The 72,089-nt window shown below is 36.1% G+C and overlaps 1 long non-coding RNA gene across 1 annotated transcript; it reads left to right on the forward strand.

The window, feature by feature from the left end:
* The first annotated feature begins 23,000 nt into the window (after positions 1 to 23,000).
* LOC122817316 lies at positions 23,001 to 54,783 on the forward strand. Its single transcript, XR_006367196.1, has 2 exons — positions 23,001 to 23,076; positions 54,698 to 54,783. It is a non-coding gene; the product is annotated as an uncharacterized LOC122817316 (long non-coding RNA).
* The last annotated feature ends 17,306 nt before the right edge of the window (positions 54,784 to 72,089 follow it).

The raw sequence follows: 72,089 nt of genomic DNA on the forward strand, positions 1-72,089 counted from the left end.
TTTCAGAAACTTAATTGTATCCCATCTATTTCTAATCAAACAATTAAATTCATCCTGTAGAAGCATGCAGAAACATAAATGCCATATTCTTGCTACAACTACAAACACAAATAAGTGAATAAGAATGACCTTATTACATTAAATAAATCAAAATTGTATCCAACTAAAACTATAAAAATAATCCATAAAGAGAGGGGTTAAACTTCAATCACATTAACTAAACACTTCTTTAAAATCAGTACCAATGAATTAGAAAAGCCAATTTGTAAAGTAGTCATCAAATTAAAGCACTCGTATGGTTCAATTCCAAAATCTTTGACTCATATTCAGTAATAGTTAATCCAATTCATAAATTTAACCATTTATTTCAAAATATTGGGGTGGTTAATTAAAATGTAAAATTACATTTTCATTGAAAAATGTTCATATCTTATTAAAATTTGTTGTCCAATATTTATTAAAATTGTCCTTTAAAAAACATTATTGCTGTTACTTTGAAATAAATCTTGTCCTGCGATGTAAGTTGTGTTTAATCATAATTGACTATAATAAATGGTCTTTATTTTTATTAGTCAATTTGGTTATGCTCCTTAGATTGTTCTTTTAGATTTGTTTTTATCTTAAAAGCTCATTTTTTATTTTATCTCCTCAAATATTCCATTCTTTTAACCTGATTCCCTATATTCATATGTGACAATATCCTTGTTATATTTTGTTGATATGCTTTTTCTTATCACTTAGTGCTTATCTTTTTTTTTTGATTGGTTCATACTCTTTGGCCTTTATTTTATACCCCTTTCTATTGTTTTCAAATTACCATTTTATTCATTTTTCATCCATTATCTGAAATTTCCATCTCTAACTTTTAAAATATATCGGGTCATTCGCAAAAATTTTATTTTCGGATCTCTATAGCTGATGAAAACACTCATTTGTAATACTCTTGAATAAATTGTTATTTTTATAAACTCTAGAATTAGTTTGTGTGAGCATTCTTAAAACATCAAAATGTAAATGTTCACAATAAAACATTCCAAAACTTAAAATTCAAGTGATCATCTCTAAAACATCAAGTTTTCTATCCAAACATATTGAAAATAGCTTGCAATGCCAATGGCACCATGTAGTTTAAGTATGCTGTCACCATTTCTGTCAGTATAAATCTATAATTATTTTCTGAACACTTAAATCTGTACTATTTAGTTCAACACATAGTTACAATTACTAAATAGCTTGAAACTATACCTCAAAATATGTTTTTTACTCTATCATAACCCAATTTAAATCTTTTTAATAATGGGAATTTACTAAAAGGTGTATCTTTCATGTGCATTTATTCCAACCCATTAAATTGCAATATGGAAAGCTTTTCTTTAGACTTGAAGTGGATGAGCCTTGTTATCTTAACTTTAGTGAACTGATGCTTTCAAAAATTTTAATTATACTTTTTATTTAATATTACCTTTCATCAAATTTTTATCTATTATATTTTACCCACATTTTTATAATATGTTTAATACTAATTCCCCTTATCATTTTTTACTAAATTTTATACTAATCAGCTGTTTCTACTTTTTTTTTTCTAAATGATCTACCTTCTTTATCATTTATGATGTTAAACTATTAAATAAATTTAAGTATTGTATTATATATTAAGTTTTTAACATTTTAACAAAAATTATGTAAATTTCTAAAATTGATTAAAGATAATTATTAAAAGCACTACTGTTAAAAGTCACCTTTTAAGACATAATTTTATTCAAAAAAAGCATTATTAAAAATAATCACTATGGTTAAAGAATCATTATTCTTTTCAGCTTTCGCTCAAGGTTAAACTCAGTTTCTTGACTGCACTCTTAAAGTTGGCTTTTTTTGTCCTAACAGGAATTTCTATGCATGTTGCTCAGTAATGGATGTCACCAAACTCGAGAAATTGTGGAACCCATAAGTAATGCTTACGAATGCAATTAAAACCCACTGTCACATGTGGTATTCCTGTATTCTTAGCTATGTGCCTCTCTATCGCTGGCCTCGTTCCTGTGGCCCTCCAATTCTGTGATCTTCCATTGCCCCTGGGCGCCTTGATTGACCTACGGACAAAATGTCCTCGAAATTCTGTAACAAGTTCTGATCTTTGTAACGCTTATTTATGCAGATAAGTATGCTTTATGTCATATGGATGTCAAATTCTTTTAAGTGCTATGAAGTTCAAATCTTCTTAATACGCACTTCGATCGATTATTATGTCCAATTAATCTATTGGATGTTAACTGCTGGCAAATCAGGGAATTTGCTGGTTGTTCCATGCTTTGATTTCATACTTACGGCTTAATAAATGATCTCCTTGAATGCCATGTAGCTTCCGATAATTGTAAATTTTATCTCACGATTTATCATATAAGCTTTAATACCAACCTTATAAAGTTAATTGTAAAATTTTTGTCGAAACTATTGTTCACGATGCATTATTGTCAACTGTTAAATCAAATTCTCAATTGCAGAAACTAACCACAATATCCAATGTTTCTTCAAACAAAACTCAAATTACTCAATGAAACGGCAAACTGTAATGTCCAAGTTATTTATCCAAACTTATCCAAAACGAAAAATCAAAAAAAAATCACTGAACTTGGTAACCTTCTATAAACTAAAACATAATTAAAAACATGTCCAACAATTTAAAAACCAACTTTTCAAGGCTGTTTAAATCACAAACATTCTAAAAGTCTGTCAACATTCATTCCATAACCAATATTATGTTTAAAACCCCATTTATAAACTTAACCCGCTTTGATTTCAAATATGTGTGGTCTAATTTAAATTCATTGTGCCTTTATTCCTAATTAATAGTCATTTTATTAAATATTTGTCTCACTAAAAATGTTCGTGCTTTATCATTTAAAAATTTGTCAATGTTTACTTAAATTTATTCCATATGGATTAAGTGTACTTATTTAAAATTTTGTTTACAAAAATGAATTAAATTCCACTTTAGATAAATTTGCTTTTTATTAATTTGCTTTAAATTCTTGGATCCAATTGTTCTTTAAATAATTGTTCTTTATTCCCTACAAATCTTTTTAATTCCCTATGTCCATTGTATACCTTTAAATTACTTGTTATTACTTGATTTCATTTTGGTTTATCCCTATTCCTTAACTTTATCTAATATTCTTTTTTGTTGGATTCCTGTATTAACTTTCTAACTTCAAACCTTGTTAAATTATTTCATTAATTTATCACCAATTAATTGGAAATCTCATTGCTTTCAATTGGTTATAACATTACCATTTCAAAAACTTTTTCAAGATCTTTTAATTCCTTAAAGCAATTTTTTATCAGTCATTAAACAAATTTAATTACTCCTTGAAATTTATGAATATAGGTAGTATCAAAACATCATAATCAATCTGGTAAAATTTCTACAAAATATCAAAATGATATCGTTGATTCAAAATTTAACTTTCAACAAGGACTATGCAAATATTGAAAAGCATCTGGTCACCCTGCCTTTAAGTAGTTTCCCTAAAAACTTATTTTTAGAACCGGTTATAAAGTACATTAACTTTTTCCCAAATTCTGTTGCCATACATAAATTGACCAAGTTTAACAAATTCATAATGGTTTTACACTAAGAATATGCAAACTTATTTATTTGTGTCATCTCTCTATTCACATCACCCAATTTAAGCAAAAAGTCCCCTGTATCTTTAAGTATGGTGGACAATTTATCTATAAAAGGATGTAATGCATGTTCCAGCCATATGGAAATATTTTCCGTCACCCACCCTCTGCCAGAAACTATGGGTCATAATGGTGGGTCATGAAGAGACTTGTGTATCTTTGGTAGCTTTGAAGATGGGAATGACGGCCTTGTCTATCAATAAAAATTTATATGTATCATCACTGATTTTCATTTAAAAAAACAATCTTTTTAAACAATTATGTACTTTATCTACTATAATTTTTACACCCACAGGATTAATCTGTATATATGTGTGTTTATCTGATAGCAATTCTTCTATTTTTCTGACATACATAATAGTGTCTAATACTACCACCGCTCCCCCTTTATCAGCTGTTTTGATGACTAAATTTTTGTTGTTACTTAAATCAGACACTGCTTTCTTCTGTTTTTGTGTCAAATTATGGTATTCATTAAACACCCTATTCTTAAAATATTCCTGTAAGTCATGTTCACAGCTACTTATAAATAAATTAAGAGCTGGAGAGAAAGGTGGTATATAACAGCTTGGCTGTCTAAGGGTTGTGTTATATTCATTATTAACACCAAAAGCACATTTCAATGCTAAATTTCTACAAAAAAGCATGATATCAAGCATAACTTCATTAAAAGCACTAAGTCTGTCTGGTACAAAGGTCATGCCTTTGTTCAAGACATATAATTCTTCGCTATTCAAAATATAAGAAGATAAATTAAAAATAATACCATCATCGTGGTTAAAAGTCAATCTAGTATCTTACTTCTTTTGTTCGGGTCTCTCCCCTCGCTCAACGAGCGTTTCCACGCTCCTTGTTTCTTCATGGGAGCTGGCAACTGCTCCAAAAAACGTGTTGGACCCTGCGTGTGTTTTGGATGAGCTCCTAAACAGGAATTATCTTTCGTGGCAGTGTCAGCTTGAGTTAATGCGGCACTGTCAACCGAAACATGCTCAGAGGAAATATCTGAGTGGGAACCCAATAATGTATGTACAGGTGCCTTGTCCTGAATGGACACATTAAAACCCTCTGCTGTCGATGAGTTGGTGGTTTTCTCTTGCCTGTCATTCTGTAAGGCGCCATTGCTGCCATCCATTGTACTGCCGACTGGTGCTACAGATTCCCTTAACTCGCCCCTCCCATTCTGGTGACGCTAGCCTTCCTATTGGCCCCATCACTGGGAGCAGAATTCGAAGCATTAAACCTGGGCCAAACAAAGATGTTGCCTGCGATAAAATCTTCATAATCTCTCCTTAGTTTACTGATCTTCTGTAAACGTAGCTTATTGTCATTATCAGATATAGTGTCTAATAGCTCTCTTATGCGTGCCTTATGGAACGCTCACCAAATTGTGTTTCTAGTTGGTTACGTAAAGCTTCAACATCTTTTCTTAATACCGCCATCTCAGGGGCAAAGAAGTTATTTAGTATGTCCATGTACTTGAAACTTGTTTGGATGTTCAGCCTCTGCCACTGGGCTAAAAGTTCAGGGTAGCGTTCTCCCTGTGCAGGCATGCACATGATTCGCATGCCTCTTGGAACAATACCATAACTTTGACAGGCTTCAAAATGAAAAGTCTGCCAGCGTAACCATTGTAGTCTCCCAACCTTGTAGCTTAGATCACGAATCAAGTTGTCAAAATTTTTATCAGTCGCTACAGGAACTTTATCTATAGTAATGTCAGTTCTATTAATTACAAAGCCCAGATTTAATAAAGGGCTATCTTCTGTAAGAAAACCTTTGTCAGCAAACCGTGTAATTGGTTCACCGATGGCTCCATCACTGTTCAGTGCTGCTAAAGAAACAGTCAAATTCTCACCATCCATAGCTGACATAGCAAAAACAAACCAAAAGAAATAAATGTCCAAATAATGTTCTTTGCTATGCCTCAGACTCACCAAACAGCCGAAAAATAAGTACAATGAAAGAAAAGGTGAGACTCCGCTGGATGTTCCACTGCTTTATTAAAATACACAAAAAGTTGTATCCAAAACTGGTAAGAAACTCCAACAAAATAAATATCCACTGACAAAGCGCTGGTTAAAACCCTTCATCAGATCATATACTAAAAACACTTCCTGATATTTAAAATACATGTCAACCAATGAGAGTTAGTAAAAAGCCCGCCTTTTCTGCAAGGCTGGTTTTAAAGGTACACAGTCATTTAAGCCCGGAGTTCTGTGGGCCATCAATTCCAAAATCCATTTGGACTCCATAGATTCAGTTAATAGTTTAACATCACCCCCCTATTGTTCACAACAACATTGACCACTGCTTTGAATTTAAAATTATGTGTGGGGTGGGTCTCAATATGCTTATATAAAGCATTATGTGCATCTTTCTTCCTAATTGAAGACATATGTTGCAATATTCTTACCTTAAACATATTGTTGGTCTTGCCAACATAAAAAGATATGCATTCAGTGCACTATGAATGTAAACTAAATTACTTGTCCTACAGGTAGCTTTTGCTTTGAAATTAAAGACATGTCCACTGATTGGATGTGTAAAGGTGTGATCTTTATTTATAAATTGGCATGCTTTACAATATCCACATGGGACACTGCCAATTTTTTCTTTTAGGATACAAGTTTGGGTTACTGTTTTCTCTTTACAAAGGATATCTTTTAGATTCTTGTTTCTCCTATAACCAAATTGTGGATAAGCCCCCACTATATTTCTTAACTGAATGCATATGTTTTTATGTTGGCAAGACCAACAATATGTTTAAGGTAAGAATATTGCAACATATGTCTTCAATTAGGAATAAAGATGCACATAATGCTTTATATAAGCATATTGAGACCCACCCCACACATCATTTTAAATTCAAAGCAGTGGTTAATGTTGTCATGAACAATAGGGGGGGGTGATGTTAAACTATTAACTGAATCTATGGAGTCCAAATGGATTTTGGAATTGATGGCCCACAGAACTCCGGGCTTAAATGACTGTGTACCTTTAAAACCAGCCTTGCAGAAAAGGCGAGCTTTTTACTAACTCTCATTGGTTGACATGTATTTTAAATATCAGGAAGTGTTTTTAGTATATGATCTGATGAAGGGTTTTAACCCAAAAGCGCTTGTCAGTGGATATTTATTTTGTTGGAGTTTCTTACCAGTTTTGGATACAACTTTTTGTGTATTTTAATAAAGCTATGGAAAATACCTTCAATGTAAATGTTCTAGTTAGAGAATTAGTTAAGGGCCCATCACTGCAGTTATCATTAGCTAACCTTTTAATAGGAGTTAGTGATCCACAAGGTCAAATGCTCATCCATAATCTGTGAAGACTGTTCTCATGAGGAGCCCTAGCATACTAATAAAGTCACTTGATATAACATATTGTAGCCTTTACTGAAGCCATTTGTGATGTTATAAAACTCCATATTTAATATAATCATTTACCTAATTTTGAGTTTGATCAGTAATCAGTAGTGGTTCTTAGGTTACGGGACTTGAGCAGATGGAGAACTGATGCTGAATAAAGCCTAAATTCAGAGGGAGATGAAATGGGTCTATGTCAAATCTTCGAATGCTGGAAATGTCAAACGACATATGGTCGAGACCATATGTTCGACATTTCAAGTGTTCGAAGTTTGACTTATAACGGCACCGTATGGTGCAGAATGGGAGAATTTCCCTTTTCTGCACTGAAGTGCGGTGTCAGAGTTGGTATATTTAAGTAGGGAGGATGTAGGGGGTGCAGGGGGGTTTGCCCCCCTTGCTCGCACTGTTAGTGTATGTTTTTCTTTTTTTTTTAATTAGACATTCAAACTTCCAAATGTTGACTATATGGTGTTCAACATTTTGGAAGTTCAAATATTTGACATAGCCCCGATGAAATGAACTAGGCCATGTGTGTTGCTGTGTAAGGGTAAGCCATCTTAAGGAATGCTGAGTGGACACCTTTATCAGTTCATGTTCATCCTACTAGTAATTTGCCAAGCAGTTTTAATATCTGAAATACAGCTAGATTTCAATGGAATGTTGCTCATTCGATTATTTATGTTATACACTGTGTTTGCATGTAAAAACGCACATATGATAATGAGCTGGAGTTGTAGAGGAAATGTATAAGATCAAAAATAAAACACAGCACTACGGATCTATAAAGGCTGTCTTCTTGCTTCAAAAACTCCACCAATAATTCCAGGAACCATCGAAAAACAAGAGTAGCAAAATATGAACTTTATTCCATAACAAAAATCCAGAAATTTCCTAGTAACATTAATTATGAGGTTGAGAATGAATTGTTTAAGAATATTAGTAACATTTTTAATGAATGTGGATTGTCTGTTATAAAAGCACTTATGAAACATAATGAGAACAAAATGATATCTGAAAAAAGTGAGATTGACAAATTGTATAAAGAAATTACTGAAGACTTACTTTTTTCTATAGAAGAATACAAGAATATATACTATAGAAATATACAAGATGTCGATACTGTTACAACACGTAATTACAACAGGAAAACATCTAAGCTTAGAAGGGATTTGAATGAATATCGTTCTGGTATAGCATATATAGGAGATAACCATAGGAGAACCCACTTTTTGAAGGGACCCTACCATAGACCATACAGAGGTTATACCACGAACCTAGACAATTTTTCTAGAACTGAACAGGTAGAATATAGGGATACATGCAATAAATATGACAATGACAGAATATTTGATGATAATATCAATGATTATCAGGAGAATAACTACAATAGAGAAGAATACATCCCTTTAGAAGATGCAGGCCCGAGGAGATCAGAGAGGTTAAAGAAACGAGACCCCCAACAACAGTCATATGCACAGGTGGTGGGGGATTATCGATTCTACAACAGTGGAATGCACAAACAGAATTGAGAAGTAGTTTGATGGTGTTTGAGAATTCTTCTCCTGTGAATACACACATTGAAAACGAGACGGGCTCTGTAATACATTCCCTTAACAGTTTTAATATTTTTAATTATACTGACATGGAGATTAATGAGACTTTTTTTCACCTGTTTACTAAAGGATTTACCTTTGTACCATATAGGACACCCAGTATTGAGAGTATTTTGCTAGATGCTAAGTTATTTAGTAGGAAGTTAAATTTTACGGTTATTTTTAAAGACACAGAATTATCTGTTGGACAAGAATTTAAAAAAAACAGAGTATGTATAACCCACCATTACAGCATGATATTTTAAATTTCGATAATGTTCTTATTAAACAAATTAGGAATAACTATTACTACAATACCAGGAAGAATGTAAGTAATTTAACAGGGGATGAAACCAAACTTGTATATGAGCTCAGTAGTAATGAAAAAGTTCGAGTTATGAAACCTGACAAGGGTGGGGGTATGGTTCTAATGGACCAATGGGACTACACCAGAAAAATGCTTGATATTTTAAACAACACCAATAGTTACACCCTTGTCTCTAAGAATGAAATTAACATTTCATACCAAAAGATTGATTATATTTTAGACGACAACTTGTTACAGGGGCTCATTGATATGGATTTACATAATTATCTGAAGGTAAGGAAGCCAGTAATTCCAGCTATTTTTGGTATTCCTAAAACCCACAAATGTGTACATGACCCTCCAATGAGACCCATTGTGTCATCCCAAGGTTCCAAGACACAACCTTTAGCCATATATATAGACACCAAATTAAAGGGGTACCACTCTAAATATTACCATTTATTGGTAGATTCTTGGGACTTCCTGAAAAAGATTGGAAGTTTGACATACAAGGAGAACGTTTACTTCATCACAATTGATGTCAAGGATCTATTTACTGTTATACCCCATTCTATAGGGTTGGAATGGTTTGAAAAGATATTAACTGAATTGGACTTTTGCAGCCAGATGAATTTAGAATAATCTTAGAAAATATGGAGTTGGTATTAAGAAATAATTACATATTCTTTCAAGGCGAATATTACCATCAGACCGAAGGTGTAGCTATGAGGGCAGCATGTGCCCCCATGTATGCTAACATTATCATGCTACACTGGGAAAGACAGTATATTTTTGCATCTGACTTTTATCAATATATTCACGGGTATTATCGGTTTTTGGACAACATATTTATTTTGTGGACAGGACCAGAAATTACCATTAGTGAGTTTATTGAATATATTAATAACAGCACCTCATTTCTTAGGTTTACCCATGAAATTTATAAAGATACAACATATTACCTTGATGTAACTATTTATAAGGATGAAGTAGCTAAAATATATAAATCTACCATTTATAGGAAAAGAACTTTTCCAATGCTTATTTACACTATGAGAGTGACCATCCTATTAGTTTGAAAAAGAACATTGTCAAAGGGCAAATGATTCGTGTGTCTAGGATGACAACAGAACAAGAAGTTTTTTTAAAGGAAATAGACATTTTAGAAAATATGTTCCACGAAAGGGGATACCCAGTAGCTTTAACACAGGCCATTAAAAAATTTGTAATAGAAAGAAGAGAAACTAACTACCCACCTTTACTTGGGTTTGATTACCATCTGAGGGAAACTGTAGGTATTACAAATGTTGGAAACAAACTAAATGACACTAAAACAATCCCATATTTGACTTTAACATACCACCAAAATATTGGATGGCTTAAAAAGTGTATAAATGATACTTGGGATATGTTTAGATCTATGCCCACAAGAGTGACAGTATTTCAGAATACTCTGACTTATAGTTACAGAAGGAATTTGAAAAATATCTTAGAAAAAGGGAAGGAACAATATTTGAATAATAGTTACGGTTATGCTACTAATAACAAAAAAGGTACTTTTAGATGTGGGAGATGTCCCCAATGTTCCTTTATAGCTGATGAAAAGCTAGTGAAGTTACCCAGTGTTAGAACAACCCTGAACGCTACAAAATACAGTAGCTGTTACACAAAAGGAGTTATATACCTGGCCTACTGCAAATCCTGTTGGTGTTATTACATTGGGAAGACTGAAAGACACCTAAGGAAACAAATTTATGAACCCATCAGGGACATCAATCACAAAAATGAAAATAATGCACTATATAGGCATTCATTAGTCTGTATGGAAGCGAATTTTAAATTCTGGGTATTAGAGATAGTGGAACCTTTAGAAAGAGGAGGTGACTGGGAAACTAGATTGACATATAGGGAAATTATGTGGCAATTAAAACTAGATGCATGTAGTGGAAAGGGTCTTAATGACAACATTTCTATATGACCAGCATTAAAATTGTCATCCCAGGACCCTAGGAAACCATACACACATACATAATCTTATTGTACGTACATCTACTAGCAGGCTGTTACTATACAGTTAGGGTTGTATATATTCCTTTTATATGTATACCAATGTATTTTACATGTATATATTTATATATATATTTTTATATTTAGACTTTATATATTTATACACATTTTTTACAACCTATTATATACATTTTTCATCAGAATATATGTTCATATATATATATATATATATATATATATATATATATATATATATATATATATATATATATATACATATATATATATATTTTTTTTTTTGATTAGTTCTAGTTCATGTATTGTATTATATATATATCCATATTTTTATATATGTTTATATTTATGTATTGTACATTTTATTCTAGGAATATACCTATGTATGAAGAGATTTATACCAACATTTAATACAGGTTGTTATAGCACTTTAATTAATTAACTATCCACCATTCCTTTAATTATCAATCAATTATGCAAAGCACATTAATCATTGTTATTGGCTATGATATAAAAGAATGCCACTGACTGCTTTTTTTGATTCTGAAGAGGTCTCCGGTACGGAGACGAAAGCGCTCAATCCTGTTTTATTTTTGTTATGGAATAAAGTTCATATTTTGCTACTCTTGTTTTTCGATGGTTCCTGGAATTATTGGTGGAGATTTTGAAGCAAGAAGACAGCCTTTATAGATCCGTGGTGCTGTGTTTTATTTTTGGTACTGTTGCTATTTTCGAAATGTATAAGATCAGCTAACTATTTCTGGGTTAGGTTACTTATGTCAAGGGCAAGCTCTCTAGGCATACCTCTCAACCTGTTAGTGCAAGAAAGCTGAACAAAGTATAAAGCAATGGGGGGGGGGGCAAGGAACCAAAATCAGGGACAAAGTTTAAATATTGCTCTTAGAAACTTAGAAAATAGATCAAATAAGAGGTTTTGCATTAGCGTACATTTTATGAAGGATATGAAGTCTGAAACTGAAATGTTTTAATTATTTAGTGACTTCAGTACTTAATGATTTGCCAGAAAATCATAAAATTTTTGAGGAACAGACCAAAAATATAAGTCAAAGATCTGAACATTCTGCAAAAATCTGGACAGCTGAAAGGTATGTGGAGAATATCAGAGTTGCCTACTATTTTATTTATTTTTAGTGTGACTTGGGTAGACTATAAAAATGTTGTGATTGTCAATGAAGAACATGGGCATTGTTAATTACATGTATATCTTGTACTGCCTTTTAAAGTCCAGGAAGTGTTAGGAGTGTGGGTTATCACTGATGTTTCTGTTTTCTTCATAGTGTATCTCTGTTTTCACTGCATCTGTTGGTGTTTTGGTGAGACAGGGCCATCATGCATCTAATTATATGGGTTGTTTTGGAATATACTATTTTGTGTGGCTATCAAATTGATTTCCATTTTTTGTCTCTGATAATTGAAATATCTTGAATATTTAGAAAAACTGTCTAGTTTGCGTAGGAAATACAGATTGTAATTGCTAATCTTCTATATTGGAGATGGGGTGATCTGTGATATAGGCTGGAGGAGATTTCTTTTTATGCTTGATTCCATATTGAAAGTATTGCACAATAAGTACTAAATGAACTGGCCAGTATATTCAGTGTTTAACATCTGTTAAGTTTGTTAGTATATATTTTAAGAAGGACAGGTCAGTTTAAGGGTAAAGTCTGGCAGCTGTAGCAATAATCTGTGTTAAATTATAAGCAGCCTTAAAGTGCTGAAGTTGAGATTCAAAGGCCCTCTCCAATCTGTGTTGCAGTCACCTAGCTGGACAGGTATGTTGCAATGAACCAGTCGTATTGGTGGTTTAGGACATTTTTAAGTATGTTAATTGTGGATGAGAGCTGCTATATGGAGCACAAATACTGAGTTTTTGAGTGTCCAGATAGTGCATTCTAAATAAACAGCCAGTTATGTGCAAGGTCATTTACAATACTACTTTGCTGCTTCCAAGTTTTAACAGGATACAAGGAGGTTTCCTCCACCTTTTCTTTTTGATTCATAGGTTCATACTAGGCTGTTGATCAGATAGATCATTTGTAACCTTGCCCCAAGATCTCATTTCATCAAAACCCTACAACACAAAGTAATTACTGTCGAATGTCTTCCCCTTTCAATGAGGGTTTGAGGGGCCAAACCAAGGCTGAATTTATAATTTCCAATTCATTTATCCAGGCTGCATTTAAGAGGGTCAGGAGGCATTTTACATTTAAAGGAAAACTATCCCATTAAAAGGGAATTTTTTGAGGGCGTTATCTATCTTGCCAGCATGTGTTCTTTATGCTGCAGTGGACATTTTACTCATTTGAACATGTGTTTAACAGCTTATTTATTTTGCAAATGTGTAGGAGGTGACATTGGACTGGATCCTTAAAGGTTCTGTAGATGTGACAAAGGTCCCCCTCAAATGTCTCTAAGAAATAGAGAAGAGAGACAATGGTTTGTGGTGGTCCATGCATCAGATAGAAGATATTCTCTTGATTTGCTTTGTGAGGAAATGCTGTGGTATTTTGAGCAGAGTCATATGCTTAGATAAGTGCATATCAAAGAGCATTATTTTCTATAAATGGTTTTATAAGGGAGCAATAAACAGGGATAAAACATTCCCTCCACCTAGAAGATACACCCCTTGTAATCAGTCTGGCTAGATAAATGCATTTCCTAATAACAATAGATACATAGTGGTCAAAGGACAGTTCATAGTAATTGAAAATGCCAAGGTCCCTACTAACTTGATGTCAGTTTCCAAAGATCTGTCATTCATGAAGTAGGTGCACTGGTGCCCATCTTTGCCAAAGGTCTGTCATTGTTTTTAAAGTTGGGAGGGTGGCCTAATGGTTAAGGTGTTTGACTTGCAAACACAAGGTACAGGGTTTGAATCTCACAGGGGATAATTGGCTAGGCTTAAAATGGCTCACCAGGGCAGTAAGCCTAGTACTAACCTATGAACCTATGAACCTATGAACCTAAATATAGGGGAATGCATTGGTAATGCAATGGGTAAAGATTCTGTTATGTATTAACCAGACATTTTGGATTGAGAAAATGTCAACTTTATTATTAATGTCGGCTTCTTCTTGACCAATTTATTGTTAATGTTGCAAAATTCAGCTGTGACCATTTTATGGTTAATGCTTTCAAGTTTATTTCTGGCCATCTTGAGAGTATTAGAGTCCCTAAGCATAGCAGAGATAGTTATTCAGTAATGCTTTGTAGATGATGTAAATCTGACAAATCTTTTGGGCCAAGATTACCTTATGGGCCAGAAACTAATTTCAGTATGAGCATGTAGAGAGAAACAGAGACAACGTTTATTGAGTATCATTTTGTTATATATGTGTGCTGTGTTTTATTTGTTCTGTTATATTTGATATGTTATTTTTTGTTATTATTATGGAACCTGCCAAACACAAAGCACACAGTGAATTTATTATTATTTAGTAGTGCTAATTATGAATAAATATTTTGCCACAGTTGGTCAGGTTGTAATGTTAAGTAAGGTTCATGCAGTATTACTTCCTGGGTACAGACAATTAAAATGAATTATAAGGAGTATTGCTTCCTGGCTACAGTAAATTAGAATGAATTATAAGCAGTATTGCTTCCTGGGCACAGTAAATTAAAATTAATTGTAAGCAGTATTGTTTCCTGGGTAGAGTAAAGTAAAATGACTTGTAAACAGTATTGCTTCCTGTGTACAGACAATTAAAATAAATTATAAGGAGTATTGCTTTTTGGGTACAGTAAATTAGAATGAATTATTAGCAGTATTGCTTCCTGGGCATAGTAAATTAAAATGACTTGTAAGCAGTATTGCTTCCTGGGTACAGACAATTAAAATGAATTATAAGGAGTATTGCTTCCTGGGCACAGTAAATTAAAATTAATTGTAATCAGTATTGCTTCCTGAGTAGAGTAAAGTAAAATGACTTGTAAACAGTGTTGCTTCCTGGGCACAGTAAATTAAAATGAATTGTGAGCAGTATTGCTTCCTGAGTAGAGTAAAGTAAAATGACTTGTAAACAGTACTGCTTCCTGGGTGCAGACAATTAAAATGAATTATAAGGAGTATTGCTTCCTGGGCACAGTAAATTAAAATGAATTGTAAGCAGTATTGCTTCTTGGGTAGAGTAAAGTAAATGACTTGTAAATAGTATTGCTTCCTGGGTGCAGTAAATAAAAATGAATTGTAAGCAGTATTGCCTAACATTGCACAATATGATGTGATTATGCATGAATATAAATGAAAATTATAATAGGGAGGGTAGGAATGGAGGTTAATGCATTCGGGCACCACAGCACATTGTAGCGCATAATCTGCTAGAGTTGATATGCATGGATACACAAGTTTAATACTATAACTATTACCTGACCATTTTTCTAATTAGTGTTATTTTATTTGGTTTAGGTAATGGCATTGTCAGGTTATGGATATAGCTGTGATTCTGTTTTTTTTTCTTACTCTTTGTACATTTAAGCCATTTGAATATATACAGCATGAACACTTATGATACATTAAAAGCAAAAATGCAACCACAAGTGGGAAGTTGATTTAATGGTTATGATGTTTACATTGCAGACATAAGGTGCAGGGTTTGATTCTTACATGGTGTAATTGGCTAGGCTTAAAATAACCCACAAAGGCAGTTAGCCTGGTACTAATCTATGAATTTATGAACAAAAGACCACTATGTCTCCCTTCTTTTGTAAATACCAGATAATGCTTTAGAGGTTTTTAAATTTAGTTCCTGATACTTCCTCATTTGTAGTGTACTTTGTAATGTGCTTAAATTAGAAGTACAGTCTTTATGCAAATCAAGTCATAGTTACATGTGGTCTCAAAAGTGAGAATCTGCCAACCAGATCTTATAGCATTTATCCCTGTAGTAACCATCCAACTGTATTGAAAGCTCTGATGTTACTACTGCCTTTAGTGTAATCCAGGAGTCTATTTTGTTTTCCTGCCAACCTTTCTGTGAACCTGATAATAGTGCATCTATTGTTTTTGTTCAGTATAAGCCTGCATTTGTATGAGCTTAATTAGAATTGCCTATTTAGCCCCAAGCAATATAAAATAATTCATTATGCTGTGCTTTATATATGTTAATGGAGTTACTCTGTTGCCTTCTTTAACTTAAACATAAAATATCCAAGTCATATGTTTCTCAAAATAACAGATGCAAGGTGCACTCTTCGTTTTCCTAGTTATCAGCTTTTGATAATGCTTTGTTTGTAGAGCTCTGCTCTTCTTCTAATGGGATTAAAGTGTATTGATGTATTCCAGCTTAGTTTTGGCAAAACAATTGAAAGGACTAAGACTTATCCCTGAGCTTTGAAATATAATAAAATGTAGTATTCAGTCAGTGATTTAAACTCTGGTTTATACATTTCCTTTATGTATAAATCAAAGGACAAAGATTTGTTCACAGTGACCTGAAGATTTTCAATGTCCTGAATAAGGTTGTTATTAATTGTGGGCCAAGTACTGAACTTGCATTCTCCAAATCTCATTGCTTTTCTTGTATTTACATTGATGTAGAAGTTATTTTTGAGGGTCTCGACCAGAAAGTCGGTTTGGAATTTCCTGCAGATCATCTTTGACTCTGCTGTCAGCGAATATTTTGCCCATTTTTATATCACAGGCATAGACAGTATGAAAGTTGAATTTACTTACTGGTAATTCCATAATAAACTAATGAGATAAGGGAGAAAAAAACAGAACCCCAGTGTGTATATTTTGTGTAGAAAAAGGTAGTCACTTTTCATACTGCTATATTCAAAATAATGTTCTTTACCTTTTAACCAGCTTGCAGTCTTAAACATACTTGCAGCATGGGTAACATTACATCACATAAAAAACGTGCACTAGTGAGAACGCAGTCTGGAATGATACAAAAGTGAAACGTAAAAAATACAAAAAATTTAAATGTTCCTCTTTGCCATGTTCCATAGCATATAAACCTTGACCTGTTTGATCTCCCTTCCTGTACATGGTCTTTGTGAATATATGTAGTGCTCCAAATGTGGTCTTGCCATTGTTTTGTACTGTGAGAGGATGTGTTCTCATGCTACTTACAGTTTACACTCCAACATTCTTGTCTCTTGAGACAGCATAGCACAATTCAGCTTTAGGTTGACTGTTACCCACTTACGTTTTCCTTCCATTGGCTTGCTTTAGCCCATCAAAACTATTTCCTTTGTGTCAACCCTACAAAAAAAGACTAATACCCACTGTTTTGACAGTAAATTGTAGCTGTCACCTATCATCATAAAAATCAGTGCAGACCTCCCTAGGGATTGCTCCCACCAAAAAAAAACTGACTACCAAACTATTCTTTCTACCATTAATATGAAGGTTTATTACTGGAAACACCAGATTTAGTGTTGCGCATCAAATAAAAATGCTCACAGTAAATGTTTAGTCTATGTTAGTCTGCATTGTACCTCCTCTTCATTTTTCTGCATCTCCTCAGTTCTTGGAATGAATGGGTTCTTAATCAAGGCAATATTTTAGTTACAGGGGATTTCAACTTGCTTTGGGAACCCACATGTCTATGCCCACTAAGTGACATCTTGGGAGGACTCTCTCTCAGCCAAATTGTTTTCTCACCTACCAGACCAAACCTTACCTCTGGCAGTCACTCATTATTTTGGTCTCATAACAACAAATCTCCAAGGTGAAACCACTTCTTTTCAGTGACCACTACATAATAATAACTGAGTTCTCTGTAAAAATCCAGGTTTCATCTGGTTCATTTAAACATTCATTTCCAGTAAACTTGTTCATTTCATTACCACACTAACATTTGCTGGTTGAATTTCTTGTCACATTCAGAGTGGATAGCAGCAAAGCACTGCTCTAGAATATCTATTAAATATCTTGCAACCCTTGCAGGATCTTACTATCCTGTCAGACACAGGACATTGAGAAGCCAGTCCCCCACACGTCTCTTAAATTACCTAAAAATCTTACTCCATCCATAAAAAGAGACTAGCCAAAATAAGTATGACTTGGCAACTACAGTGCCAGGAGGAATCTTTGTAAGCAACTGACTGCAGCTGCTAAAGTGAGTTAAAGATAAAGAGGCTACCTTACTTTATAACCTTTGCTCCCTCTGGCAGACAGTAGAACACATGGACAAATCTACTGCAAATATCAGCCTGAAGGTTGGTGTTGAAACCTTCACTAATCTTAGGCTGGTTTCAGAATCAATTACAACTTTCTTTTAAGAATACCCAAAAGGCAATCCCTTGTCTTCTGCTCACTTCGATGACCACCATTTGACCAACTGTCAGAAGCTTATCCTGAGTTAGTTTCTAACTTATAACACTACAAGAGGCATACCATTCACATAAAACAATTACCACCCATGGTCAGATTCACAGTGGAGACTCTTCAAAATTCCTCAAAATACCATAGACTAAGTCATCAAACTACTGGAATGCAACTCTAAGCAGGTATATACAGCTATAAAAAGTACTGAAGCAGAAATCCTGGAACAGAATTCACAGATCTGGCAGTTGATCACAGTCTCGTCACAACTTTGAATAACGTTACAGGACTGAGGTCTCAGACTGGGTTCAAAATACAAAAAGCTATCTTTTACTTGAAATTCTACTTATGGAAATATAAGTGCAGTATAATGTATAAGCAATGCTAAAATCTTGCAGTAATACACCATTTTCCTATAATTGCAAATTAAGCTACAAGACTAAGGTTCCAGGACAAACTAAAAGAAAAGCAAACAGATAAACATGAATAAAAAAGCAGGAAGTACAAAAAAGTATCACCACACAGGTTGCTATAAGTGCAGCTTAAAATATTTAATCAGAATTTTAATAAAAGCTTTTTTCTTCCCTTTGGAAAGCAGTATTTCACTCTTTTGGCCTTTCCACACCCCTCAGAGTCCTGAACAAAGCTAATTTATAAGTTACTACTTTTAGGTAACTGCCTACCTCCTTCCAAAAAACTCTACTTTGAAGGACATACAAGATGAGCTCTTCACTCATTCAGTACCTTAAACCACACATTCACCATATCACTTTTTAGTTTGAGTAGGTGCTCAAAAGCTTTCATGACAAGCAACCTGGACTCTCTGGAACTCTTTATCTGGAAACATAAAAAGTTGCTATCATTTATGCCTTTAAAATCTCAGTTCTAGCATTTTTTTTTTGAGAAGCATGCTTACTGACATAATGTTATAATAGCCAAATTCTAGTTTGTCTTATTCTCAGTTTCTTACACAGTAACTAGAACCTTCTTCATGTTGGTGAGTGCACTCATATGCTCTGTTTACCTGGTATATTTGTGGTATATGCTGCTGCAATTGATATGACCTATTATTCTTGAAGAATCTGTGTGTCCCATACTATAGTATGAATACTTTGTTCAGTACTGTAACTTAACACTCACTGAAGAAATGCAAATTACTCCAGTCCATCTACATGCTAAACAAGAAAACAAACAAATACATAACATGTCTGCAGGTGCAGCAGTCAGATGAGTGTCTTGTTATATTATTTAGGTCAAACCAAATGTATATGAGTAAGGGCTACTCATAGTCCATATTATCTGCCAGCTTACTTCCAGACATTTCCTCTCATCTGCATAATCATATGACAGAATTTAAAATGTTACTTCATGTATTACTACAATTGTGTGCAGTGTTAATGCATTCCATCACCCCTCCTCCCTCTACACACACACACACACACACACACACACACACACACACTTACATGCAATCTAGGTGTATCAAAGCCCTTCAACAAGTTTCCATGGTGATGAAAATGTTATGAAATCTAACTGTTTTCATCTACCATAAGTGACCAAATTTATAAATATGTTCTCATGCTCATTCACAAATTAGTGATAACTGTGTTCTCACACTCATTCATGAACTGGTTTTCTGACATCTGGAGATGATGATGAGTACACAGTTGTGTTACTTAGCCACTTATATGGATGGAAGTACATTTCTAAAGTGATGGGCACTGGGTGTATTTTTGTCTAACAGGAGTGTTTATATCTGTACGGTAGAATAGAGAACGGTGTAAGACAAGAGTGTGACAATTCAGAGACTGGCATTTCTGGCTCACTGTTTGCTGCCTGGTTTAAATATTTATAATATATTAATTTCCATGTACATTTTGCAGCCTAGTTCTGTGGTACTGAGAGATAAAGCCCTGACAGTGATCCAAACAACCCAATTTACAGCAGTGGCTTGGGCAGGGGAGAAGATGGGCAGGTGGAGGGTGGGAAAGGAGCAGTTAATGGCTCATTCATCCTGTGGGGAAGGAGTGGTAGTTTCCCAGAAGCCAAATTACTCCCTTGCAAGTGCAGGCATGCATGACAACAAAGGCAATTTCTGGTATGGTGTGAGCTTGATGTTCCAAGTCAATGATGTTTGCCCTTAGAAAATATTATGGGGGTGAGCATGCATCCAGGGAGAGTAAAGGAGGTCTCTGTAGTGATGGATTCTCAATCCAGCCACAAGGAAGAGGGGTTAGGGCTATACTGGAAGCAGCCTTTTAGCTAATGCTCTCAATGATGTGGGATTGCAAGGCTGGAGTGAAGTCAAACAGCTCTTCAGCCTGAAACTTGGACAGCCTTGGTTGGTGGGGTGAAATCAGACCCTCAGGTTATAGGGGAAAATGATGCCCTCCATGACAGCTGGATGGAGGAAATGAGCATTGTCAAACTTCTCAATGGCTTTCTGGGTGGCAAGCCCTTCAGGACAGCTTTTACAGGTGGGACTTCATCTAGGTTCAAGAGCTGTGAGGAGGCTTGATGGTTGACAGATACAAACAGAAAAGCACTTAGAAAAAAAGTGTTCATGTACATTTCTGGCAAGGCATTGTTAATCATCATCACCACCATCATCATCATCAGCCCCCTTTTTCCCGTTTTCCGACATGGGGTCGGGGTAACGAGTTAACTGTCGCCGCTTCTCTCAATTCAATGCCACACTCCTGCCTTCTTCAACACTCATGCCTGACTGTCGCAGATCTTCTTTCACACAATCCATCCACCTCTTTGCTGGACACCCTCGCTTCCTCTTACCTTCTTCTTGTCTGTCCCAAATCCTCCTCACCAGATTGTCTTCTGCTTTTCTGCATGTGTCCATTGATAATCTATGTAAATATCTTTCTTTATCTATTACTGCCACTAGAATGGAGCTATAAATAAAAGCTGAATTTAGTTTCGATTTACTTAATTGTCATCTTGCCCATTTAAACCCCTTTTTTGACCACAGCTAGGACATCACAAACAGGAATGAATGTAGTGCAGTGAATGACCAATTCAGACTGACCACTTTGAGCATCTAGTTTTTCAAATGTGGGAGAGGAAGAACATACTCGGAGAAAAACCCATACAGACATTGGGTCAGTACTAGGTCATTGTAAAGGGATAAAGCCCTAACTATGACCCAAGGCAACCTAGGTTCTTTTAGCAGCTTGGGTAGATGTGCCTAAAGAGGGTATAGGGTGGAAACTGGGCTGAGCTGCTGTGGAGGCGGGGTGATATGCAGCACATCTCCATTGCACACCCACCCCAGGATTAACCATTAGTTCCAAAGGGGTGTGTTTAGATCATAAGTTAAAGAAAAAAAAACCTCCCCCGGTGGATACACAAACATGCCTAGCACCAGATGGTTAGTTCCATGACCAAACCCAGCAAAACTGGTAAAGTCCAGGGGAGTAGGTGAAGCACCTGCTAGACCCAGCATGGACAAGTACCAGGGTACTGATCCAGAACAATGAACGGCAGTGGTGGAAGGTAGCAAAAAAAAAAAAAAAAAAAAAAAGAGCATAGGATCAACACTGAGCCTACAGAAACAAACATTTGTTTGTGTATTTATTTATTTATTTGTGAAAGGAGATGACAGCAGAATTAGTGGAGTATACTTCTATTTTATTAAGCATTTTTCATCATATTATAATCAGTCTAAATTGGGTCAGTTGTTGTCAAAGTTTTACCTTTTCCTGACCATTTGGCAGTTTACTTTCAAAAATGTTGTCTCATTTTAAAATATTTATTGTAATGAGCATTTGTTTTCATTAAGTCATTTTTGATTGCCAGTTATATGGTGGAATGGGTTGCCAAAAGATTGTATTTGTTTATTTTTTATTTTACTTTTTATTTTTATTAACCAAGTGCATTAACTGGTCTGAGGACCCTTTTCAGCCGCAACCCATGCCAAAGGCAATATCAGTGTTATAGCAATGTTGAAACATGGTAAACTGGGAATAATAGAAGAAAGATATAAAACTGTAGTTTTAGTACAAACAGGCAATAATAGGAAGAATACATAAAATTACATTTGTCATATGAATTTGAGATACAGTAACACAATGTAGAGCAATCACATGTGACAGTAAAATTGTACATATGTCTAGATTTGGAAATCTAAATTTTGGAGCAGAAGTGCAGACAAAAATGTACAGAAAGGAAAGTTAGAAGAGCTGTGTGTGAGATTTCACATGCTTACCTTCTGCTGTCCAATGTATGTCACTCAATTAGCTTGGTTTAGCTGGACTGCTCAGGCTGTACACATAAAACTCCCACCTATGCTTAATTCCAGGTAATGTGGGAGTTTGGTGTAATGGTTAAGGTGTTTACTTTACACACACAAGGTGTAGTGTTTCATTCTTATATGGGGTAATTGGCTACGCTTAAAATGTCCCACAAGGGCAGTTAACTTAGTACTAACCTATGTCTAGATAGTTCTAGGTACTGGATCATGTGTGTACAAAGGTACACACATGATCCAGAAAATAAGAGAAACGGAGAGACAGCATGAGGGGAGAGAGTGTTTCATTTAATCGTCCATGAGGGTGCTAATGCTTTGTTTACCAAGCCTGTCACATTTCTGACTCATATAATTCTTGGCAGCTTGCCCTTGTAAAGCAGGATTTAAAATGAGTCTGGACACATTAAACTGAGTTCTCAGTTGTATTAGGTTGTGAGACAAGATCTTTCCACTGCAGGAACAAAATGAATCCATTCAGAAAACAAGGAACACCCCATTGCCTTGGGTTAATAATGCTTCTGTTGTCAAATTCATGTGTAACCACTACTGAGCAGGTAAGCAGTCTTACTGGCTGAGAAAGTATTATATTGTTTTAAATATATATCATCATTTTATGAGAATGGAAATATATACGATTAATAACTATATGTTGTGGTTTAGTCTTTGGGAAAGGCTGTCATTACCTACAATGTGATCACTGTTTGTGGTAGCCTCCGTTGCAGTCCTTTCTCTGAGGTTATCTGTATTATGAACTGAAATTAAGTGTGTAAGAGATTTGATTAGCTAAATCTGTACACTAATGTAGTCTTGATCCTTGCTTGCATACGTAGATGTGGCTATTCAGAAACGACATGGCTTTCTCTGACATAGCATATACTGTGAAAATCACACGCTTTCTAACCAGCTGCATTTGCATTAACTCCAACATGCTGTTACTTGTGCGATATGCACTAGAAAGTTTAAGACTACAAAATGAAGGTCTTAAGGCATTTGTTAGAATATGGCTTGATATCACACAAACAAAGCATAAGTAGTGAAGCCTCTGAAAGTCATTACCAGTTACCACTGTTGTTTGTCATATTTTGTATGGTTGTTACATTTCTTTATCATTTGTGAAGCATAACTCTGCCTCAAAATGCAATAAACTTTCTTAGAAACCTGTATCTTACAACACAGAGCTGCAAATTTTGTTTTAAATATCAGACATCTGTAGAAAATTAGAGTTACTTCCAGTTATAAAGTTATTCTACACTGATACTAAATTCTCAGATTATATAAACAACTGTAATGAGAAAATAAGAAAGTAAAAGGAATATAAATGTTCCCAATATTTTGTTGGATGTCACTGTGCTTGCATCTGCATTAAGTTAATAGTGCCTATTAAATTAAGTTGTGCGGCTGGACTTTGGTTTGAGATTTAGGTTTCCGTAACAGATTTAATTAACAAATAATTATACATAAAATAGTTTATTGGAGATACATTTATCAAATGTGTGTCTGTAATGGGAGATAAGAATGTGGGTGGCATTCATACTCACATGCTTCACTAATACATAATAGAAATCTGCCAATCACGTCACCATGGCTAAATTGAAATGAACTAAATATAAAGAATCACCTCTGATTTTTGAGATTCTGAACCATGAGACAGAATGCCCTACTGCAGTTTTTTTTATTTCAGAAGCAGCATAAACTAACAAGAAACAAGTTTAGTTATACGTGGAAAATTCCATACATACATAAAGTCATGAATGTTGTTATGCATTTTCTGAATGAGGCTGTAGGTGTGAACATGTATAGATCTCTTGAGAATTTCCACAAGTACCTGTGCTGAGCATAGTTGAGCTCTTCTGGCCCGTAGCTTCCCAAACATTTTCAAGGTTTCTTTTAACCACTCTAAATGGTGTCTTATAAGGTTGGAAAAAGGGAAGATAGGACAACTGGAAATAAGGGAGAGAGAAGACAAAGGAAATACAAAAGAATGACATTAAGAGGATTGCACTGGAAGAGTTCAGAGAGGATGGGCACAATGATTTTGGTAGGGATAGACTCCAATTTTTGCAAAATTTTATTAAGAAAACTTGGGGAAAGAATAAGGGCAGAAGGTTAAGAACAAAGGGTTAAGGAAGAGTTAAGAATTTTTTAAGACAAAAAGCATAGAAGACAGAAAATACAGAAACACTATAGTGGATTGACATTTGTACGGAAGAAGACATACAGATGACTGAGAGACAAAAAGGAAAGATGAAAAAATCTGGAAGGAAGCCTCCACACTAGTTCAGAAGACATCAGATAGTCCCCCTACCTAATGAACCTGGGGTGACATCAGTGGTATGGGGGTCAAGGCCTCCAGTGGCTTGGAGGTCACAGCCAACCTGGTAAGCGAATCTTTTAGTTGCTGTGAGAGCGATTGGTATGGGTGTCACTGCCTCTTCAAAGTCCTCTTAACTGCAGCCTCAACCATGTCCTGTAGCTCATGGTGCTGGCTTACTAGGCTGCCTTGTGCTGGAGAGACCTACAGGGGTACAGCCACCACCCTCACCCTGTAATGAATTCCTCGGTTGGGCAGTGGAAGATGGAGAATGTTCCTGCACTTGGGAAACTTGCAGCTGAGCTGCCCCACGTGCCCTTGGGCCTGCAGAAAAAAAATATCAATAGTAAAGAAAAAAAAAGTGAGGGAGAAAAAAAAGAAAGGATGGGACAGCAAAGCAACTCATGAGTGTTAAGTAGCAAATGTGTTTATTTTAATAACAGAAAATTAAACATATTATTCTTGAATCTGAAAGTGTTATTAAGCATTATTACATATTTTGTAGGAACTAATGGACTGACTGAATTCTGACAAGTATTTCTTGAGGTTCATTGGTATTAATACTTTTTGTGTGATATAAATAAATAAATAATTGCTTTAAGTTCTGCAATGACATATCATAAACAATCTGCAGTTAAGTATTGCAGTATTAAATAGTGACGACTACTGTTTCAGTGACAGATTATGCTTTCACCACCAAAGTAGTAATTACTGACAATGTATATTTTCTTCCACTTCACTGGTTCAGTATAATACATTTACATAAACCTCACTGATTGTATGTATTGATTGATCTTAACAACTGAGAAGTTGAAATCTACTACATCAATGATACAATATTTTAATGCTATATACTTATCTATTATTTATTTTAGTGAGTATTTGTCATATTTATGAGATTTTGACACCTGCCAGGTGACTGCCTGCACAGCTCCAGATTACAGGTTATTTCCTCATGGGCTGTGGAGATATGAAAAAGAGGGAGTGGCCTTTCATCCTAAATGTGTTTCTGGCTGTATGCAGTGCAGTATTTCCTATTTCTGCTTTCTTTAATTATAAAGCTTAAGGTATGACAACACCTCCCTCCCTTCCTTTCATCACTCATTTTCTACAGCTCTCCATTTTCTTATTCTGAGGAAATGCTGAATGTTTCTCTATAAATGTATGAGTGGACCATGGAAAGGTAGTTACTGTAAAACCATGGCTGTAAAGTTGAGAAGATACCTATTCTGGAAAAAATTGTTGTTTTGTATGCCTTGGCTGTAATAAGAGTATGGTGTTCAACTTTAAACTGTTACAGGCAGTACTGAACATTCCCAAATGGTTATGTTCACAGACAGCATCATGTCTTTGCTGGGAGAAGGGTAATTGATCTATTTACCCTGGGTTTGAGTCTCATAAGGGATAATTGGCTAGGCTTAAAATGGCTCACAAGGGCAGTTAGCTTAGTACTAATCTATGAACCTGTGAACCTATTTTTCTGAAAGCTTTTGCCATGACAGCATCAGCAGATAGTTTCAGAATGACCACAGTCTGCAGGCATTTCTAAGCTTGCAAATAGTTTTCAAGTATCCACTCTGAGATGCAATTAATTATTGTCGTTAATGTTTAGCTCTCTATATGTGTCATATTACCTCTAAGGTATTACAGTAAAATCTTCATGATTATTATTTCTTTACATTATTAAGCTTGGCATAAAGTACTACAGTTTGGTTGAATACAAATCTAATGACCATTATGCAGTTGAAAAACTTTCTGCACAACCATTTCTCTAACTAGCCTGGGTGTAGTGCTACTCTATATGTAGCCATTGCTGAAGTTGAGGGAAGTTCTGGAAATCACCAAATACATTACCAATAGCAGTTTATATAGTGGTGCAACATAATGCTAACACATTTTAAAATGCAAATCGAAGGTTACTAATAAGTAATGGAATAAATGTTATGTTGTTTATTTATTTTACATTTGTTTTCCGGGAAAGTCCGAATGGACACAGGTACATTTTCAGTGGAGGCCCGGGGAGAAAAGCTCCAAATACAGTAGAATACATCAGATATGCACTGACAAGATAACTCATACAGGAACTCTTTACAGTTGAGCATATTTAGCAGAAATTAATATTTTTTTTTAAATAACTAAGAGTGAGTAAAAACTAAAATAAAGAGTGAGTAACTACTTTGTAGACATTTTTTTTTTGCATAGAACTATGGGGGCTATATATTTGGGTAAACAAGCAGAGAATGGGAGGTGGAGAGCCACCATTTTATTGTTAGTAGAATCCCAGCAACAGTGAGTTGGTATGACTTAACCTGGGGGGGTGACATGGGCAAAGCCAATTTTTTATGTAGTGGGTTTTGAGAAGTTTTTTAAATTGGGAAGTAGAGGTTTTAGAGGTTAGATGATTTGGGAGTGCATTCCAGGTTCTGGCAATAGAGCAGGCAAAGAGAGATTTGCCAGCCTCATTTTTGTATTTAATGACATTTATGTGGTTCATATTAGTAGATCTTAAGGTTCTGGAGGTGGTGTAGCTGTGAATTAGTTGCTGAAGGGCAGGAGTTTTATCAGGAAGGTAGTAGAGCTTATGAGCAATTGTGAGTTGGTTGAGCAGGAGGAGTTGTGGAAATTCAAGCCAATTCAGTTGCTTGAGGGCTAGACAGTGATGGGACCTATGAGTGGCTTCGGTAGCAAACTTGGCAATCTTGTTGTAGCAAGATTCCATCTTGGTTAGTTCGGTGTGGTGAAGGTTGGTTAAAATAGGGGAGGCATAAAGGAGGATGGATAACAGATGGCTTCTTGCAATAGTGGCTTTAATGTGCTTAGTCATGAACTGTCGGTTCCTATAAAGGAGTCCGATCTTTTTGTTGACCTTCTTGATTGTTCGGGCTATATGTATGTCGAATTTCAGATTATTGCCAATTTCTGTGCCTAATAGCTTAGTGTGAGTTGTTGGGGTGATTAGTGTATTATCTTTGGACTTTATGGCAAAAATATTGTTTACTGGGGGAGATCTACCAGGGCTAAAGAGAATAAGTTTGGTTTTGTTTGGTTAAGTTTGGTTATAAACATAATTAGTAAATCACAATTATCATCATTAGACTGAAGTGCAATTTATGATAAACACAGCAAATGAACATTTCTTAAGAAAGTAATTAAAATGTGATTTTGATACAGTATCAATGCTCCTTTGGTTTAAAACAACCATGAGCCATTGCAATTTAAATGCCTTGCCTAATGTACAAAGGATTACTGCTGTGCTTAATATAGATGTGTGTGTGTGTGTGTGTGTGTGTGTGTGTGTGTGTGTGTGTGTGTGTGTGTGTGTGTGTGTGTGTGTGTGTGTGTGTATTGCTGACATGTTAAATGATCAACACTAGAACACTGATCAAAATTTGTAAATAATTCATTATAGCAACAACATAAATTATTGACAACCAGTACATCAAAAGAGGAAACAAATTTCCTCCTTTGATGTACTGCCAATAACAGTATCACACATTCAGCTCAAATTTTTCTCAATAGTATCATACACACACACACACACACACACACACACACACACACACTCTCCACTAAATTTATCACCTTACCTAACCCTAACTCTAACCCTAACCCACACACATGCTCACGTACACACTAAATCTATCTACCTATATGCTGAACAATAGTAGAAAAGTGAGAGAAACAACTTTTGATGATGGTGGAGTTTTCATTTCTCTGCACTTTGCGACCTTGGTATAGATATATTTAAGTTCAAGGGTTGGGGGGATACAACGGGCCTGCCCCCTGTCAAAATACATGCCTCTGAGGTTTAGAGAAAGTAATTTAACTCATTAGTTTTTGACTGTTTAGCACTTGATAATGCTGCCTATCTATCTGCATATATATATATATATATATATATATATATATATATATATATATATATATATATATATAGGATCCGTACTGTGTACCCAACAGCTGTTTCACTGAAAGTGAAATGGCCGAGCACACTTTCGTGAAAGTGCTTTTCACTAAAAAAGCAATTTTGCGAAAGTGTGCTAAAAAAAGAGAATAACATGGGGAAATGGATGTTGCTGAGATCATAGCACAGTGGAGATAAGGGAATGTTCCCTTTTTCCCTCTGTAGTGTGATCTCTGAGTGAGAATATAAAAGTAGGGATGGTGGGGTGCAGGGGGGCTTGCCCCCCTGTGTAAACTTGAGTTCTTCTTTTTTTTTTTTAATTTTGTTAGTTATTATTTTTTTTTTTTGATACTTTAGCGAAGGTGCTTTTTCAGTACACACTTTCACTAAAGTGTGTTCGATGGTTTTAGTTTCGGTGTTTTGGGTGTTCTGTAAATAGTCCTAGATCTATATATATGTGTATATATATATATATATATATATATATATATATATATATATCTATGTGTGTGTGTGTGTGTGTGTGTGTGTGTGTGTGTGTGTATGTGTGTGTGTGCATGGGTTCACTTTATAATCTTGAAATACTGAAATATCAAATTTCAGTATTTTGAGACTATAAAGTCGAATGTTCAAAATAGCAAAAGTGAATAACCCCGAATCCGGAAATGTTGAATCCGCGGTTATGGTTTTATGGTACGTGACATGGAATGTATTATGTGGATGGTGTCCGGTTTAGTGTGTGGATTTAGATGGAATTTAAGGTAAATGACTATTTTGTAAGGGTTTTGGGTAGGTGTTTGAGTGTATGTGAGTGTGTTTGGAAGTTGTGCATGTGGGTTAGGGTAGGCAGGTAAAGGTATGAGTGTTAAAGTGTTGAAAGTGGTGGTGTTTGTATATATGTGATTTTTTTGTGCGAGGGAATGTAGAATTTCTGGTTGTGAGTTTACTGTCTTTTTCTGTTTGGTGCGATCTTGGAGTTAGTATATATATATATATATATATATATATATATATAAGTAGGGGTGTGGGGCACAGCCCCCTACAAGGGGGGTGCAGGGGGGCTAGCCTCCCTGCTTATTTGTAGTGTGTTTGTTAATTTGTGGGGTTTTTTTGTTTCTGTGTGTTTTGCTTGTTTTTTTGTAGTGTGGGTAGTCAGGTGTATGTGTAGTGTACTGTATGCTTTGTTTAACTTCGCGATTTTTACTTTCGCGGTTTTGTGGTTTCGGTATTTTGTAGATTCGACTTTATAGTCTTGATATACTGAAATTCAATGTTTCAGTATTTCAAGATTATAAAGTGAATCCATATATACACACACACACACATATATATATATATATATATATATATATATATATATATATATATATATATGTATGTATGGGTCTACTTGAATAATAAAACAGCATTGGCTAGTTTTACAGGACATAACAGAGTTGAAGGACATAGTTGATAATGTACCTTCTTTTGGTTATAAGTGTAACTGTACACTTAAGCAAAAGCTCTGTTTCTCTCACTTTTCTACTATTGTTCAGCACTTTTATAGTCTTTCTACTAGTAAACAAACTACATTGAAGTGTAATAATTGTGTTTATTGTAAATATATATACATGGATAAATCTAAATCTGTTAAGCATCCTGTTACAGACAAATAATTTATTTTGTATGCATATGGGAACTGTAACTCTAGTAATCTAATATATCTAGCTAAGTGTGAGTCATGCGAAGGACATTATGTGGATATGACTAATAGGAAATTCAAGGACCATATAGCCAGTCACATAAGTGATATAAAACGCAAACTTACCAATAATGCACTTAGCAGACACATATTAGAAAAAGGGGAACATCACTGTTTTAAATTCATGATTTTGAAGGTTGTGTATATGCCTCTATGAGGAGGGGATATAACGTTATTAACTGAGAATGAAGAAATGAAATGGATTCTGAGGATGAAAGCCCATTTACCACTAGGACTGAATGATACTTTACTTTAAAACCTTTACTAAAACTCTTGAGTGAGAGAGTGTAATTGATGTCATGTGATTCAGTATTTAAATGCTGTATCTGTTAATTTTATGTATGTTTGCCTGAAGAAGCTTTGTTGGTGAAAGTTTTAACTTGTGATTTGGTGACAATAAACAAACCTGTGTGTTTCCAGTGCCTCTGTTTTGTTTTTGCATTTTGCTCCTTTTGTGAGGACTGGTTTATGACCTGCTTGCTGCTGTTTGTATGTTTCTTGATTGTAATGGGAGGAGTTTAGGGAAGACTGATAGTAAAGGGCTTTATCTGTTTTTATTTGCTTTTTAACCTTATGGTGCAATTCAAGAAAGGATTGCCTAGCAAAGGGGAGATTTTGTTTGGTGCCAGTATTCCCATGCTTTATCCCTAATTTTTATCAGTCCCCTGGTGGTTTTTTTTAAGCCAATGGGAGCTTTTAGTTTTGACTCTGGCATATCTTAGGAGAGCATGGGTGTTTAGGATGTTGCAAAAGGTGCTATTGAAGAAGTGGATGGCTTTACCTAGATTAAGATATTTTAGTGGTGTCCAGTTACAATTTTGGAGGAAAGAATTAAATGAGTAGGGATTAAAATTTGCTTTGTTATGGATTTGTCTATGGATAGTGAGATGGCATTTTTTACATGGTGTTTTAGAAGGAAAGTAGGGGTATGGTCACTGAGGCTGTCAGGTAGACAGCCTGTTGTGTAGGAGTGGAGATCTTTGTTGACTAGTATCCAATCAAGGATAATATGATTGTTGGAATTTTTATTTATATGGGTCGGAGATTGTATTAGTTGAGAGAAACTATGTAGATTTAGGTGTATGGCTGGGTGGTCATTATTACAGGATAGCCAGTTTATGTTAAAGTCACCAAGGATGATGGTTTCTTGGGGTAAAGAAAGATTGGGGCAATTCAAGAGGTTTTCTAGGAGAGGAATATTATGGCCTGGGGGAAGTAGCAGTTGATGATGTTTATGGTTTTATTAGGGTTTAAATTGAGGTTGGCATATAAGATTTCTTCCATCCTTATCAGAGGGGCTGAATTGTTGAGAGTTTGAATGTTGAGGTGGTGTTTAAACATGAGAGCTATGCTGCCACCTTTCTTTGATAGTCTATCTGCATGAAAGATGCTATTGTCAGAGGGAGTATTTCCTCACTTTTGATGTCAGGTGTGAGCCAGGTTTCTGTTAGGACGAGGATGTCAGGGGAGTATATTTTTATGGCAGCATGTACGTGTTTTATTACATATGCTCCTAATGTTTAGGCACAAGATGAGGAGATCATTGTTTTGTTGGCAGTGATTAGAGAGAAGGGGGGGTAATTTGAATGGGGGTTGTGGTGGGGATTAAGGAGGTGGGGGCCAGGGTTTGGGTGGATGTCAGTGTTGAGGATTAATTTAGAGAGGGAAGACAGTATTAGTTTAGTATAGATGGTAAGGAGCCTGTCATATTTTAGGAGCATATTTTTAAATGTTGAGGGTATTTGGTATTTGAGTGGGACTATTGGGATGTGGTTTTTGGTGGCAGGGAAAGTGTAGTTGTAGAGAGGGTGTTGGAAGGAAAATGATGTGAGGGTATAGTGAAACTGTTTGGAAGAGTCTATTGTGGAGCTGTGATATGATGTTAAGTGAGCAAGAAGAAAGCAGGTAAGAAGTGTAAACATGTTGGGTAGTAGCATGATTGTGTTAGGCTGGATGTGTGGGTGGGATAAAGGAGGGTACTGGGTGGGGAGGGGTGGAGTCTGGAGGTTTGTCCTGGTTGGTGTGAAGTTATGGGAGTGGTTATAGTCTAAGATAAATTTAGATGTACTGGGGCTAGGTGGAATTTGGGGGCAGGGTGGGGTGAGTAGTGAGCCCATGTGAAGCAAGGGCAAATTGAGCAGGGCTTAAATCCCCAAGCAAATGATACTAAGGTAAGTAAATAGCTGTAGAGTAGTTTAAGTTTAGGGTTTAATAGCTTTTTCAGAATTTCTGGAGCAGAAAGGGGAATTTAGAAGATGGAGATAAAGGTGAAACCTGGCTTTGGCTCAATCAAATGTGCACAGCCCTTTTAAGTATCAAGTTAAGGTTTTAAAAGCAACATACACATAGTCATCCCTTATTTCTTTTTTCTTTACAGTAGTTTAGGTAGCACTGTGCAAAGACACTAGAGGCAATAGTCCGCAGGTGTTAGGAGGTTGGGGGCAAAGTAAGTTGAGTGGTCGTTTCAGGAGAACCGCTAGGGAGAAGATAGGAGTACAAAGGTTAGGAGTAAGATTAGGGCAGCTCTGGGTACAAGAGAGATACAGTACAGCTATGTAGGGAAAATAAATGCACTAAAATAAACTGTAGTTAAAGGCAACTATGATTATGCACATAAATGCACTTATTTACAGGCAAAACATTGCATAAGATATCATGCTAGGTGGCTATTGATATTATACAGTGCCAGTCCTCATAGCATAGTAACTTAGCGACTAAAAGAATGATATTATGAAGGTAAATATAGCAATCAGCAGTACAGGCATTCAGAGCACTTTCTAAAACTGGTTAGTGAAAAAACACGATATATAACTAAAATAGACTGTTATCGTTTACAGTCGTTTAGAATTGCTGATACACTAGTAACATTTGTTAGTTCTGCCTCAGTAAAGGTTACTACACGTTGATTTAATCAATAATGCAGGCAGTTACACAAGCGGTCACTCTGGGATTCATTTGCAGAAGGCTACATCAGTCATTAAGCACTAAACTGGCAATAACACATTTCTAGATAGCTGATGCAGAAAATAGATATTAGCAGTTAAAATTCCACTTACTTGAGTTGTGCACTCGATCAGAACACTGATTTAAAAAATAGTGCCTTAAGTGGGGAGGTATATGTAAGCTATACACACACACACACACACACACACACACACACACACACACATATATATATATATATGGATTCACTATATAATATTGAAATACTGACATATTGAATTTCAGTATCTGGAGACTATATAGCCAAAAATCCACATTACCGAAAGCCCACAACCGCGAAACTCAAAATCGCGACCATACACATACACACACCACCACACAAACACACATACACCTACCTAACTGCACTACAAGAAACAAAACAATACACACAAACACAACATAACATACAAACACACCTTCCGTACCTATAAGCAGGATGGCAAGCAACCCTGCACCCACCATGTAGGGGGCTGCACCCCCCCACACCCCCGCTACTGATATATACTAACTCCGAGGTCGCACTAAACATACAAACCCAGAAAACCCACCACTACACACACTCACACACACTAAAATCCCTACCCAATACCCTTACAAAAACACCAATTACCTGAATCCCCAGCTAAATCCACACACAGCACCACACGTCACGTATGCGACACCACAACAGCGGATTCAACATTTCCGCATTTGATATAGTGCATTTTCGCATAACTGCACTTTTGACAATACAGTCTAGAGATACTGAAATTCGATATTTCAGTATTTCAAGATTGTATAGTGAACCTATACACATATCTATATATATATCTATCTATATATATATATATATATATATATATATATATATATATATATGTATATGTATATTCACACACAGAATGCATGGACCAAAACAAATACACACCACCAAAGGTCCAGCATAAATATTTTCTTCCAGAATACTTTCAAAAAAGTCAGTCCATATGGCAATCGAAATAATTCAGGTTTAATGGAAGCAACAGCACATACAACAGTTAGCTGACAAACAGCAGCATCAGGAACAGGTAATTCCATACAGGAACAAGTGACTCAACAGACCTGTTTCACCCCCTGGTGTCAGCAGTGTGTAAGTGCATCCATTTCTCACTGCTTCTTAAATAGTCATACATTTAAAGTCACACCCCCATGTAAACATTGCTCAGTACAGTGTTACATACAATTATCTATTACAAAATATCAACACTTTCCAGGAAATAAATATACATGTGTTATAACTCAAACATATTTATACACATATACATATAAAAATATGTATATATAAACAAATATATTCATACATCTACAGAAAGCCTATAAACATCTACATACATTTAGTTTTTCAAAACATCTATTTTTAAATGTTAAATATGCTCATTTATACCTGGTTTATAAATGGCCCCTAAGTTCGCTATCTACAACCTTTTCCTTTTTATGTTTGATATTTCTAGACAAATCAGTGTCCCATACCACATCAGTACCAACAAACACAAAATGTGCAGAATTATGCTCTAACTTGTGCTTATAAAGTGCACATCTAGATCTCTTACAGTGGATTTTTAGACTTGCAACATAAACAATATGGCTTGAATGAATCTGTATCTGTCAAGCCCGTATTGAAAATGAAGAAGCTAGGCAAGAGCTGATTTTTGTTCATGTCCCTTTAAGAGTTTTGGAGGGAATTTGAATTGATTTTATTGTGTATGTATAAAAGGTGTTTAGTTTCATCATTCCTTGTCTGATGAAGCGGTTTTGTTCAACCAATGAAAGCGCTCACCATTGTACAATAAAGGAGTTTTATACTTGGATTTACGTGTTTGGATGTTGTGCCTTCTTACAGTGTTACTCTGCTTTTGGGTTCTTTGATATTTTATCTACAGACTGTCTTGCTTTGCCTTGTTGGGAGACTTTTGGATACTTTCATTAACATGGCAGCAGGTAACACTGTTAATGCTATGAATGTAGATGGTTTGGAAGTTACAAGCAACAATAGACTATTGACATTTTTGACTAGCCAGCTAAACCATTTGTTACTGGTGATCTGAGTGGAGATGCTTCAGATATTCCTAATCGTTGTGATACTGGACCACAGGTTCAGGACATTAAACGAAGCATAGAAAATGACATGTACCGTTTTAAAAGATTACAGTGCCAGATATTCCATTTAGATGCTTGTATCAGCATGAATGTGATTCCTAGAGGTCTCAGAGTTTTGACGATGCCTACATATGGAAATACCTATCCACAATTGTTGGCCCAGTGGCAGCATATTAATCTGGAGACAAGCAGATCATATTTGCGTCTCCTAATTGATTTATTTTCACCCATTGAGAATGAGCTTGTGGAGAAAGTCCAGCTCAGACAACGAGAACTGGTAAATCTTCTGGGAGAGGAATCAGTGGAACTATATTTTAATGAATTATTTGACAAAATTAATCAGTATGAGGGACGTCTTTTAGTTCAAAAAAAGAAGAAACTAAATCGAGATTTATATGATTTTGCTCAAAACCATGTTTTTACATGGCCGAGAGAACGGAACCCACAGCAGACTGAATCCACCAATCAGGTGGTTACTAGAGTGAATATCTCACAATGATTGGATCCACGGGAAAGGAGACCACAGATGTGACGTCACCGGTACCTACCACTTCAGTTTACTCAACACCGTTGGGTGAACAGTTCAGGAAGAGACCAATACTAACTCTGTGACTACTTCTATGAATGTCTCTAATGCAAACAGTGTAGTTTGACGCAAGATAATTACTCCTATGAGGTGGGAACAGGAGTTTCCGCAACTCCCTCTTCCATTTCGTCCAGTGAGATGGAATTCTGTCAGACAGGACTATCGGCGTACAACTCAGAAATGGAGAGAGCCGCCAGCAACTTTTCCGAACCAAACTTTGAAAAAGATGCGGAAACTGAGAGATGCGGATTGATTTGGAATATCTCCAGGTACTGTCTTACACAATATGATAAGTCGCTGTTAAATCGAGGTTTAGGCTTTATTCCTTCCACAAAGTTTGACATTAGTCAAACACTTATTGAACTGAGACTCTTTGCACATAATTTATGTTTAAAATTGATGTTTGATGACAATAATACTGCAATGAACAATGTCAACTTTAGGAAACCTAGTGTGTTTGTACCGCCCATGCCCAACCATATAGTTGTTTTTATTAGAGCATGTGAGAGAGACTTTACAATCTTTTAAGTGAGAGTGAAATATTGAGATATCCTAATTTATCTAAGAATGAGTTGAGAGCTCTGACCGAATTACGTGAAAATGCTGACATTGTCATATGCCCCTCAGATAAAGGGGGATCGATTGTATTACTTGATACAGAGTATTATTATGCTACTGTTATTGCTATGCTTTCTGATAGATCTACGTATAAGGAAGTTCAGCTATGTGATATTGATAAAATGAAACAATGTGTAGATGCTGTGATAGGTGAGTGCTTTTATATGGGCTTATTTGAGAAACATTTTTTTGAATATCTGTGGATGAACCGTTAATACCACAACTGTACGGTCTTCCTAAGATCCATAAGCATTCTACTTTTCCTCCCTTTAGGCCGATTGTGGCTGGAAGTGGATGGTTGACGGAACCATTGTCCATTTATTTGGACACACAACTAAAGATAGTTCTGAATCAATATCCAATAGTATTGTGTGACACACAACATTTTTAACTGACCTGTATAAATACATAAGAACACAGGGAGAATGTGATTTTGAATTATTGGCTATGCTGGATGTGACTTCACTATTTACATGTATACCCAATGAGAATGGAATTTGTATAGTAAAGAATGAATTATGTAAAAGCAGACAGTTTTCAGATGACAGGATTGATTTTCTATGTATGCTTTTAGAATAAGTTCTGGAGTATAATGTATTTTTATTTGCAGACAAATATTATTGGCAAACAGCTGGCGTTGCAATGAGTACCCGCTGCGCCAACTCTTATGCCAATATTGTTATGATGGAGTGGGAGCAGAATAATATTTTGAGTACATCTGAAGTGGCATTTTATCGCCGCTTTGTAGATGACCTCTTCATTGGATGGAGAGGCAATGCACATAATGGTTTTCTTGAAAAATTAAATAATAGCAGTCGTTTTTTGAAATTTACATCCAGTGTATCTGCAAGTATGATAGAGTTTTTAGATGTTTCTATTATGTTGAATGAAGGTAATCTTTCAACCAAAGTGTATAGAAAGCCATGTTACACTCCCTCTTTCCTCCATCGTACCAGTATGGATCCTGTTCATGTATTTTCCAACATTATGGTGGGTCAAGGGATGAGGGTGTCATGGCTATCATGTAAGGAATGTGATTTTAAAAATGAAATGGAATATTTATATGATGCTTTTATACAGAGAGGATATTCCTCATATGAAATTTCTAAAGCTTTTAATAAAGTACAGGTTGAGCGTAGTGGGCGAGCTAAGCCATTTTTTTAGATAGGTCGCCTGCACAAGTTGTATCAGGTGATTTTAATACTAAATACATGGCTGGGGATAGATTACCTATTGTGTTATCTTTTTCGAGTGATGTTGACAATATACTCTGCTTTTGGGTTCTTTGATATATATATATATATATATATATATATATATATATATATATATATATATATGTATATCCATCTTTTTCATTATTTTCTGTAGTTAATATTATCACCTTATCCATATTAATCTGTCTAATGTTTATTTTCTAGCGATTCTGCCATAAGATGTATCTTTTGAAATTCCCCGTGTAGTCTGTTCAAATATGTTCATTTCTGTTTAATTTTGTGTCATGCCATGCCATTCTGTTCATAAATTTTAACCCTGACTTTTAAGGGTCTTAGTTTAAAGCTGAGTCAGAATGTATAAACTTCCTTAAAATATTTATGGGAGGCATTTAAAGTAAAGTGGACATTACTCAAACCCACGATGTTCAATACTATATTATTGCTAACTAAAGCCATTCACAGGTCTCTGACTAGTGCCCCTTTCTGGATGGTAAGAAGAGCATAAAAGTTCTTTATTAAGTGGAATAAAGGGTATCCATAAAATAATCAATCTCCCCTTAGATGCATAGCAGCAGATGGTCACTCACTTATCTTAGGTTCTCTGCTAGATGCTTCTATACATATTGATTGGCCTTTCACAACATCAAATCTAAAATATAAAAGTTTTGATAGATCTGTGTAAACTCACCAGCGCTTTCAGCTTCATCTACCATTCAATATGAAAAAATATATCCCTTCCAGAACAAATAATTATCTGTTTCTCTCATTAACTATATCATACATTGGCCTTCTTTTTCATGTACCTCTTAGAAGATACTTTCCTTAAAAAATTTACCCCAGATACCACCTAAATTTCCTATTTGTGCATTTTATTTATTTATTTATTTATTTATTTTTATTTATTTGCAGTTGGTTTACCAGGATAGTCCATTGGGCCAAATGAACCCATTTTCAATGGAGTCCTGGGGAGAAAAGCTCCAAATAAGGTTACAGTAGGATTTACATCCATATTACAATAATTACAAGAATTTTACAAATATAGTATACAATATGTGGTAGACAGAGTACTGTTCACATTAAAGTTAGAGCAAACACTTTTAGGAAGAACAACTGGTGGTAAACATTTTAGATGATACAGTCTAGAGAAGGTAAGCATTTCAATTTAGAAAAGTAAGAAACAATTGCAACAGAGCAGACAATGTAGTGAACAAAAATTGTTTTTTTTTTTTTTTTTTTTCAGTATGTATCATGAAGGATGTGAGCATGAGCATTCCCACTGGGAAAGAAGGTGAGAGTGAAGAGATTTTTTGAATGTAAGGTGGTTGAAAGTGGTGCGAATGGCAGGAGGTAGGCATTTAAACTTCTTATTGTCAGAACCAATCAGTCTTGAATACTAATAGGTGATTATATATTGACTCATGGAATCTATCCCATATAACATTGTTTATACTGTGAACCTCTGTAGGTAGGAGATGCATGCTCATAAAATGATTACATCGCTTATAACTGGAACAGTGTTGTCATTAATGACCCACAGGCCAGCCTTGAAGAAATGTATCTTTTAGGATTAGAATGTTGTCCAGAATCAAGGCATGTGCAGAATATGCTCTTCTTAAAAATGCAAGCAGTTCAGGAGGCAACCATGTCATCTGAGCCCACCTCAAACCATTAGAATAATTCCAGTTCAGTGACCTTACAAAAGACTTTTTGAAAATTAGGTCACCTAATAAGCCATTATTATCAGTAGAAAAAACATAAAGTATTTGGCTCCTCTAATTCTTTCTGCCTTTCGGCTTTTCCCGGTTAGGGGTCACCACAGAGGAACTCCCGTCCGCTAATGATTGGCAGTGGATTTTTACGGTGCCGAGTTGCATGATCTAGATAAATTGTCTAAAAGCAACATCAAAGATTTTAATTCTGCCAGAGAAACTAAAATCTATTTCAGCTCCAGCAGTATGGATTCTATCAGTAATTTACTCGGCTTGTGTTCAGCACCGGTTATCTTTATGTCATGAATAGTATTCTTCGTGTTATGGTTTTCGTGTTTCATTCATGGAAGTATAATCGTGTTCCCTTACTAGGTTCAATTACATAAATCTATCCTTATTCTTCTTATATGCAATAAGAAGAATAAGGATAGATTTATGTGACTGAACCTAGTAAGGGAACACTTATCATTCCTAATCTTCCTTTAGAGAAAATGTTACCTATTTGATTGAATTTTGCAGTTTGACCTCTCTGGGTTCGAACTTTGTTCATTACAGTTTCAGAGTAGAGGAACAACTTTGTGAAGAATTCTGTTCTTCCATAATTTTCCATCAGTATTTATCATATCCTGAAAGTTTTTTAGGTGGTATATCCAAGGGAGCCCGCAGGATTTTTTGCAGGGGGGTGCAAACCCAGAGCCCCACCCACATAGCTCACCCCGCCCCCTGCCAACACAGCCCCGCCCAAGTACACCCACCCCAAGCCCCGCCCACACCGCCATTCCAGTGTCCCATTACTTGGCTATTTCTCCCCATTTACTGTAGACACTGTTCAAATCTGTGTGCATACTGTTTTATGCTTTAGTTCTACGATTACAGGCAGTTGGATTTAATTTACAACTTTTATTTCAAACATTATAGCCCAAACACTGAGACATTTACTAAACCTAAACAAAGCAATAGTCTTACAATGAAAACAGACTTGGCATTGGAGTTCCTCTACTTTTGAAATTCAGTCAATGAAACAGCATTGAAACCCACATTCAAAGAAAATGCATCTGGCCAGTGGCAGGTTATTTACCTTTGAACTGTTTTCAAGCAATAGGTTCCTTGCACACCGTTAGGGTCATGCAAAAGTTATTTGATTTACCTGATTGTATTAATTATATCTCTTGTATTATACAGCAACACTTGTTTGAGTGTCTCTGCCGAAGTAAAAGTAATCTGAATAATTCCACATTAAAGATATCTGAAACTGAAGATGTTGCTAGAAAACTGTATATTTCAGTGTTTCATCTACAAATTCAGTGCCTGCTGTCACAAAGAATAAATTGCCCATGTTAAATTAAAAAAATGGTAAGCTGGTATATTGCAATAGAAAATGGATGACAAGCTGAAAAACAGGTTCATAGTTATTAGGCATCTCTTCCAAAGGAGGACATCCTGAGGACTGCAGCATACAAATGTATATGCTGTAGGAATAGAACCTCAAGCCTTTACATTAAGATGCAAGTATTCTACTTGTGGTGCTACTAACATAGCTTTAAAGCTTTATACCACAATAGAGATACCAATTGCTAAACAAAACAGTTGCACATAGTAAACAGACTTGGCATGAGCAGCAGTGAACTTAGCTACCCTTAAAACTCACAGTTCCTTGAAAATGCACTTGAAAATTCTACCTGCTAACTCTAACTTGGGCATTTCACTTCCTCTCTCTCTCACAAGCATACCACACCCCTCAAGGCCTCAACCTTAGTGCAAGAAATCTTGACAAAGCCTAAAATAAATAGGGACAAATTATAAATATGGCTCTCAGAAACTTAGAAAATTGCAAGAGTAGCAGGATTTGTGTTAGTATGCATTTTTCTAAATGACATGACATCTAAAACTGAAATCTCATTATTTAGCAACTTCAATCCTTTTTAGGAGGAATATGGGGCAAAAATCTGGACAGCTGAGGGGTATGCTACCTCCCTCTTATACACACACCAAATAATTCTGGCCAGACTTGAATTAGTTCTGGGAAGGTTACACTGAATGGCACTGTGCTTGATCTGAAGTGGGTGAAATCCTGGTAGCCAGTGATAACTGATCTGCAGCTCAGCAATGTGGAGCATTAAAGCATTTTTAGCAGAGCATTGTTTCATCACTACCTATTGTGTTTGCACATAAGCTGTAGTTATTTCAAACATTTGCCTTTTTTGATTACTACAGAGTACATTTACCCACCAGAGCTATTGTGTTTTGACTTCAGTGTGGAGCTAGTTGCTGCAGGGCTTGGCTTTTAAGGTAGCAATGCTTATTTACCATATACCATTAAAGCCACCCAACTACAAGTGTACCAACACACAGACACTGGTCTCCAATAAAATGTAATGAGCTTTTGAAAATACTGTAATCCTGTCCTTTTATTACAAATACTGTCATATGCATTTCAATACCCAAGGCTTATACATTATCTAGTCATGTAAATATTCTCTGCATGGCAACAACGAAAAGGCTTTCAATGCTGGTAATTCATTAACAATATGCTTACTAAAGCTTACTTGCATCTTACAGTGTCCGACAAGCTTACTAAAGCTTACTTGCATCTTACAATCTCCGACAAGCTTACCTGATGTTCATTAAACTATGGCTACTTAAACAGAGCAACAGGGCACTGTGACAGCATGCAGTTCCTGAGTAATAAGAAGCATAAATCAACAGTATAAAAATCTGGTAGAAAACCAGAACATTTTGCAAAATCAAGGACAGATGAAAAGCCATGGTCGTATTTGTGATCTACCTTGGATGGGGGAATACTCTGCACACTTACACTGCATAACTGCTCCTTGCCTTCCTTGGACACATCCAGAGCCGCTATAATGGGGGATGGGGTGCAATAAGTATGTCATAATTTGAAATGTCTCTGGCTGACAGTGATGGCTCTGGCACTCATACCTCTCAACTTCAGAGCAAGAAATCTGGTCAAAGCCATACATAGAACTAGAAGTGGGACAGTCCCAAAAATAAGGCCAATTTTTAAATATTGCTCTTATTAACTTAAATAGAACAGGTAGATCTTCCATTAGTACAAATTTTCTGAAGGGTATAAAATATGAAACTCAAATGTCTGCCATTATTTTCTAACTTCAATCTTTAATGACTTGCCACTAATTTGCCAGAAAAACAGACCAAAATGTGATGCAAAAATACCTGTCAAAAAAGGGACACCTTTTTAATATTAACAGTTAACTTGAGCAGCTAACAAAATAAGAGCATCCACATGCATTTCTGAAATAAAGGTAATCTATAACTGATCATTACAGTTATATATAATTGTAAACCCTCCACATTTTCTTCCAAAATTGTAATTTTGGAGGAGGGATTATTAGGGGAGAGCAACATTTGAGCCAGAATTGGGGACAATTGAGATGTTTGGATATTCCTAATCTACAAAGTGATTTGCACGTACCTCTCAACCTCTTAATGCAGGAAATCTGAACAAGGCCAAATATATTGGGGAACATACAAATACTAAAATTGCTCTTGTATAAAACTTAGACAGTCTTGCATTAGCATGCATTTTCTGAAGGTTATGACATCTGAAACTCAAAGTCTGTCATTTAATGGCTTCATTCCTAAATGATTTGCTAGAAAATCACAAATTTTATGAGGAACAAACCAAAAATAAGCAGCAAATATCTATTCATTCTGCAAAGATATGGACAACTGAGAGGTATAGTTCAACCGGGGCTGTATGAGTTTGCTACCCCCCTCACAAAATCATGGTCAAATGGAGCCTCCCCCTGCAGCCATTCCAATGTCCCATTCCTTGGTTATGTTGCCCCATTTACCATAAACACTAATGTGCATACTGCTTTACTTCTGCGATGATTTAGGATTTCATTTGAAAGTTTTATTTTGCATTTTACAGCACAAACCCCAATACATATCTATTAAAGCAATGCAGTTTCACAATGAAAATAGATTAACATTAAAACTTCTCTGCCCTTTAAACTCACATGCATTGAAACAGCACTGAAAACCACTTTCACAGAAAATACATTTTGCCAATGGCAAATATTAACTCTGGGCTGTCTTCAAAATCATAGGCCCCTCGAACATAACATACACATGCTCTTTGATACACCTTCCTGACTGTATTACATTATATTCCTTGTACAATACAGTACAGTTGTTAGAGGGCATTTTAAATTTGTTTTGAACATTTTTCCAGTAAACAATTTAACAAAAAGCATCCACCAATGACAAAACTGCCCAATTCAGAACATTTCCATCATAAAGTCTACTCAAGTCCACCAGTTTCAGTAAAAATATACACAATCTCTGAAGTAGTAAAATCCACATTGAAGAAATTTGTAACTAATAAAGAGGTTGCTGCTAGCAAAACACTTTATATGTCATTGTTTAATCTACAAATAAAGTGCCTGTTACCCTTGAAGAATAACTTGCCTTTGTTGCATGCAATAAAAAAAATGAAAAGCTAGTAATACCGCAATAGGGAATGGTTAGCAAACTGTTAACAGTTTCATAGTTACTAGGTATCTTTGCCAAAAGGACTACAGCATCCACCCCCTTTACAACACAATACAGCATCAGCAATGCATTTACCTATTGTGAGAGTAGAACCCACAGCCTTCAGCATCTAAAGTAAGTACACTATCTGTTGTGCTATTAACAATGCAAGCAGACTAAACATAAGCAGCACTAAACTTTTGCTCCCCTGCAGCTCTCAGCTCCTTGTAAAGTCTACTAGACACTCAGCTGTATCTCTGAACTTTGCAGCACAAGAAATCTGGAAAAAGCCAAAATTTATTGGGGGGAGGGGGGCAAAAGGCCAAAAAACAGGGACACATTTTAAGCATTGCTTGTATAATGTTTGAAAGTTGCTAGAATAAAATGCTGCGTTACCACCATACATTTCACTGCCACGTCTTGAACCCAGGGGACCCTGTGAAAAACAGTCAGAGCAACATACCACTATGCCAAATCAGCTGTTTTGTGAAAGAGGAAGACTGAAACTTAAATAGCTACCATTTAGTGAATTCAGTTCTCACCATAGCACAGCTGTCAACCTCTTGGCACAAAATACCTGAACAAAGCCAATAATGGGTGACTACAACCACCAAACATTCAGTGAATTCAGTTCTCACCATAGCTCTCAACCTCTTAGCAAATAACACCCAGACAAAGCCAGTAATGGGAGAATATAGCCCCCAAACATATTCAATGAAATCGGTTCTTACCATAGCTCTCAACATTAGCAAAAAAACTGGATGAAGCCAATAAATACCTGAACAAAGCCAATACTGGGTGAATACAGCCCCCAAACATATTCAGTAAATTCAGTTCTTACCATAACTCTCAACCCTAGCACAAAGCCTGGATGAAGCCAATAATGGGGGGGAATACAGTCCCAAACATAGGGATACATTTCAAATATCCATCTTGTACACTTAGAAAATTGATAGAATAAAAGCTTTTGTTACCATGCACTTTATGAAGAATATGAAGTCTGATATTGAAATGTGTCCATTTTTAACATTTGTTAAACAGGAAAGTCTGACTTTGAAAAAAAAAAGCTAATTTTTAGCAGAGGCCCAGGGAGAAACACTCCAGACAGCCAAGAATAAAGCAGAGGCCCAGGGAGAAACACTCCAGACAGCCAAGAATAAAACCAGAGAACATGTAGCTGTCAGGCAACAAGGACACAAATGCAGAAACCACAGATTTTATGAGGAACAGAAAAAGTATGAGGGAAAATCCTGCAACATTTTTACAAATGGTGGTGGGTAGGGAATTCAGGCTCTTGCCACTTGGGCCCAAGGTACAGGGTTCAAGCCTTATTCTCTACCCACCACCATGTACACCTGGGGCATTTCACACACACACACACACACACACACACTAACCATGTGAAATTATAGCTGCAAATGTGGTAATACATACAATATTTGACTCTGGCTGCCATGATGTCCTTTCCATTCTTACACATCCATGTACAGAACTTCCTCAAATGAAATGGAATCTTTTAATGTGCAACATTTACATAGAATACTGCATATTTTTAATTCAACACATCAAAGCTGTATTAGTGAACATGAATTTGATACACAGCTAGCATTTTATGTGACTTCTGTCCTTAAGAATACTAAAGAGTTGAAACACTTTCTGAAACAGCCCAAGCAGGAATGAGAAGAAACCACTAAATGCAGCAGCTCTATTTCTAAGAGTGATATCAGATATATACATATTTCTCACCTGTTTTCTGATGCTTTACTGAATGCTATACTGACTAAACAGTATTGACACATTATGCCCACATCTAATAAAAGAGCTCTTGGGAACAGTAATCTTTCTCCATTTATACAGATATTTTCCAGTAGTTCAGGATCTTGTACAAACATTGAAAATAAAAACTAATTGCTTGCAGAAACATCTACCAGCATGGCAGCAAATGAAATTTGTAAGAGATGAGTTTTACTTGAGTGGATATTGGAACGGACAGCTACAAGGAAGATGTAAGCATGAAGTTGTCTTGCACAGCTATTAGCCATAATATAGTTTATTCCATACCTGCTGCAGAGGTGCTTAAATCACAAGCTATAGCAAAACAGAAAAACATTGACCTTTGCCTCCAATTATCGCCAGAAATTTGGTTTCTTTCCTAGATCTTAACAGAATGTGATGTCACATTAAGATGTTTGTCTCCTACTGTACTTTTCATCTAAAACTCTGTGTCCATTTAGTTCAGTAACCCTGAATAGCATAAAGCAGTTATTGGAAAAATAAATGATTTTTGTACTGTGATGCTAAGCATATCCAAAGCTATCAGTAACGAGTAACGATTTTTCCTTCATTAAGCATCAGACAGCAAACACAATTTCTGCTCACATTTTTATATAAACCAATAGTACACTGCGCGCACACACACACAACTCTACCTGAAGTGTCCCATCTTCCGTCTGTTTACTCCCGCAGCGTCCCGCTTGCTATTCCGTTTCAGGTCAGGTCTCATCTTCCATTCCCGCTCGAATTATCCCGCTTGCAAAGCCATCCATGTGAGCTCCCACTCACAAACTTCTAAATATTCATGAGAGCGATGATGTCACGCCCGCGACTGGACTATTAGCACACACGGACTTTCCTTCTTAAAGAAGAACGACGCACGTAAAAAAAACAAAAAACAAAAAAAAAAAACACTTTTTTTTAAATTATCTAGTCAGCCGATTCCAGGGGGGTGCAAGTGCACCCCCTTGCACCTGCCTGCGGGCGCCCTTGGGTATATCCCAGAGAATTAGTTGGGTTCATCCAACCAAGCTTGAGCTCCATTAAGAACTATTTAAAGATAAGATGTTGCTAAACCCTCTCTAGATACCAAAATGAAAAATGTTTATAAGTGGCATTCTGAAAAGAAAACAGGAAATGATCCTAGATAAAGACTGTGAAAAAATGTAGAATAAATATCAAACTAAAATCAAAAGATATGAATCACACTTAAATAAGTTAATGCCCAGGAGTTTCTCCAACATACATATCTGTTATTCTCTAGTGAGTCAGTTAAGGCAAGTGGTAACTCCAATGAAAAGAAAAACATTTGCTGTATCTATTCAGATGTTATTATCCATTTCATTGTCACAACTATGAAAATGTATAAAATATTAAGATGTCTTCTAAATTTCAGTGATAAAGTAATTTAAAGATTTCACTACAAAGTCACAGCATAGTGCATCCTCAACCAAATATTATATACCTGTCTCCTCGAGAGTAAATTTATGGGGAGCCTGGACGCGATGAAGAAAATTGCACATGTATTGTACTGAAGGTACCAGTTTAATCTAAGTACATGAACTCACTATTCCATTTTAATTACAAAAGCAGATGTCCTGTTCAAACGTTAATACTAACAGGAAAAATCAGCCTAAAACTATAACACCAAATTTAACCCTTCAGGCTGACCTCATATTCTCAGTTGTACCAGGAGCAGGAAATAAATAAAACGGGGAAGAATAAAGATGTAAAGCTTACAAGTTCAGTTATTAAGGGCACTAATAATCAGCAAAGTGCTGTTGTATCATGCAAGGAATAGAGTTTCATTGCTCAAATGCTGCTGACCCTTCTATTAACCTATGGACATGGTATATCAGTCCAGCTATGCAGTCACAAAAAAAAAAAACAGCAAGACAAGATCATACCAGCAGCTCTGTTGAATCTGCCTCATGAGATAGACCATCAAATGATCAACAATAATTTGCAAGGCAGGCGACGAGTGTAGGCACCCAAGTCACTCATCAGGAGTGAAGTGCCAAATCGCTTGCTTCCTCAAATAACTTGGATGATACAGTTAAAGCAGTTGTCCTCACAGTATCCAAAAAGATCCATTTAGCCCTAAAAGAACAAGAACTTTTTTATTTCAAAGAAAGTAAAATAGAAGTTAATTGCCAAATGGGAGTACACTTTTCTTTTCTTATTTTGTTCAATGCAGGCATAAAAGCTGATATGTTCCATGAAGCAAGGAATAAAGTAAAATAAACTTAAAGTATACAATATGCTGACAGAAGGTGACAGGTGCCACATCTCTCACTGTCTCTAGATATGTTCTACTTGTACACCATAACGCACTATAGTAATGCTGCATCTCTCCAGATGGCTATGTCTGCTTCTTGCACTTTTTCATGATAGCAAACTGAGGATAGATCTGCACTTAAACTGATCATAGATGCCTCTCTCTCTCTCTCTCTCTCTCTATATATATATATATATATATATATATAGGAGAAAATGTGTTCAAATGACACTTTGGTTGACAACATTTGGTCAACCAAGCAGGTGGTCAACAGGTATACAACATTGCACAATATTTGGGGTAGGGAAATATGCCCTTTCCCTGATAGTGGGTGATGAAGGAGTTAGTATATATATATATATATAAATATTATCAAGTGAAGTAGGGATGATGGATGGGGGGTTGCTCCCCTGTAGGGGAAAATAATTGATTTTTCTTTTTTTCTTTTTGCATGCACTGAGCCTTTTGCTTGGTACATATGTAGTAGCATGTCAACATTTGCAGTGTTGATGTATACTGGTCGATATTAACACTGACATTTGCGTTGTTTGGTGATATCCAGTAGACCCATATATATATATATATATATATATATATATATATATATATATATAACTCTCTCTCTCTATTGTGTATATATATATATATATATATATATATATATATATATATATATAAACTCTCTCTCTATTGTATATATATATATATATATATATATATATGATACTAAAAACTGGCTTGGATAAGACCTATAAATGTAACTGCACACAAAAAATATTTGCCACACTAGAATAACTTTAAAAAACTTTAGTAGACCTAAGTAAGCACTTTCTTCACACTGGATTTCTTCAGGCTGAAGACATATTAAAACACACTCATTAAATACAGAAATCAATTCATCCTGTGATAGTTTTCAGTCAATGAACATAATCACCTCAATTTACTATGATGCAATTCAAGTTAGTTAACTTGTTCAGTCCTATTCAAATATGTACCCTCCTTTCCATTGCCCATTACATTTCCACCCTATTTAAAAATGCTTTGATATCACCTCTTCTTGATCTATTACTACCTTGTCTAAAACAAGCAAAAATAACGACAAATAAATAAACAAATACAATTAGCATTAATAATACATCTTCTTAAATGTCTAGCTAAAGCATTGTATACATTGTTACTTTTCTCAGCATGTGTGATCCCTTAGTCTTAATCTTAATGATTTACTAGTCTTTCCAAAATAAAAACAAAATATTCCTCATACTTAGCTAAATGTACCAACACCTTAGAACTACAAGTGTACCTGTATTTTGCCTTGAAACTTTTTTCCAGTTCTTAGGTTCCTTTATTCACCTGCATGTATAATGTAATAACTATAGATGCATGTACCACATGCAAAAGTCCCGTCTTTCCTATTTGTAAGAGAATGTTTTCCTTCATCCTGAAATGCAAGCATATTTTGTCATTCCTTCCTTTCCTATAGGTGAACATTGGACTTTCTATTTCTGTTTCCCACAAAATAGGACTAGCTTTAAAAAAAATTCATTTGTCCACTGCAATATTTTTCGTGTTTACACTGAAACTCAAAAACTCGTATCAGCACCAAAACTCCAAAACCCAGATCAACACCATTTTCTGAAGAAGTTCTGACTTTCATTAATTAGAACGAAAGTGCTAAAGTTTTTATGTCTGGTTCTGGTCTATTTTTGTTCAGCTATTTAATTTCTTGTGTTTACACTATTTCCAAGTAATCTAAAATCATTCTACTACTCAAGTTGTGTTTAGTACCTGTTTCTAAATGAACATCTCTCTCACTGTTAATTTTCTCAACATTTCCACCCCATAAAATGATAAGAATGTAATTAAACATAGTTTTTAGATCAGTGTTAGCCATTTTATATTCTCCCTCGTCCATGGTAAGGCAAGATGTCCTTCTTAAAGAACTTTTAAAATATTTATCTTTAACCATTTAGGGTGAGCATTAGTGAAGAGCAAATAACAAGTATTACTATAATGAGGCTTCCTATAAAAACTACTTACTATCTTATTTCCTCTTCTATATATTTTTAAGTCCAAAAATTGTATACTGTCCATACTGGGTATCATTTGTAACTGAATAAGCTCTCAACTATTATTTAAATAACTCATAAAACTCTTTTAACATGTTTTATCACTTCCCCAAGTAAACAGATCATCGATATAACATCAGTATATTTTAATATAGGAAACACATTGCGAATGATAAATATTTTCTTTTTCCCACTCAGCCATCACCAACTCTGCATAAATAAGTACCACCACAGGACCCACTGCCACTCCTAACTTTTGTTTAAAAAGTTTTTATTAAAATAAAAAGAATTGTTTTATAGAGCCAACCTTGGATGTGAAACAATCACTCTGTAGTCATTTAAACCACAGTTCTCCTTACCTACTAATTACTTTTCAATAGCTTCTGAACATTCATGGTATGGGATAACAGATTAAAATACTTTCACATCTTGTTACACAAGGAGAAGGTTACTGTCAGCTGCCGGTTGGGTTGCCAGGATCTGCCACATAACCCACGCACTCAGGTCACTCCACAAGTACAAATATGACTCTGTCATTGTCCATATTGGTGTGAATGACCTGAGATGTGCCTCCCTGGACTACATGAAAAGAGACATGAAAGAGCTCTCCAATCTTGTAGCCCAGGCAGGTATGACCCTAACCCTGAGTAGCATCCTGCCATCACCCAGAATGATACCCAGTACAAGGACAAAATGATTGACTTCAACAATTGGCTAAGCTTCTGGTGTCATTCTAAGGGGATCCAGTATCTGTCTGCCTGGGATGACATGATCAATAAACCACAATGCTTTGCCAGAGATGGCTTGCACCTGTCACCCCTGGGATTCCTGATACTGGCTAAGTCTCCTACTGCTCCTATAGTGCCTTTTTTAGGCAAGGTTCAAATGACAAATTCACCACCATAACAAGAACAGGCAAGCAAAAACTGAGGGTAATGCTACTCAATGCTAGAAGTCTAAATGTCAAAATGCACTCTCTCGCTGCACTCTTTAAAATGGAGAACATTGATATCTGCGCAGTGACTGAGACCTGGTTCAAGGCTCCAGAGAGCACCCCTGCATTACCAGGCTATAACTCATACCACACTTTTCAGCCATCTAACCTGGACCGGAACACCAAAGGCAGAGGTGTGTCCATATTCATTAAGGATATCCACACCTCCAGGCTAGTTGCTCAGCATAATGCATCTGAGGTTATCCAAGTGCAACTAACTCTGGGCAAAACTGCAATCCAAATTGTAGCTTGCTACAGATCCCCCACAATGTCCCAGGATTCCTACTCTTCTTTTCTTGATATACTGGAAAATATTAGGGTTCAACCAAACACCCTAATAATGTGCGATTTCAAATACCCCACCATTAACTGGGAAAACTACTCATGTACCAACTCCTTTGCTCAATGCTTTGTGGAATTCATAAATTCCAATACCCTGGATCAACTTATCCACACCCCCACCAGGAGCAACAATATCCTAGACCTAGTCATTACCAACATGAGTGACCGGTGTTCCACACCTGAAGTCAACTCCTCATTGGTCTGATCCGACCATAAGCTAATCACCCTAGATATCCATATCCCGCCCCCCCCCCCCCCGTTAAGGAAACCACAGTAAAAAATTTCTACAAAGCCAACTTCATGCTTCTTAAGACAGAAGTGGTGAACTTCATGGCACCCATGCAGATGGAAAATACAGTTATGACTGCCATACCCTACACAAATGCACTCTATAAGCACTTACATGAGTGCATGGATCATGCTATCCCAAACAGAACCAAGATGCTATCATCCAAAAAAAAGGAAGCCAATCTGGTGGTCCCCTGCCATAAACAAACTCTACAACAGAAGGAAGAAACTGTTTCAAAAGAGAGTAAAATCCCATGAGTGTAGGAGATCCCTGGTCAGCCTCAGTAAGACGCTGAAATCCCTTATAAGATCCTCCAAAGCTAGCCACGAAAACAAAATCGACACTGATTCTAGGGATTCTAGCATTCTATAGCTATGTCAAGAATCTCAATGACAAAACCCAGATCTGCTCTGAGTTACAGCAGAATGGCACGAAAATTACAGAACCAACTGATATTGCCAACATCCTAGCAGATAGGTTCATTGCTAACTTTACCCCCCCTCACTCCCATATCTATACAGGAAGAATGCAGAGTCCTTGTAATCACAACTATGCAGGTAAAAGCTGCACTCTCTGTTAAGATATTAAAAAAAAAATGTTTATTGAAATTGGAATTTATTTAAGGTCAGTAACCTGATCTATTTGTTCGGGCGGCCACGGTGGTGCAGTGGTTAGCATTGCCGCCTCACAGCAAGAGGTTCTCCGGTTCGATCCTCGGCTGGGGTGCCTTCTGTGCGGAGTCTGCATGTCCTCCCTGTGGTCGCGTGGGTTTCCTCCGGGTGCTCCGGTTTCCTCCCACATCCCAAAGACATGCTGCAGGTGGATTGGACACTCTACATTGGCCCTAGGTGTGCGTGTGAGTGTGCCTTCTGTGGAAGGTTGGGTGCCAGGCTGGCAACTCGACACCGTAAAACTCCACTGCCATTCAATGTGCGGACAGGTGATCCGCTGTGGCGACCCCTAACCGGGATAAAGCCGAAAGAAGAAGAAAAAGAACCTGATCTATTTGTTCGGTTTGGAACCGAGAGTTTTTTGAGAAGGGTATAAATTTTAAGAAATTGATGGAAAATTCTACATTTGGTAATGACTCAAAAGACACTAAAAGAAATGGTGCATTTAAGTGTGGGAGATATAAACAATGTTGTAATATTAAAGCAGGGAATGAAATTAAGATTAATGAAAAATTGGTTACCTATGGTCAAGGTTCTTTTTTTGGTTGTGATATAAAAGGATTTACATTTGCCACTATTTTCAATCAGTATATGGCCTTTTATATTGGAAAAACTGAACATAATTTAAGGGATAGAATATATGAGCAATTATATGATATTAAGTCTAAAAATTTGAAAAACAGTCTGTGTAGGCATATTTTACAGTGCCTTAACCATAGGTTTTATTTTTAGGTTTTGGAAAAATTTGTTGACAATCTTAGATGGAGGCTATGGAGTCAGCCTGTAGAACTCAGTGAATTAAAATATCAACTGAAAACTAATGCAGAGTTTCTCCCCAGGGTTGAACAAGTGCTCTTCTATTTTACGTGTCCTTAAATAAAGGGTAATAAGATCTCAATATTATAATGGGGTTATAATAATTCTGTTTAAAAAATATACCATTTACGTATTTTTTATGAGTTATTTAAGGTTCAATATAATATACACATCTGTATGTTAAATAGTGGCAGTGGATTATGATTGATATGAAATAATTTGTATGAATCTTTCTAAGTTTATTAATATGTTTGGGTTTTAGTTTTTATCACTCATCAATTAGATTTATTTTTGAATATTAATATATCAACATTTGCAAGTTATAAAGCAGAATTTATGAATGATGTTTGTATGTAAATGAAAGTAATTACTTAATTAATCACATGTTCCTTTAAATGAAAAGTATAAAATAAATAGCATTTAAGGAAGTTGATGTCTATTTCCTTTTGATTCTGAAGATGTCCTGTTTTTTTATTAGGGATAAAAGAGCTCAACCATTTTTATTTTATGATTTAATGAAAGTTTTTTTTTTGGGGGGGGACTGGTGTTTGGACTGGCTTTGTTGGCCTTTCAGTCATTTCAGTTGCATGTGGTATTCACCTGTTAGTATTTTGGATATCTTGGAGGTCATTAGTGCTGTTTTAGTTCTTGGTTTATACTTTGTTCAATTTCTACCATTGTTATTTGAAGGAATAATCTCTAGACAATGCAGGTAATGTCCTAATCTTGAGTGTAAGACAAATTGTTGCTGAATTTTCTTAGCCCGTATATAGTTTACTTCAGTGTGTTAAAATGTGAATGTGCTAAGACCCTTTGATATAAGCATTCATCAGATGTAGCATGCATTCTCTTAAACTGTGTAGTATAGCATGTTCCTCAAGTGTTCAATTTGTTGTTCACCTAGCCTTCAGTGGAATGTGAAAGTTCATTGTGGTTTTATTCTATAGCTGTGATCATCAAAATATTAGAGTTTGAAAAGGTCAAGGCTTTAGAAAACCTTAAACTATTGCAATAGTAACTAAGAGTAGAGTATGCTCAAAAATACCTTCCAAATTCTGTTAAACAATGTTATACTAATGAGCTAGAAGGAAAGGCAATATTATGAAATCTGCCTTAGCACATTCAGGTTCAGTAAAGTCTGAGAGCAAGAAGACCACCTGTAGCCATTGAAATATATCTTACAGTGAGGCATTATGAAAAAAAGATTTCCCTTTAATCCAGTAATTAATTTTCTTCTTGCAGGATAAGGTTTCTTCTTGCAGGAATTGCAATTTACAAGCTCCTTCATCCAGTGAGATTAATCCAAGTACTAAATTCAACATAAGTGGTAAGTTTGATGTTATTGTTATATGTTACCTGGTATTACTATATACAAATTACCAAAATTAAAAATACATTACATGTATGCAGGCAATAAAGAATGGAAGAGTACCTCATATCATTATCTTTGTAATGTAACTTACCTTTGGATTATATACTACTCTCCTGAAATATTGAATCTATGTTATAAGGATGATTAATTTAATTATTTTTTTCACAACTTATGTGTTTGAAAAATGTGTGCCATATGAGTTATATAAAGTGAGTTGTTCTGAAAGAGGCAGATTCCAATAATCAAGTATCTGGGGCTCCATAATGGTAGCCACATATTTCAGTTTATTTACAATCCCACTTGTCTAAGATAAAAATCTCAAAAAAAACACTCTAGAGGCTTTGATGGTAAGTTCAGATCTTTAAAAACTATATAAAAATCTTTGCAAAACCTTTTATTTTTTACCAATCTCACCAGCAACGCAACCATGATGCCAGAATGGTGCAGCCTTGCCACCAGAATTTGGAAAATGTCTTCTTTTATTTATTTAGTTTTATTGAAATTAGGTAAGATCAGTGAAATAATCTGAAATTAATATAAAGGTTTTGAATACTTTGATATTATCTGATGAATAACACTTGATTTTAGTGGAGTCACAACAAAAAATCCATCCTCTTTATTCATTTTTTTCAAATCTTTGAGATAGAAATAATAAGCTTATCCTCTGTTAAATTTAGGTGGTATAAATTCTGGATAAACCTTTTTTACATATTGAAAAGCTATATATCTTACTTTGGAATATGAAATTTTGGGTCAAAGATGCTTTGATTTGTTAAGAATAATGTATACATTCTCAGTAAAAAATGTAAAAGCAGTTGGTTGAGAAATGAAGAGTGTTGCTGCTATCCTTAAACAGTTTCCTGATCAGTTTTTGCCACAAGCATCATAACTGTTCCTATGTAATGTATTTATTTTGCATTATATGTTGAAGATGGTACAGATGGCTGAATTTTAAAATAAGGTTGCATATAAGGAGCTTCTGCTAGTCTTAGGTGATTCAAAATACATGTCAGTTGTGAACTAATGATTATTTCTTATGGTTACTCATTTAGTAATAAATAAAAGCAGAAATAGAAAATAGTTGGACAACATTTTAATCACCTAAAAATCACAGATTGGTTCAGAATAAAATGTGGCCTAATTATTAATGTTAACTTATAAATGAGCTTCATTGTAATTACTGAGATCAGGTAACTTAACTCCTACATTGTATATCCACCTACTCAACTCAGCCCAAGAGATTCTAGGTAGCCAGTCATGTAATAAAATCATCAAATAAATGTTTTATTTACATTCAGATGTGTAACTTGGATTAGATATTACAATATTTTGGTAAAAAGATATACAATAAGTTTGTAATTGCTAAATTTAAGAATCTATTGTTTTGATTTTTTTCTGTGTAATGTATTGGTTTAGAATGTATGTATGTATGTATTTTATGAATGTATCTTCCAAGATATTTAAATAACTCATCTGCTTGTAATATTAACTGAACCATGATCTTATTTTTTGAAAGAAAAATTTGAGTTCTATCGTAATTGATTATATATGCTGGATTATGTGTCCTAATGCTTGAAAGCCCAATGAGCCTTTTTACTTCAGACACTATAAATGTTTGTGTTAATGAAAAGTACTAGTACATGTCAGAGTTAAATGTACTGAATTTTCTTTATAAAAATCTTTGATAAAGTTTAGAGAGTGGCAACCTTGCCTATCTCCATTTCATTGAGTTAGAAGGGTCAATATTAATATAAACATGTAGGTGCATATAAAAATAAATATGTTTATTATGTTATCAGTTTATAAGGAAAACAACATTTGCCTAATGTCCACACATTTTGCATATCCATTAATCAAATGTAATACTTTGAAAGCATCAAATTACATTAAAATTGCATCAGTTATGGAAATTTTCTGAAGTCATAATAAACAAATAATATCAAGTAAAGCTGTAGTAATTTCTTACCAGACTGAGTAGCTACACACCCACAATGAAAGGGAGAAGTCAATGTGTAAATGTTGGTATTAGATATGTAATGAATAGCTTAGTAATTATCTTATACTCAATATTTAATTATGAAATTATTCTATAGTTATTCATTTTATCTAAACTTTTATCCACTTTGGGAATTAATATAACTTTTCATGGACACAAGACTCTGAAGGGTCCAATTATCAGTCAGGAAATAATTATTTACTTTTAATAAATAAGTAGCCAGTTCCATTTGGAATGCTTTGCAAGATTAAACCATTACATTTCCTAGACCAAGAACATTATATGATTGATGCTTTCACAAATTATGGATACCTGAGGCGGTGAGAACAAATGGATGACACTGTAGATAGTCAGCAGTCACTTTAATAATGTTTTGGTGATTTGTAACATTTTTGATACTTGTTATAAATAACTGCAAACAGTCTGAAGGAACTAAGTAACTGTCTTAGGGTGTTGCAAGTTTCCCATATTTTCCTTTGATTTACTTGCTTATTTATTTACTTGCTTAATTATTTACTTACTTATTTACACTTCATTATCCTGGTTGTATAACTTGGTTTTGCCCAATTTCATTGGAGTTCTGGAGAGAAAAGCTGTGAAAAGCTCCATATGGTAATTAAGAATTTAAGCAAAAAGCTATTTGGCAAGTTTCCTTTTACCTTTGAGGCAGCAACTGGACATTTCAGTCCACTAATAATAGTGTGTATGCATTATATATATATGTATATATATATATATATATATATATATATATATATATATATATATATATATATATATGTCTTGATTAATTGTAAACACCTGTGTTTTTAGTTAAATATTTACAATTTTGCTTTCTGAATTTTAGCACATATAAGGTATTTAATGGTACTGCTTTATCTTTTTCTATATAATTATTTTTATTTCCCATGTATTTTTGTATTATACACTGTTCAGGCCAGATCATGGCTGAAATGAGCCTTGTGGACAGTCTACCTACTGTACCTGGTTAACAAACACACACACACACACACACACACACACACACACACACACACACACACACGCACACACACACACAGATAAATGCAATATATATCATGCAAAGGGAGCATAAAACATTTCTGACAGTAGTTACTTAAGGGTTTGAAAAAGGAGAGCCATACAGCATAGTAGTACAATACAGAGGTATTAAAATAATTAACCTTTAAAGAGATATTAATAAAAAAAGTTACAAGACTAGTGTGTTACATGTACAGGCAGGTAAGACATCACATAGTATGGTATTAAGAAAAAATAAACTATATTTATCATGTAAAATTACAATGGTATAAGTGTTGATTCATTCTGCAAATTTTCTAAAAAATCTCTTTTGATACATGAATTGATATATTAAGAATGCTTTATATGAAGCAGGGATTTATATATAATTAATGTTTTTGCTTCAACTTCAACTTTGTTTTAATATGTAAAGAATTTAAAAATCCTGTGTTTATAGGGTTTAAAGCCTATCTACTTTTGTTAAGGGGTGCAGTATGATTATTAGTTTCTAAATATGGTTTAAGCTAATAATCTCATGGTTGAGTGCTGATTAATCCAGCATATAAACAATTAATCAGGAATTTATGAATATTTGTGAGACCTGCACTGGTTTGTGTTATACTTATGATAAAGTCTGAATCATAAAACCATACCCCAGGTTAAGAGTTTAGAGAAAAAAATGAAATTAAGTAATTCCTTTGGACAAAAGTTATGACTGATTGTTGCTATATGCTATAATATTAAGCTTTAACAGAAATACAATGGCATTACTAGCAGGTAGATCTTGTTCAGAATCCAAAGCTCTACAGATATTTGACCACAAATAATTAGGAACATATATACAATATGTATTTATCAACTATATATTTACAAGTGCATTTTTACATGTTTTCTAGTCATTTTTGCTCATATTTCTGTTATAATTAAGCCATATTCAAGCATTTGAAAATCACTTATTTTTCTCGGTATATATGATAAGAATTGATATTTTTATTAGATTTATTGGTATTATTCAAGTCAAGCTGCACTCCAGGCACCTATTCTCTGTAACTGTAATGGGATAGTTTAAGATTGTTTCTTATTGGTCACCTACAGCTATTATTCAAACCAAGCTTTACTCCAAGCACTTATTACCTACAAAATAGCCTGGTACCTTAAACCAATCCCAAATAGCATATCAAGCCATCAATGTACTGCCCACCTGAATGTACTTACAAAGTTAACTACTGTAACCTGTCTTAGTTAGATTGTTTGATCTGCTGAAGTCTGTTTCTGGACAAAAGTGCTAACCATCTTCCATAAAATCCTTCATTATAAATATATTTCTAATCATGGTGTTTCTTTTGGAGTAAGATCTTATTTTCATATGGTCTGGGCAGGATCTTGCAGCTGTTTCCTCAGTCAATTTCTGTTTGATCACAAAGGGGATATTTTGAAAACAATATTTGTCTGAAGCCATTCCAGGTAAAATTGGTGTCTTTGTTTCATTATCTGTATTTTATAAGCATCTTGACAGTGTGATAATAATTTAAAAGTTTTATATAACAGTCTGAGTAGGCTTTCAGCTCTTTTAGCATGTATTCTATCAGCATGCTGTCTTTAGTAGGAGTTACACATTTCCTGAAAATGTCATAATACTGAACCTCAAATAATCAAACTTAAAAGTTCAAAACACACAATATCAAACAAATACACACCTTTTCTTCTGAGAGGCAAGCCCTATTTCACCCCCACACCCCCCTGCTAATTATATATACCAACTCTGAGATCCCACTACAGTGGAGAGAGGGCAAATTCCCTGATTCCCACTGTTCCATGATCTTACAAATAGATCTGGTAATTTCTGAGCAGCTGATTTTTGATCAGATGCACTAGCTTTTTTACTTTTCAATTAAATAAACTGTCAATAAAATGTAGGTGACCTATTTAATATGTTATCCTATGATTTAAAATGGGATTTTTCAACTGTTTGGATTGGTGAAGTAACTTCATATTTTTCAAGCAGTTCATAAAATACAGCTATCTCTAGTTTCCATATCAAGAGTTTTCTGCTTCAGCATGGTAGTGTCAGATTCACAATTATGGGTCTTGGAGAAAATGCCAGAAATGTTATTGTCACATTGGGAAATACTCTTCTCTGTTTCCTAATTTATTTTAATAAGTTCTGTAAGTGTACTGTTAATGGTCTTTAGCTGGATAGACATTTTTTCAACTGCATATCAAATAAGGTACAAAACTTCTTTAGTTCATTCAAATGAAAGTTTAAAATTTAATTCTGGACAGTTACAGTTTGTTCCCTTCTTGGTCTGTGGTTTGGCTCATTTTGAGCCTCACAGGTTTTTGGGATATAGACAGCGCAGAAAACTTTGTTTTGGAAGTTTGAGACCATACATTCACTCTCTTTGTTCTCCTTACTAAGAAATGATCCAGTGATTTGTAAAGAAGAAGCACCAAAACAAAGTAAAACTGTAAATTCAAAGACAGGGGTGGTCCAGAAACAGTCCAAAATACCAAGTAACATATTTTGTATTGAACTTTGCCTTTGAATGCTAGCTGGAAACAGTATAACAGACAGAAGCAGAGTAGTTATCCAGACCAGACAGAAAGTGATCAACTCTCTCTAGTTAACATCTTGGATATTCTCAAGTAATGCAATATTACCCCTAGAAATTTCAGTGCAACTCTATGCTGAATTTGATCAGACCAGTTTAGCTGCTTCAGTCCACAATATTTGAAGCATGACATTTTACAGCACTAAAACTTTTTTGATGAAATTTGCATAATGTTAGAATGTGATGCAATGGTAGCTTACTACAGATGTATTCTAAAACTAATGGTGTATTGCACATCCTGAGAAGTTGCATGCAGTACCTTCAATGGAAATTGAGTGCAATGCAAAATGTCATAGTATGATAATGAAGGTCTATGAATCTTGCATTAAGTACCTACATATAAAATGTACTATGTAACTTCTTCTTCATATTTTGATTACAGAAATTGCAGGAAGTAACAACAGAATATTCTGCTACAAAACTGTGTGACTGTATGTTTATGTTTAAACATGTAATTGCAGCTCAGTGCTGACTCTAACCTCACTACTTTAACTACTTCATACAATGGCATTTGAGCCCTGACATATTGCAACTAAGAAATCCTTTTCCTCGTGAATATATAGTAGTTTTCATTCTGATTAAATGACAACTTAGAAAAGATGTACTCTAGACCAATATTCTAGTTTGGATACTAATTGGAGGTTATATACAACACTTCCACTAGAAACCAAATATAATGCAGGTGCCAGTCTGTGGCAGTGAAAGGCCTATAAGCTCATAAGTTTCATACTTATGTATATAAAAGGCCACTTTCCTCCACCCTTTAAGCTTTCACAATAAAACATTCAGGCAGTATCAGGATATTTAGCTATAAAACAAGCTTCAGGCTTTAATTATGACATTAGAAAGTTAAATGCTGTTCAGTGCTAAATTGGAAGCTGCCACTTTAACTGCTTCAGCATGGTATTTGAGTCATAGCATGGCAGTGGCACAATGGTTAGTGCTGTTGCTTAACAGTAAGAGTTTCTGTGGTTCAATTCTCAGCTGGGGTGCCTTCTTTGCGGAGTCTGCATGTCATCCCTTAGTTCATGCTGGTTTTCTCTGGCTGCTCTAGTTTCCTCCCACATTCCAAAGATATGCAGTATGTGTGCGTGTGTGTGTGTGTGTGTGTGTGTGTGTGTGTGTGTGTGTGTGTGTGTGTGTGTGTGTGTGTGTGTGTGTGTGCGCTTCATGGTATGGAAGAACTGCAGTGAGGCTAGCCACCTGGTGGCATGAACATTCACTCTAGGTGATGGTCACTGTTGATATGACACCCCAATCCTATGTGCAAACCAAGGCACACGCACGTGGGACAGAGGGCAAAGGTCCAAACCAATGATACAAAAAAAACAAAAACAGACCAGCACAACGATGATGCAGGCAAAAGTATTTAAATACCTTTGCCCGCATCATCGTTGTGCTGGTCCGTTTTTGTTTTTTTGTACCCCAATCCTATGTGCAAAAATGTGGAAAGGGGGGTTATCGATGGATGGAGGTTACAATTAAAAACATATGTTTATGGTGAAATATGTGGGATTGTTACTTCTGATTTAAATAATTATGACCTAGTTGAAGATGTTATCATGACCAGTTTTGTGTTTTGCACAATGAGCAAAAGTCATATACAATACAACCAGTGTAAAACTAGTGCAATGCAAAATGCCAGATAGTGACAGTGAAGGCTTATGGATGCCTGTTTTTGGTATTTATAAAAAGACCGTATGGCAGTTTCTGTTCATTACAAAAATTTTTCAGGCAACAATATCAAGATGTTTAGCATTAACTACATTTAAGATTGCTATGCTTCACTTGAAGATTTCATTTCAGCTCAATGCTGAATTTGACCACACCATGTTAAATGCTTCAAACTATAACAATTGAGCTATGAAATATTATACAAACTCCTTTCTATGAAGATATGTATTGATTTATTTCTGATGTAATAACATCTTAATAAAATTTGTTCTAGGCCAGTACTGAATTCATGCAACATCTCCAATAGATATATTGTACAATGCAAAATGTCTGACTGTGATAATCATGCATTTGTACTTATGCATAAAAGGCCATGTATAGCTGCACTTCAAGATTCTAATATGAAACTGTCAGGCAGTGACAACTGCATGTTCAGCTGCAAAATACATCTAAGACTATTTTCTTTATTTTAGGATATCAGTGCAGATCAAAGTTGAATTTGAACTCAGGAATTTGGCTGATTCAATCAATGACATATGCATTACAAAATGTTACAATTCTAAAAGTCCCTTCTCTACTGAAATGTATAACGCATTTGTTTCTAATATAATTGAAATGAAATAAACATACTCTGGACCAGTACAGTATTCTTCTTATTGTGAAAAAATCATATACCATAGTCCCATTAGAAAGTGAGTATAATGAAAAATGTCAAACTTTGACAGTGAAGGTCTATGATATGCACCCCTACATTTGGAATTAAATGCCTGAAAGCCCATATGTCAGTCCTCCTCCAGAATTTAATTACAGCAATTTCAGAGTGAAGCAAGATGATCCACTACAAAATGCATGCACAACTACTATTCTAAATTTAGGGATTTTGTTGCAGCTTAGTGCTGAATCTGACTCCATCACTTTAGTTGTTTCAAACCATGGCATTTGAGCCACAGTGTGTTACAAATGAAAAATACATTTTCTGTTCAAATATACAGGTCTTTTGCATTTGATTTAATGATGATCTAGCATATATGTGTTCTAGACTGGTACTGTAATCTGCATACTGAGTAGAAATCATATGCAACATCCCTAATACAGACATTGTATTATTTAAAATGTCAGATTGTGACAGTGAAAGGACCATAACTCCTATATTCCTTGCCAATGTCAAAGATTTCAGTGTAGTTCAGTGCTGAAATCGACCACACCACTTAAGCTACTTCACCCATAGTATATGAAACTTGTTATGTTACTGCTAATGAAATATTCATAGTGTTTACTTGTGCTGTAATGACTACATAGTAAAGGTGAATTCTGTATTATTGCAAGTCTGTACCCTGAGCAAAGTCACAAATAACATGACCAATTGAAATCAAAAACAATGCAAAATATCAGACTGTGAGAATGAAATTGAGAGTAGTATGAGAGATTTGTAAACCTGCATTTGGTATCAGTGTATAAACATGTATCAAGTCACTACTGAAATTTTATTGCAAGCTTTTGAGGCAATAATAGCAAAATATTTAACTACAAAATGCATCTAAGACTGCTATTCTTCATTTAGGGGTTTCAGTGTTACTAAATACTTAATACAATCCCACTAAATTAGTTTCTTCAAATGATGGCATTTGAGTCATGATATGATACAAATGAAAATCATTTTCTCTGATAAAAATATATATGACTTCTTCTACAGATAATAATGACAACCTCACAGAGATCCATTCTAGACTACTTCTGTATTGTTCATACTGGGCAGAAGACATATATAATACCAAATGTAGAATATCAGAATGTGACAGTGAAAAGCCTATGAACCCATGCATTTATTACCCATGTAGGAAAGGTCATATGTTAGTTGCTTTTCAAGATTTCATTACAAAACTTTTAAGTAATAGCAAATATATAGTCCACTGCAAAATATATTTAATATTGGTATTCTGCTTTAAAGACTTCAATGCAACTCAGCACTTTTGTTGCTTCATATCACAACATATGACACTTGGCATGTTATAAGTACAGTCCACTGGATCACCCCATCAAGCCATCATTACACATTACCTTCCTTCTTTTCCATGCTACTGCCAGAAGAGTTTAGTAAAAAAAGTCTCAAGTGTGTGAAGGCTGCCAGTCCAGCTAGCTGGAATTTTGTAAATAATTCTATGTCATTTGTGAATAGTAATATGATTTGTATGCTTGTCTTACAAATGTAAGAAAGCTATATGCTATGTGTACATTAAACTACTGGTGCAGAAGTATGTGTTGAACTGTTTGTTAGGTACTGAGCTTCAAGAATGCAACCACAGTGTACTCTACTCGGAAAGAACAGAAATGGATGTAAACTATATGCCTGTGCAAATGTATGTTTTAATAGTAGTAGTTGGAACATACAGAGTTAACTTGCCAAACATCAAGAAAATAAGTGGAAATTGTTTACAATTCTGTTATCTCTGTTTCAGCTCAGAGCAGACACAATGTCTAGAGTTGTAGTTTTTTTTATTGTCAGGAAACAGTATAATTACAGGTTTCAAAGGTAAAAGTGTTTAACTGTTATACGACTTTCAGGTCCAGACAACTTCTGAAAAATAAGTATTTTTAACACAGATGTGCTATAATTTAAGTTCCTGTTAGCCTGGGAACTAAAGGCAGAGGTGACAAGAAAGATGTAATCTGAGATAACCCAGCAGAAATATTTGTGCATTTTGTATTTGTCTCTGGACCTAGAAACATCCATTCAGCACTTGTATTTGCGTTGATAATAGTAAGTACTAGATTACCGTATCTCTCTCAGATATATATAGGAACTTAGTAAGATTAGTCTAGATGTTGTCTGTATTTATCTGAGACTGTCCTGCAATGTTGTTTTAAACTATTTCCTGTGATTCTGAACTCTGTTGTCACTGTATTGAGTTATTGAGTATTGTCTTGTTCTGTTATTATTATTAAATATATTTAGACCTTTTAATTGTGGCTGCTTTGTTTAGAGATATTTAAGCTCTTAAAGTACTTGTATATGTACTTGGTAACACTGTACAGGCCACTCCTAAATAGCCTTAAAAGTCTTAGACACACTTACCATTTGGATAACAGTAACATTATACAGTAGAATTGGTCACCCTTTGTAAGGGCCTTATAGTAACTGATAAGTAGTGATTGGTGGCAGCTGGTACTACCTTATAGTCTGAGCAGAAGCGGGGCATGGTAAGTGAACCTGTGCCAGCCTTTCCCAGGAGTGTCTGTGTGTTTGGATACAAATAAAATCTCAAAATGTGTGTGTGTGTTGGTTTTGTGTGTGTGTGTGTGTGTGTGTGTGTGTGTGTGTGTGTGTGTGTGTGTGTGTGTGTGTCAGCTACATGGGTAGGGACATGAAGCACTGGTTGGACAGATGGGGTGCTGGAGGTTTTGGCTTGACCACTCAGCTGAGATCTTAACCCTATAGCTTTGCCAGTGGGGAGTCTTATTAGAGATCTGGTGAGAGAGGGAGAAACCAGCCCCAGACTGACTGTGATCTCTGTGTGCTGTTAAGGGAAATTATGCTTTACTATGTGTGTACTTGTCATCCTCCCAATGTGCACATCCCTCACTGGTGTTAGTGGTGAAAATTGAGGCTCCTTGATTACTATGGACCAGTGCAGGGGCATCACATATTAATTGTTTGGCAGTGGTGAGATAGTCCAGCACATGTTAATTGGTTGATAGTGGTGAGATAGCCACATCACATATTACTTGGCTTGTAGCGGTGTGGATATTGATTTCCTCTAGCTTGTATACAGTGGTCACTGAAGGTGTTTTTCTACTCTAAATCAGCCATGCAGTGAATATTCAGAGTTCATATCACAATTGTTTTTTTTTTTTTTTTGTTAGCTTATATAGTCAGGGAGAGCAGGCAAGCTGACAAGGAGCCAGGTGGCTGAGATGTGCCAGGCTAAAGAACTGGTGTATGCCAACCTGACTAAAGCAGACATGATTGCAGCTTTAGTCACAGCTGCATCAGAGAATAGCAACCAAGAGGACAATCAGACTGGCCGTGGATATGTACAATTCTCAAAAAATGGACAGCTCAACCTTTTCACAGAGGACTTAAAAATCTGTCTGGAATTAAAGAGACTTGAGTTGGAGGCCAAACATTTGGAAATGCAAGCAGCAGAGAGACTGAGGTGTCTCAAGATTGAGGAAAATGAGAAACTGTGATGCCTGGATGCTGAGGAGAAGGAGAGGCAGAGGCAACATGAAAAGGAGATGCTGACTCTTCGCCAGAGTCATGGAGGTAATGGGGAAGGGAGTAACCAAATCACAGAAGCAACAAAGGTCAGTAAATTTCTTCCACAATTTACAGACTGGGATAAATTTGATAGTTTCATTCATATGTTTGAGAGGGTATGTAAACAGTATGATGTTGACCAAGGCCTCTGGGTACGGTTCCTGACCCCCCTACTCCATGGTAAAGCTGTAACTGTTCTTTCCAAACTGTCTGATAATGACTGCTTAAATTATAGTGTTGTAAAGAATTGTTTGCTATAATTTTTTTAAGTTAACACCTGAAGCTTATAAGAAAAGTTTTCATGAGCATAGATGTAAGGCAGATGAAAGTATGTGTGAATATGTTGCTGACTAAGCACTTATTTTCATAGGTGGGTGAGTGGATGTCAGGTCACTGCTTCTGAAGGGCTGGCAGACCTTTTGGTGAGGGAACAAGCCCTTAATATTTTGCCTGAGGACATGAGAATCTGGTTAGCAGATTAACAATGCCTTACTGCAGATGAGTTGGGGAAGAAGGGAGACCTATACCTAGCAAGTAGGGCATCCCTGCAGAGGAAAGGGACACCCAGTGCTGCTCATGGGTACAAGGGAACCCATGGTGGGCAGCCCAGACTGTTCCAACAGAATCTTCCAGTAGCAAGGGAAGCCACTAGTCCAAGTACATGTCCAGAAACTAGGGTTAAATGTTTTAAATGCAACCAGTGGGGCCATGTAGCATATAGATGTCCACAGAGGCAAGGTAGGGAACAAAAGGTGGGAGAGCCAGTAAGTGGGAAAGACAAAATGTCAACAGTAGGTTGTCTTGAGACAACAAGGGTACCAAACTACCACCCTGCAGATGTCCTGATAGGGAATGATTTTGATAATGCAGTACCATGTGTTCATGCAATTACACAAAGTCAGGCTTGGAGACAAGCATGTGGGTCAGGTAGCCTGGGGCAGACCCAGACAGACCTCACACTTGCAGCCAGAACTGGGGAGGTGGTTACTTCAGGGAGGAAGCTACTCTGTAGCAGTGAGACTGAAGGTGAGCCACACCTGCTTGTGGGTACTGATGTTCCCTTGGACAGGGTGACTGCAAGCGCAGAGGTGAGTAGCAGTACCCAGGCTGACAGTGAGGTACCGCTGTCAGAGGTTACCAGACTTCCTGTGGAAGGGGAGCTGGAAAGGGTTACAAAGAGAGAGTTGAGACAGGCTCAGCTCTCAGACCCTACATTACAAGGCCTGAGAGAGGCAGCTTGTGAGGCACTTGATTCTCAAGGGAAGGGGGAATCTGTATACTGGGACAAAGGGTTACTCTATAGAAAGTGGACCCCTGCGGGAGGGTAGAGGGTGAGAGAATACAGCAGTTGGTAGTGCCAGAGCCTACCATCTGGCATTTCTAGCCATAGCCCATGGTATTCCCTTTGCAGGTCATATGGGCATAAAACATGCAAAGAGACATATTTTGCCGAACTTCTATTGGCCTGGGATTTCCAGGAATGTAACACTGTACTGCAAGGCCTATGAGCAGTGCCAAAGGGTAGGCAAGGCAGGAGACAAAGTGAAAGCTCCTTTGATGGCTTTGCCTGTGATTGAGGAGCCATTTCAGAGGGTAGCTATGGATATTGTGGGGCCTCTGAGTACCCCAAGTTCCACAGGGAAAACGTATATTCTAGAGGTAGTAGATTATGCTACCAGATACCCTGAGGCAGTGGCTCTGTCCTCCACTGAGGCAGAAAAGGTGACAAATGCTTTGTTAGAGATTTTCAGTAGGGTATGTTTCCCAAAAGAAATACTGACTGACAAGAGGTGCCAATTTAATGTCAGACCTGCTGACTTGTCTATGGACGTACTGTGGGGTGAAGCACCTAAAGACCACCCCCTACCATCCCCAAGCTAATGGTCTTGTTGAGAGGTTAACCTCTATACTCAAGATGATGCTACAGACATTTTCAGACCAGTTCAAAAGGGATTGGGGCAAATATTTGCCCCATCTGTTGTTTGCTTACAGAGAGGTTTCCCAAGAATCCACAGGTTTTTCACCCTTTGAATTGTTGTATGGGCATAGGGTAAGGGGGCCTCTAGATTTAATTTGAGATGAGTGGCAGGGTGAGTGTAAATCCCACAAGGAGTCTGTTGTGGCATATGTCCTAAACCTCAGGACAAGGCTTAGGGAACTCATGGGCTTGGCCCAAGATAACCTGGCAGAAGCCCAACAGCAGAAAAAGGTCTGGTATGACAGGAATGCTCAAGCTAGCGAGTATGCTGTGGGGCAGCAGGTAATGTTTCTCATTCCTGTCAGACACAGCAAGCTGCAGACAGACTGGAAGGGACCCTAAAAGGTGATAAGGAAGGTTAGTGATGTTAGAACTGCAAGGCAGGAGGCAGGGGCACAAATTGTACCATGTTAACACGATGAAACCTTACCATGATAGGGAGGCCCTTGTGCTGAGTATTTGCAGTGGATTGCCGGAGGTGTCTGAGGGACATCTGGTGACTGATCTCCTCAGTGAGGCTTGGATTGACACCGCAATGAAAGGGGTAGCAATGTCCCAGCAGTTATCCCCTACCCAGGTTCAAGAAACCCTAGCAGTGTTACAGGAGTTTGTAGACACACTTACTGGGAAACCAGGGTGCACCCACCTGGTGCAACACTATGTGGATACAGGACCCCAAAGGCCTATTAAGAAGGCCCCTTATAGGGTACCTGAGAGAGTCAAGCAGATTCTGAGGGAGGAGATCCAGGAAATGTTGGAACTAGGGGTAATTCAGAAATCCAGCAGTCCCTGGGCCTCCCCAGTGGTGCTGGTCCCAAAGAAGGATGGCAGCATCAGGTTCTGTGTGGACTACAGGAAATTAAATAGTCACACAGAGTCAGATGCTTACCCCATGCCTAGGACAGATGAAGCCCTAGAGCAGTTGGGTGGGGCTAAGTATCTTACCACCATTGATTTTACCAAGGGTTACTGGAAAGTGCCCTTGACTCCCAGTGCTAGAGAGACATCAGTCTTTGTGACTCATTTTGGCTTGTATGAGTTCACAAAGATGCCCTTTGGGATGACAAATGCCCCAGCAACTTTCCAGAGGCTGGTAGATCATATCCTAGCAGGAGCAGGAGGTTTTGCCCTTGCTTACCTAGATGATATTACCATCTACAGCCATTCCTGGCAAGAGCGCCTACAGCATGTCAGGGAGGTGCTAAGCAGACAACAGAGGGCAAAGTTGACCATTAAGGCCAGCAAATGCGGTATGGCAGAGGTCTGCTACTTGGGACATAGAGTGGGAAGTGGGAAGATCAGGCCAGAACTGGCCAATGTAGAAGCAATTCAGGCATGCCCTGCACCTGTTACCAAAAAGTAGGCAAGGGTATTTTTATGGACAGCAGGGTGCTACAGAAAGTTTGTCCCCAATTTTAGTACCATAGCTGCTCCACTCACAGACCTGACAAGGAAAAACAGGCCAGATAAGGTAGTGTGGACCCCAGCATGTGAGCAGGCATTCCAGAAGCTTAAAGGAGCTTTGGGAGGACCCCCTGTGTTAGCCAGTCCAGATTACAGCAAATAATTTGTTGTGCAGGTTGATGCTTCAAACCATGGGGTGGTAGCTGTACTTAGCTAGATTTCCTCAGAAGGAGAAGAACACTCAGTGGTTTATGTCAGTCATAGGCTCCAATCTAGGGAAGAATGCAATGCAGCTGTAGAAAAGGAATGGCCAGCCATAGTGTGGACACTGCAGAAACTTCAGCCTTATCTGTATGGAAGGAAATTCACTGTAGTTACAGACCACAATCCCTTAACATGGCTACATCAAGCCAGCCAGCAAAATGCCAAGTTACTAAGGTAGAGCCTAGGGTTGCAAGTATATGATATGACAGTGCAGCACCACACTGGAGTTAGCAATGCCAATGCAGATGAACTCTCAAGACAGGAAATGGGGTAAGGTGTTCCCAGATAGGCTCAACCCTCTCAAGCAACATTTTTCAAGGGTCACTTCATAGGTTCATAGGTTCATAGGTTAGTACTAAGCTAACTGCCCTTGCGAGCCATTTTAAGCCTAGCCAATTATCCCTTGTGAGACTCAAACCCTGCACCTTGTGCTTGCAAGGCAAACACCTTAACCATTAGGCCACCCTCCCTTGAAAAATTAGCTTGAGTTTCCGGGGCGGGGGGGGGGGATTGTGAAGGCTGCCAGTGCAGCTAGCTGAAATTTTGCAAATAATTTTACATCATTTGTGAATAGTAATATGATCTGTATGTTTATCTTACAAATGTAAGAAAGCTGTATGTTATGTGTACATTAAACTACTGGTGCAGAAGTATGTGTTGAACTGTTTGTTAGGTACTGAGCTTCAGTAATGTAACCACAGTGTACAAGACTTATTTTAAGAATCCATTTAAAATAATATTCATAATGCATACAAATATAATATTATATTAAAACCATATAAGTCTTGATAATGCTGTACAATCAATGAAATACATAGAAATAAAGATAAAAAGAAAAATAAAATGAATATAAAGCAGTATTAGCACTATACTAACTTAAAATAAGTCTTGTATCTTTAAAGAGTATTTGTGACTTTGGCACCTTTTTGTATATTTAAGTTAGCAGCCTTTAATGTTATTTGTTATAAGGTCTGAAGAAGCTATGTTTGCGAAAGCGCTTACCTGTTTATACTAAAATAAACCTGTTTTTTACTATGTTCTGCTTATTTTTGGATTATCAGTCATTGGACTTGGAACGTCTTTGAGCTTGGAATTATTAGAACCCTTCATTGCTTTGCTCAGCGGTTACTGATTTTATTTTAATCAGAGGTGAAAAGAATGATGTAATCTGAGATAGTCCAGCAGAAATGTTTGATAGTAATTTAAGAAATATCTTAGTGAGTCTGTGCATTTTGTATTTGTCTGTGGACCTACAAACATCAGTTCAGCACTTGTATTTGCTTTGCTAATAGTAAGTACATGATTACAGTATCTCTCTCTTAGAGATAGATAGGAACTTAGTAAGATTAGTCTAGATGTTTTCTGTATTTTTGTGAGACTGTCCTGCAATGTTGTTTTAAACTATTTCCTGTGAGTCTGAACTCTGTTGTTACTGTACTGAGTTATTGAGTATTGTCTTGTTCTGTTATTCATTATTAAATATATTTAAACCTTTTCATGGTGTCTTGTTTGTTTAGAGATATTTAAGCTGTCAGAGTACTTGTATATGTATTTGGTAACACTGTACAAGCCACTCCTAAATAGACTTAAAAGTCTTGGACACACTTACCATTTGGATAATAGTAACATTACACAGTAAAATTGGTCACTCTTTGTAATGGCCTTATAATAGCAGTTAAGTAGCGGTTAGTGGCAGCTGGTACTACCTTATAGTCTGGGCAGAAGGGGGCATAGCAAGTGTACCTGTGCCAGCCTTCCCCAGGAGTGTCTGTGTGTTTAGATATAAATCAAATCTCAAAGTGTGTGTGTGTGTGTGTGTGTGTGTGTGTGTGTGTGTGTGTGTGTGTGTGTGTGTGTGTGTCTGTGTCAGCTACTTGGGCAGGGACACGAAGCACTGTTTGGACAGAGAAGGTGATGGAGGTTTTGGCTTGACCACTCAATTGAGATCTTAACCTTATAGCTGTGCCAATGGGGAGTCTTATTGGGGATCTGGAGAGAGAGTGAGAAACCAGCCACAACTGACTGTGATCTCTGTGCACTCAATTGTACTTTACTA

This window comes from Protopterus annectens, chromosome 12.part0 (assembly GCF_019279795.1).
Source record: "Protopterus annectens isolate FY-2018-M chromosome 12.part0, PAN1.0, whole genome shotgun sequence".
Lineage (NCBI taxonomy): Eukaryota > Metazoa > Chordata > Ceratodontiformes > Protopteridae > Protopterus > Protopterus annectens.